Genomic DNA, 72089 nt, shown 5'->3' with positions numbered 1-72089 from the left:
AGATAAATTTTATATTAATGTAACAAGTTTTAGGATAGGAGTTTTGAAGTGTGTGACAAAAATCTATCTTCTGAGAAGAATGGGAGAGTTGACCAGGGATATGTAAGAATCTTGCCAGATAACAATGAAGACCCAGAAGGGATTAGAAGAGAAACATTTTCTGTGATGTGTGTCATACTTTCCCCCCAACTAGTTCTCAGTATGAGAGAAAGAGAGAAGAGTTAAACTTTTGATCTGTTGAAGGTCAGAAATTTTAAGACAAAGCATCAATGCAACTCTGAATTTGGTGGAATTCGTAAGATATTCAGAAGACTAAACATGGGGCCAGGCTATCTAAGGGTAAAATATTGGCATGATGGCACTGACCCACTGAGAAAAAGAATGGTTACAAATAAGAGTGATATACGATAAAAGTACCAGAAATATAATATCAAAGAAAATTTAATGTGAGAGATGGAGTGGAATGGTAAGTGATTGTGGTCAAAGAATGAGGTTTAGGGTTTTAGAGATGGAACAGACAAGAGTGGCTATGGAGAAGGATGTTGCAAAAGATTAGAGGCGAAGGCCATTGGGGTTGCAATTCCTAAGGAACAGGTGGAGGCTAGGCAGTTGTATGTGTTATTGTCGTGGATGAGGACAGCTCTCAGGATAATGTCAGGGGTGGGGTGAAAAGAAAGGATGTCATCCTAGAGCCAAAACCAGTTGTTAAGTGGGAAGGAATGACCGGGATCTTAGGATGCAACCAGTGGGTAGATACTGAAAGTTGGTTGACTGAACTTGAATCCAAAGAAACAAGAACTTTTCCTATAAGAGAGTAGACAAAGAGTCCACTAGATCCTATAGCGGTATTTCAGCTATTATTGCATTGGTTACTCTGTAGGGAGGAAAACTGGAGTAATGTTCAAGCAGTCAGAGGCGAGATGCAGCTGACGGACTTCCTGTTCTGACTTTTGTCTGGCTATGTCTGCACAGAGCAGTGCATATAAATTATATTAAAAGTAGATAAGAGATGATATTTGATGAGGAATTTAAAAAATGTTCAATAAAGAAGTCGTTTGAATAGATAGTCAAAGTTATTTTAAACTCAAAGACAGAGCAATGGCATTGTAAACACTTATAGAACAAATGAACTTGTATTCTTCCCAACCCAAAATCAGTGAGCTATAAATGGCACAACTAACAAAACACACAGTTTAGTCATCATTGCAATTTCAAAAGGCATATTTATCAAGTGTCATTAATTTACATGATTAAGTGTCAAGTGGGTGATTCATAAATTTAGGCTCATTTGAAAAGGCAAACAGAGCTCTCAGTAGGGGTCAAGGAGCTGAGTGGGAAAAACTAAATTAAATTCCATCTAATCTTTCTAAGAAGTTTTAGCTTTGTATCAACAATTTAACCCACAATTATGATCGATGATATATAAATCCTCTAGATACACCTCAAAACTCAAGTAAAAATAGAATGATGACCCTGCATTCTTGGGGAAGTGTTGTATCCTGAGGCATTTAATATATGCCATTTAAAAAATTCTCATTTCATTAAGAAAAAGTGGTTTTGCCTAAAGATGATGCCTTAGGATAGCTTGCTTGAGTGAAAGGAAAGAGGAAACAGAAATAAGAATGCACATAGTGAGAGGAGATCTCCAAATGAAATGGGAGTTTTCAAAATCTCTGTTACATCCATCTTGTATTCTTGCACAGGACACACATTCCTATTAACCTGGGATGTAGTGGATACTCAGCAAATAGTGCATTTTGTAGCACTCCTTTGTTGAAAGGTTTTTTTTTAATTACTACATTGTTTATTTATAAAAGGTATTTTCCAGATTTTTGTTAAAGAAATTGAATGTATGAGAGATATATAGCAGGCACTTTATGGAAAAAAAGAAGAATGAGGCATTTTAGAACATTGAAACCCAGGTATATTCGAATCCAAGGAAATACTACAGGGTTACAACATCCCGGCTGAACCGCCGTTGGGAATCTCAAGGGATACCTACATTAAAAGCACCTCTCTGGTCTTAGTTTTATGTCTTATTAACAGCAACAAATTTTTTTAAAGATATGCTGTGGTAAATGAAGAGTTTCCCTTGCTTCACCTTCATTCTCCATCATCTCCCAGTTCTAAAAGGGCAGATAGTGTATTCTTACTGATTAAAGTTTATAAAAGGAAGTATTTGATTTCAACCAAAGCTGTCCATTCCTTTGTGAGAGGAAACTCTTCTCTCCTTCCTTCACTGTCTCCCACCTTCCCTGTTGCTCTCTCCCTCTCTCTCTTCCTATCCATTTTTCCTTTTTCCTGTGTAGACCCTTCACACAAATGTAGACCAGGGGAAAAGCAGTATAGAAAACACAAAGTAAAATGTGTTGAACTGTAGTTGAGCAGATGGTTTGGATGGAAAAGTTTTCCAAGGAGCTCAGCACAGTTCTTTGTAAGAGCCCATTTGTGTGTCTAGACACACAAATTTCTGAGTCTGTAGAGATGATTTGTATGCTGGCCTAATCCTTGAGTGCTCTGATTATAGAACTTGGTAGTGAGATATTTCTAAATAAAAAGGAATGATGAGGCCCTTGGTGATGAAAAGTTTAGCACAAACAGGATTGAGTCAGAAAACAAGGACATCTGGTTTAACAAATAAGCATCTCAGAAAAGAGACTTTTCTGCCAATGTTGGGCTTTCTGAAAGCATTTTTGAATGTTTCACCTGAAGCATTAGTTTCCCAGGGCTATTGTAACTAGGTGGCTTAAGACAGCAGAAATTTATTCTCTGACAGTTCTCAAAGCTGGAAGCCTGAAATCAAGGTGTCTCCGGACACACTATCTGAACGCTCAAGTGAGAATCCTTCCTGGCCTCTTCATACCTTCTGGTGGAAGCCAGAAATCCTTGGTGTTCTTTGGCTTGTAGAAACATCACTCCAATCTCTGCCTCTTTTGTCCCATGGGTTTCTCTGCGTGTATGTCGGTGTCCAAATTTCCTTCATCTTATAAGGACACTGGTCCCTAGGTAAGGAACTTTTCTTTTAAAAGTGACAAATTAAGAGAAAAGTTATTTGAAACCATGAAGCGTATCTCTTTGCTTTACGTCACATTTAACTTTTTTTTTCTCTATCTCAAGGCTTTCTACCGTCGTAGGTTTTACCATTCCTCATCTTGTTTTTGCTTCTAGACGTTTCCTACATTTTAATAAAGTACATATTTTCTTCTCTCCCCTTATTCTTTCTCCATTACTCAATTCCTACCTCCAAGCAATTTTCCAAGAGTTAGCTTTAATAGAAACACAGTTTAGCATTTCTGCCAAGCATTTAAGTAGAGAATCTTTTACAAATTAACAAGCAAACTACTATGCAAGAGGGAAATATAAACATAGATGTATAGACATATGTAATTCCAATACAATATACAATTCCAAAAATTCTTGACTTTAGCAATTTTCATCCATTGCTTTAGCATCCTGCTGATTTATCCTACAAACATTCTGAAGCTGAGATTCCTATTTCATACATAATGTGAGTAATCTATGTTAATTTAAAATTAGGTAGAATAAAAGATTTTGGCAATGATACTCAGCTTCCCTGAGTAATGCACTTTTTTTATTCTTCACCATAGTTTTTTAGTTGTTTCCAACTTGCTCCATTCTCCCCAGTCTCCTACCTAACCACACTCTCTGTCATTCTCATAGATATCAATGTCCCCACCTCAAGTAGAAAGTGGAAGTTGTTAGGAAGGAGCTTGCTCAATTTCATGCCAAGCAACCTGAAAATCTTTTTACATACGTGTGCATGCTGCCTTCTCTTTATCTTTCCTCCTCTCATATCCATATAGCAGATTGCCTATGTTTTTTCATTTTCTCCAAAATTAAATTTCCTACATTCTTTGCCTGTCCCTACCCTCACCCTCACCAAATATAAAAACGAGCAAAATAACAACAACAAAAAACATGTCTATTCTTTATTGAGTATTCTCTTGATCAATAATGGGAAAAACTATTACCTCGTACCTCAAGTCTCACCCATATCTGATTTAGAAATTTAGATGAGACTTTAGACTTAGACTTTAGAATTGACGCTGGAATGAGTTAAGAGTTTTGGAGGCTGTTGGGATAGAATGAATGTATTTTGCTTGTGAGAACATGAGTTTGGGGAGGCCAGAGGCAGAATGTTATGGATTGGATGTTTATGTCCCCCCCAGATTCATATGTTGAAACCCTTACCCTCAATGTGATGATATTAGGAGGTGGGACCTTTGAGAATTGATTAGATCATGAGGGTGGATCCCTCATGAGTGGGATTAGTGCCCTTATAAAAGGGACACCAGAAAGTTCTCTAGCTGCTTTCTTTCCACCATGTGAGGACACAGCAAGAAGATGCTGTCCCTGAAGGAAGCATGCCTCACCAAACAACAGATCTGCCAGTGCCTTGACCTTGGACTTCCCAACCTCCAGAGTTATGAGAAATAACTGTTGTTGTTTACACCACCTAGTCTATAGTATTCTGTTATTGCAGCCCAAATGGACTAAAACTTTGCCCAGGCTAATGTTTTATTCATCTCCTCTTCTACCTATTGGTAAAAGAGGAATCCCTGCCTTAGGATTATGGGGATGGCTGAAGAAATAATACCTAACACTGCACAAATGAGATCAACAACAGTTTACTAGTCGCATATATTCACAGCTTCGGGGATGAGGACACCATGCCATACAGGGCCACAAGGGAGTTGCACTTGGGAAATGAGTAATCAGCAGGGGTTGTGGAAGATAGGCTTTGCTGTAAAAAGAAGGTACGTTGACCACTAGTTCCTGTGGGAAGATGTGATTGGCTTGTTTGAATAATTCTGTGGGTTGTAGGGAACTGAAGCCTTCTACCAGGAGATAAACAGGCACTGTGCTTGATCTCCACAACAAAGAATGTTGTTTGCCATAGGACTTTATCAACACAAGCACAATGGTGAGATAAACTTGTTGTTAGGACATGCAAGGCCCTCTCGGTTTTCCCCAGATGTCAAGGCATACATAACATGAGGCCTTAATTTTAGATGTTATCCCACAGCTAGGTTATTCTTGGATTCCCCTTTTTTTCCCCTTTAACACTCAATCATTTCACATGCTCTGTCAACTCAACTATTGTAATAGCTCTTAGGTGTTTCCATCATCACTTCTCCCCACCACTTTACCTGGCTTATCCCTGATCATCCATTAGAACTTGACTTAGCAGTTACCTGGGTCTCTTCTTTCAACTCCCTCGATACTCTGAGAAATGTCTCTCTTGTTGCTCTCACAGTGTCCTTTGCTTAACCTATCATCAAAATACAACATCTGGAAACTATTATTTACTCATTATTTTCCCAAAATAAACTTTAAGTTTCAGATGTCAGAAACTGTGTTTTATGCACTGTATTCGTAATGTATGGTACATAGTAGGTGCATAGTACATAGATATTAAGTTAAAAAAATGACATCGAACTGAATGTATACTTATCCTAAAATAGTTAAATCAGCATAGTTGAAATTGTTAATCCCAGTATTCAAGACACTTCTGGTTTCTTATTAGCAGTTTTCTTCCTCACTCCTTCTCATCTTGTTATTCACTAAGTTTTGTTTTCATACAGAACATTAGCTGGCACCATCAGTGATGTATTGGTTTTCCCAGGTTCCTAGGAAGCACTTTGGTCTTCATGGAGAAACATTAATTCTTGTTATTGGTCTGAGAACCCAATAGAGTGGTGTGATTTATTTCTGCTTTCATTTCTTTGGCAGTCTGAGGCAGCACCTGCCAGGGCATGGCTGCTGTATCAGCAAACCAAATGGGAAGCAAATGAATGTGTATCTTGGTCCCCAAAGAGAAACCCATTTCCACTGTAGCTAAACTTGACAGTTTAGGACTCCCATTTGACTCCAAAGAACATGAAATGCTCCACTACTTTTTGAAATCATTTGCTCATATGTGGCTGCAGTTCACACATTCCAGTGTATCCTTTTCCTTCATGCCCCAAAGGGAAGAGAAATATCAACCTCTTTTATTCAGAGATCACTGAATAATATTTGCTACTATCAGATTTCATTGGCTTCAACACTGTTGTTTGCTGAAAATATGTGGTTGAATCTCCAAGCCAACAACATTCCCCCAGGGAACCCATTAGGCAGAAGGGGAGCACAGTTGAAAACAATCTGTTTTGTAAAATAGAGGTCTCTAGAAGGGAAGGCATCAAAATTGTGTTTGTTGAATATTTAATAGCCTAGAATGTACAATTTATAGACAGGGAATTGTACAGGATAATTTTTCAAAAATGCAATTTCCAGGAAGGACATTTTCTCCCTTCTTGCAATAATTTTATGGGGGAAGCTAGAATGTGAATGAGCAGTGAAGAAGAGAAATAAATGACATGAGTGAAAAAATGGAAAAAAAACTGTTTCCAAATTTCTTGGAATGATGTTCCTTTTCACTATTTACCCGTGAAATGGTTTTATAAGTGTGTGCTTTGCCATAGGCTTGAGATAATTTGTTTCATGTTATCTAGTAAACAACACAGATGGACAAAAATCATAATCAAAGAGGAACCATCTGTGTGGGATTGCAAAAGTACATTTTTCTTTTTCTAGAGGTAGGAAGATGGCTTGAACCTGGATGTACTAGATTCACAGGCTTTACTCTGGTGTCCGTGGCATCTCCAGGTTTCAAAAGATAGGCAAAATCTCTAAAATTACATGCCAAAATGTGTGTGTACATATACATACAATTTTTATAGAAAGACAGTGCATAATTTCAATCAGATTCTTATATCTCCTTATCTATCACCACCTTCACCAAATTTGTATAACAGTTACTTAGAGAGATGGATCTAGTCAAATGGATGGAAACTCACATGACTATATAGGCATTGACTGCTTTGTTTCCAGTTTTTGCCAGCCTATGACTCTCTAGCTATTATATTTAAATATTTTAAATGTTTGCTCTGTTTTAAATTGTAGCAAATAGATAATTGCTTATTAATAGTACTATGTTTTCAATTATTATTAACCTGTTTTCACTGTATTTATTTATTTATTTATTGTGAGGAAGATCAGCCCTGAGCTAACATAACATGCTAATCCTCCTCTTTTTGCTGAGGAAGACCGGCTCTGAGCTAACATCTACTGCGAATCCTCCTCCTTTTTTTTTCCCCAAACCCCCAGCAGATAGTTGTATGTCATAGTTGCACACCCTTCCAGTTGCTCTATGTGGGACGCGGCCTCAGCACGGCTGGAGAAGCAGTGTGGTAGTGCGCGCCCAGGATCCGAACCCAGGCTGCCAGTAGCAGAGCACGCACACTTAACTGTTAAGCCACGGGGCTGGCCTATCACTGTATTTATTTTTATTTTATATGTATTGCCTTATTTTAGAAAAATGGTATTGTTTTTGAGGGCCTAACACAATTAAGAGGGTGAAAAAGTAACCCACAATGTGGAAGAAACATTTGCAACACATCTATCTAATGAAAGATTCACCTGCAGAACATTAAAAGAAAAACCACTTACAATTCAACAAGAAAAATTTAGACAGTCTAACAGAAAATAGACAAAATATTGTGTCACTTTGCAAAAGAGTGTAGAAATGACCATTAAACATAAAATAGGTGCTCGATTTCATTAGTCATCAGGAAATAAGAGTTTAAAATCATAATGAGATACTATCACACCTCCACCACAAGGCTAAAATGAAAAATAGATAATACAAAGTGTTGATGAGGGTGTGGAGTGACTGGAACTCTCTACTGCAGCTGGGTGTGTGAATTGGTACAATCTCTTCAGAAAATTGACATATGCCTATGGCTCAGGAATTCTACTTGCAGGCATATGTTAAACAGAAATAAGTATACAGGCTCACTAAAAGACATTGACAAAAATGTTCGCAGCCTAAAAGTGGAAACTACCCAAATGCCTATCAACAGTAAAATGATTAAATTTTGCAGCACACAATGGAATATTACATAACAATGGCAAAAAAAAAAAATAGCAAATGCCCTACTCAATAACATGACTGAGTCATCCATCATAATGTTGCTTAAAAGAAGACACAAATAAGCATATACTGTAAGACTTCATTTATTTAAATTTTAAAAAGAGGCAAAATTAATTTATGCCTTTAGAAATCAGTATAGTGGTTTCCTTTTAGAGGTAGTTACTTGGAAAGGGAACAAAGGTCTTCTGGGTGCTAATAATGTTCTATTTTTTGATCTGACAGCTGATTACATGGATAATGTCACTTTGGAAAATTAATTGAAGTGGTACACATTGATTTTTACACTTTTTATACATGTGTGATATACTCCAATGAAAAGTTTATTTAAAAAGAAAGCCCTTTGGCTTCCCTGTATTCTCTTTCTTTCTGCCCAGAAAGAGGATATGACGGCTGGAGTTATAGGAAGCCTCTGGCTGATCCTGAATATATGAGCCACACTTAAAGGGTGATGAAATGGAAAGACAGAAAGAACCTGTGGCACTGGGGACATTGTGAATCCTCTGAACCAGCCTTAGCTGCCCCATAATTTTACATGAGAAAAAGGAAATTCCTTTCTTGCTCAACTGTTCTCCCACCAAAGGAAGAAAGGAAGGAAGGGAGGGAGGGAGGAAGGAAGGAAAAAAGAAAGAAAGAAAAGAAGAAAGAAAGAAAAGAAAAAAGGAAAAAAGCAAGAAAGCAAGCAAGAAAGAAAGCATTCAGTACTCCCCAAATTGCCTACCTTGTGGAAAGTCAGAGACATTAAACTTGTAGAGAGTGGTTCTGTTAGTTTATACAGAAACAAGGTTTTTGTTAGGAGGGTAATCTCTGATACTGCCACATTCATATTTTAAATTGATCTGAAATCTTTACTCATCCCCACTGGCCCATTTAGGTGGCCTCTACATAAGGGTAAAGCTCTATTACTGTATAAACTCCATTACATTGTAATTTATTTGTGTATATTTTAGTCTTCCGTACTACATGGTAAGGTTGTTCAGGGAAAGGACTCTGTCTCATTTACCATTATATCACAGTCTATGGATTAACAGTACTTTAAAATTTGTGAAAGTGAATCAAATGATTTGAGAATATGCCTCAGCTTCAAATTGATAGAAATCAATCTGAAAAAAAAAATACAGTTTAATAAACATTTGATTTTTGATTTGAGCTGATTTCAAATATTATTTCACAAGAGAGAATAAAAATAGTGTTGTTTATGGGTTCCAGGATTTTTTAGACATTTATTTATTTATTTATAAAAATAACTTTTTAGAGCACTTTTAGTTTCACAGAAAAATGGAGCATAAAGTACAGAGATTTCCCATATATTGCCTGCTTCTACTTACATACAACCTCCCCTACTGGCAGCAGCCCTCACCAGAGTGGTACTTTTATTACAATCAATGAACCTACATTGACACATCATTACTCAAAATTCATAGTTTGCATTAGGGTTCTCCCTTGGTGTTGTCCATTATATGAGTTTTGACAAGTATATAATGATATGTATCCACTGATATAGTATCTGACAGAACAGTTTATTGCCCTGAAAGTCCTCTTTATTCTGCCTATTTATCCCTACCTTTCCCCTAACCCTGGAAACCACAGATCTTTTTACTCTCTCCATTGTTTTGTCTTTTCCATAACGTCATATAGTATTCAGATTCATATATTCATAATGTATTCATAATATTCATAATAAATTCCTATAATTCACAATTATATGAATATATGCATAATATTCATAATGTCATATATTATTCAGTATTCAGGTTGGCTTTTTTCACTTAGTAATATGCAAGTTTCCTCCATGGCTTTTCATGATTCGATAGCTCATTTCTTTTTAGTGCTGAATAATATTCCGTTGTCTGGATGTACCACAGTTTGTTTATCCATTCACCTGTTGAAGAACATGTTGGTTGCTTCCAAGTTTTGGTGATAATGAAAAAGCTGCTATAAACATCCAGATGCAGGTTTTTGTATGAACATAATTGTTCAACTCTTTGGGGGAAATACCAAGGAGTGCAATTTCCGGTTCGTATGGTAAGAGGGTATTTAATTTTATAAGAACCTATGAAACTGTCCTCCAAAGTGGCTGTACCATTTTGCATTCCTGCCAGCAATGAATGAAATATCTGTTGCTCCACATCCTCACCAGCATATGCTGTTGTCAGTGTTTTGGATTTTGACCATTCTAATAGGTATGTAGTAGTGTGTCATTGTTGTTTTAATTTGCAATTTCCTAATGACAAATTGTGTTGAGCATCTTTTTTTATTTGCTTTATTTGCCATCTGTGTATCTTTTTCAATGAGGTGTCTGTTCAGTTTTCCCCTATTTTTTAATCGAGTTGTTTGTTTTCTTATTGTGTTTTAAGAGTTTTTGTAGGTTTCTTGATTTTTTTGTTGTGCCTATATTAACATTGATCTTAGAAATTTTTGATATGATTTCTTCTTTTCTGAGCATAAAAGCTATAATGCTCATTTTAGATATTTTAGATAATTTAGAAAAGTATGAAAAATCATGTTAAAATGTGCTATAATACTAACATTCAAAGATAATTTCCAACATGTTAGAAACATCTTAAAAACATACTACGTTTTTAAAAACATACTGTATATTGCCTGCAGAGGAGGAACTAACTTTCTTGTCTTTATTCTTTCCTTTCTACCTTCCTGTCTTCTTGGTATAAAAGTGTCTAGCTGCTTCTGCTGCTAGAGGCAAAGACATCATGTAGCCCGGAAATGTTTGCCTTGGAAAAAACTTCTTGGGATGCCCCTGATCTAAGGCAGCTGGACATTCACTGTTCTAGGGGAGCAACAGTGTTAAGAGTAAACATTTTGCTTTTACAAAGATGTTCCTCCCAGGGACTTGAATTTGCTTCAAATATTTTATTATATTTTGTTTTGTTTTTAATAACAAATACATATATTTCCTTTAAGAATAGTACATATTAGTATGCCTAGAACCCCACCACCTTGTAAGATATTTCTCCCACCTTTATCATAGAAATTTATGATCCTGATTTTGGTGTAGCTCATTCCCAAGGAGAATTGTATAATTTTAGTACATATGTTCGTATCAATAAATAATATACATTTTGCTTTGGGCATATTAAAATCTAGATGACATCCAAGTTTAAGAATAATTTTCAACTTTTTCTTCATGCAACATTATGATTTTGAAATTTATCTATGTTGACACAAATAGATAAGATGTTACGAGTATTTTCCCATGACAGCCTGCAAAAATTTATGCTATACAAGCATACATAATATATGTATTTTTAAATGTCTGCATCATGCAACAAGTTGTTGTTTCAGAGAAACTTTTCTTCTTACTAACATATTGGAGGCATATCTTTCAATCAAGTGCCACAATTAAGTTAACTGTAGAATGGGTTTCTGTGTCACCTTCTTGAACTTTTCTTATCACTAGGTAGCTTTAGCTCAAGCCTCACTTTCTGATTTCATTTTTCTTTAAGCTTTATAGGGAATTAGATGAATATTTAGGTAAAGAAATAATATTCTTGACATCATGAATAACATCTTATGGATCCTATTTTGTTACTCGTTATGTATTTATATTTCATAAGTCTCACGTTTTCCAGGAGATTTCAACATGCATAAGTAGATTAAAGTGATCAGCACCTATAGGATACAGCAGGTAAATTTCACTGTCCATTTAGGAGAAAAGAACATAAGATATGATACTCTAATATATTTAACTAAGTGGTATCTTTGAAATATATCAAAGAAACTAAGAAAAAAATTCTATTAGTCGATTAAAGTCTATTCAGGTTGAATTAAACACACAGTCATTTGAGCTAATATATCTGGATGTCAACGAAATTCTCTCTCATGCCGTTTCCAAATTACACACTGCTAACAGATTATGCCAAAGGCCATGGAGAATCATAGAGTGTTGTTTCAAAGCTGTAACAATTAAGGTTGAGATTCCCTAGCCTTGCATTTACGAGCCTCCACAACGTAAATGGGATTTGCCTTTTTAAATTCTAATGTATGAATGTTCATATACACTAGACCCTAGCCAAATGGGCTTGTTTGCAATTTCAGCACATATTCCTTTCCTCACATGTGTGCTTTAGCTCTTAATTTTCCATCTGCCTGGAATTTTCTCTCCCCACCATATTTTCTTGTCTATACCCTCCCCTTATGCAAAGCTCTGCATGAATACTGAGTTGTTCTTGATTTTTTACCTACTTCTCACCTTAAAAACCTGACATACATGAAGCTTAAATAAAGATGTGGTGAATGACTATATCAATTTTTTTTTTTTTTTTTTTTGCTGAGGAAGATTCACCCTGAGCTAACATCCACTGCCAATCTTCCTCTTTTTGTATGCAAGCTGCCACCACAGCATGGCCACTGACAGATGAGTGGTGTAGGTCCATACCCAGGAACCAAATCCAGGCTGCTGAAGCAGAGAGTGCCAACTTAACCACTCGGCCACCAGGGCTGGCCTGAATATATTAATTCAAAAAGGGATGACTTGCTAAAGGATCTAAGCATGCAGTCACATGATTTAGGAAAACTTTCTCTGAGGAGCACAGATAGGAGTAGGGAAGTTAGGATATAAGCACAGGTAACAGGCAATTGTCCAATCCAAATGTGAGATTCATCTTCAACAGTAGTTCTCTTGTGGTAGGAATTATTCCTTTGTACTGGAGCTGTGTGTATCCATGTGCTGTATTTCTAACTAGACCTCTGTATCTCATCATCAGGATGGCTAACTGATGCATCTTTTTCCTGAGAAGATGTAGGACAATGCATGGTTCACACACATTGTTCAATGAAAAAGCTTTGAGAGAGTTTTGGTTGAAGTCAGTAACATGGCACCAAGTATTAGTAAGGTCTACCCATGGGAAGTGGTTTATCTACAAGTCTCAACTTTTAGAAATATACCAAGCAGATCCCTGGCTATCTTTCACAATGGTTAAAACTTCAATAGTAATTTATATTGATAAATTGTCACCTTTATGGCCACTAAAATTTATAGAGTGCTAACTATAGAGGCCATACACTTGTATCAGCACTTTATATATTTCATCAATTTTAATCCTCAGGAATTATAGGAACTACTATTATTTGTATTTTATTAGTGATGAAATTGAGGCACAGGGAAGTTGAACAAAATGCCCACTATTTTGCAGCTAGAGCACAGGCGTCTTGGACTCTAAAGCCCAATACTCTTAGTCCTTATACTCTACTTCTAAAACGCATTATACGTACTGAGGAGCATAATTAACTGACAATTAAGGGACAAGTTTAAAACGTTGTGATTGAAAATAGACCACATGGCAGTAAATATATTTCTTTGTTAGTTTGCTAAGACTGCCATAACAAAATACCACAAACTTGGAGGTTTAAACAACAGAATATTATTGCCTCACAGTTCTGGAAGCTGGACATCTGAGATCAAAGTGTGGGCAGTGTTGGTTTCTTCTGAAGGTTATGAGGGAAGGATCTGTCCCAGGCATCTCTCTTTAGCTGTAAAAGGCCATCTTCTCCCTGTGTCTTCAGCTCATCTTTCCTCTATGTGTATCTCTCTCTGTCTTAATTCCCCTTTTTATAAGGACACGAGTCATACGGTGGATCCTAATCCACCGTAAAGATCTCACTCCAAGTTGGATACCTCTATTGAGATCCCGTCTGCAAATAAGGTCTGAGGTACTAGGGGTTAAGATTTTAACATACGAATCTTGGGGGAAACAATTCAGTTCATACCAATTGCCATGAGTTAAAAATAAACAGTATAGTAGTGACAATTATATTTGGATTTTTGTTTCTTTTAAAGAGAATGTTTATTAAGTTTAAGAAGCCAGTCTGAATGAAATATTCCTTTGAAGTTTTCAATGAACATTATTTTAAAACTAAAGATAGTTTATAACATTAAGTCCCTCAAAAATCATATTTTGCTATTAAAAACTACTCAGTAAATTCTATTTATTTTCAAATGAAGATGTAACTCTTTGTATGTTATTGGTGTATATTATCTATATATCTTATATTTATTTGGGCTGAATTTGACTCTTGTTCAAGAACATATTGTGTTTAATTTAGAGCAAAGTCTAATCTAATACTAATTTTATGTGAACATATTTTTAGCCTGTTTTGTAAGGTCAAAAAATAGCAGACAGTTGTTTTCTGTCTAAAAGTCACTTATCATTGAAATAATAGAAATGAATGATATACAGAAATGGGAAAAGAGAGAAAAATAATCAGCAGAGCAACTAATATTTCATTTATGCAAATCAGTCTCACTTCTACTTCAATGCCAAAAAACAAGCATGTCTACAAGGCTGTTCCATAAACAATAGATAACACAGCTGGCCTCAGAAGGCCATTTTAAAATTCACTTTTATTAATTAGAAAGCTAATTCTAGAGAGGGAAAAAAAACTCTTTAACCTCCATTGATTACCTAAGAACACACTTCTGTAATTGGTGATGAACTGCCTTAATCATAGTAGAATAATGGATTTCACACTAAGAATTCTGGTGCCCCTGAGCTCCAACATTCTTCATAGATTCCCTCTACAGCATTTGGGTCTCTCAATTTCCTTCAGAGTTGATTTGTTTAAAAAGGACTTTACTGCTAAAGCAACCGGTTCCATTTCCCAACTGCAAAGAGGACCAAAAATAAAAGGCTTTATGCTTGGTTAGCCTAGCATTCAATATTCTGGAATTTGTTACCCCTCAGGAGAATAACTCTTTTTTTGGAACAATCTAAACTATTGCTACACCTCAAAATAATTAGTATAAGATTTAGGTTTTCTTCCAACTGCATCTCACTCTGAAACTGGAATTGTAGGATTATTCAGAAGTAGTCTTTGTTTTGCAAACACACAATATTGAATATTGTGAACATTGTGAAATAATGTGAAATGGTACAAAGACAGAGATTGAACAATAAAGCTAAATTCAAGGCTATACTTAGTATTTGGAAAATGTGTATATCCAACTGTTAGGCCCTTAGATACTCTGTATTCACAATGTTCTCAAAATGCACTGGAATTGTTATCATAAATGTTTGACAGTTAATGAGATAAAATCAACAGAGATGAGGGGCTGCCTAAAGATAATTAAAGATCTTACCCTTTGAGTTTTTCTCAGAATAACTAACGTTCACGAAAACAAGATAAAATACCTAAATTAATATTCCCATTCAAACATATCTCTAAAAACATTAACCCTACACTATTTTTGTGAAAATATTGTCAGATGAAATTTGTGAATGAGTGAATAAAATGAAGAGAAGAGAGGGAGAAAATTCTCCACTGATTTCAACTAAGACTAACTTTTTAGGATGGGAAAAAAAGAGCAAATAGTTCTAATACTTGGACCAGCCAGTTGTTTTCCAGTATTTTTTTAAACTTTCAAATTTGATTTCATTACTAAATCATGATGGTCCATAAATCAAGCATGAATTCCTCTTCTAAAATAATTGTTTGATGGGCTAAAATGGGGCTAAATGCAAGATGTGCATTATTTTCAGATAGCTTAAATCTATGGATTATTCATACTCTCACATTAGTGAAAGATTTTTCTTGTTAATGCTGTACTTAACATTTTTTTTAAACAGGTGGTTTGAATTACAGAAAACCCTGCAATAATTTAATCTTCCTTTAAGGTAAATAAATTAAATTAGATTTCTTTAGGTAGACATAGGATTTTTAAAGATGTATAGACAATTTCTCATATCTCCTAGGACAATGTGCTTATTTGATCTTTCATATTAAATTTTGGCTCCCAGAAAAAATTTAAAAACCAACAAATGAGATTAAATTCCTGAAAATCTTCAGACCTGGATGGGGAGTAAGAGACCCCTGATCTAGTTTCATCCTGAAATACCAATTAGTCTTGCAACTTTCTTCTTCTCCTTGCAAAATATTTACATATTTAGAACTATTTAGGAACTTCCTGTGGTCTAATAATACAGGAATTTATTGATTCACCAAAACAAACAAAAAACAAAGACATACCACAATTTACACATGACTCTGCCAATTACACTCATGTGTTTTTATTGCACTGGCATTCTGGATGCCTCTTAGTAGTAAGTCTGTCTTCTGATGGATTATTGAGCATGAACCCATGTGCTTCAATATTGTAGCTCAGATTCTTTCCTCAGAGGGAACATCTCTTCTCCTGGGTTTCGCTAGCTCCTGACTTTAGGTTCTGTCCTCTCTCCCCAACTCGCCCCAGCAGATTACGAATCTAGAAATGGCAGCCTGTATGAAAATTTATAGAACATTTTGCTTTGGTATATTAGCTTTGCTCAAGGAAAGTACACGATTTTTATCAAATACTGAACGAGTCTCAAAGCTATTTGTGAGAGCAAAATGCTTTCCATGATTTACAAACCAAATTGAAAAGGAAACCTTAACCACTTTGCTTCAAGGGTATGTGATCTTCTTGTGTAGTAATCTTGAAAGACAAACAATGGTGTTTCAATCATTCAGCAAATTTTTATTGAATGATTGCTATGTGCCAGGCACTGAGATTGGTGTTCTAGGTACAGCAGTGACTAATTCAGGAACTTCATTCCTTTGTGGATTTTTTAAATCTGGTCAGGAAGATGCATGTCAAATAAGTAATGACTAATATAATCAATGTAATGTTAAGAGAAGTACAGGAACTAGAGGTATTGATACCAAGGTACTAACTTAGTAGAGTAGAAGGTAGAGTTAGAGGTAGAAGAGAAGGCTCTCCTGTGGGAGATAATGTATTCTGAAACTTGAATGATGATTAATAAGCTGTTGGAAAGAAGATGAAAGAATGACATAAGAGGGAGAAGTAGAAAGAGTATTCCATGCAGAAAACACTTGCCAGAGGTCCTGAGGAGGGATTGAACAAGACAATGTGCAACTTCATGAGTTTCTTCTTCTACCAAACTGGAGCCTAGATGAGTGTTACAATGAAGCAGGAAACATAAGGACACTCTTCTCCAGTTTGACATCTGTGGGATGTATGGCCTGTCAAAGAATTGAACACTGTGAACAATGCAAAAGATTGGAATAGTTCATGATCTGAAAGGCAATGATGTATGAAAGCCAGAAATAAATGTAAAAATGCAAATGAAATATTTTCACCTTCATCTCATATGTGTAATTTGGAATGGCTCTAAATGTTGCATATACTGGGCTTAGCAGATGAACTAAAGTATAACATTTGCCAATTCACTGATTTCCTTATTAAATCTTATTCTAAAGTGTGTCTTCAATAACATGATAGCATTTAAAAAATGTATGTAAAGCTAGATTTAAAGCTTCAAGCGAGAGCGAGAGAGAGCACACACAATTAGATTAATTTGAGAAAATAAAATGGAAAACGTTACTCCATTCGCAGAGGATATGTTGTCATTGCTTTCCAATATAAAAGAAAAATAATTCTTAATTAGCCAATTTGTCCTTAGCATGAGAATGGTGTCTTTGCTGGCAATCTTTCTTTATTGTTTATTATTTATTGAACACCAAGTACGCAGCACTATATAAATCATCATAGGCAGTTCCCACCCTAAAGGCATACAATCTAAGTCAGACAGAGAAAACAATGCAGACATAAAATATGTCAAATGTGTTGATTAAGCTCTGAAGATTGAGATTCTTAATTATAAATATGTCTTCATAACTTAGGAAGTGAAAACTATAAATAAGGTAAAAGGCAAAATGATGGGAAAATCACATTCAAGGTGTGTTTTATACCTACAGTTTTCTATTATTTAAGAATTAATAATTACAATTTTAGCTTGAGTATAATCTTACTAGAAAAAAATAAAAAGAAACATTAAAGTTTTGGGGAAGGTGATGCCAAGATTATCTTCGATTTTCTATTAATCTTTTTCATTCTCTCTTATTTCCTCAAAAAAACAAAATTCAGGCTCATAACCCTTGATCATTTTCTTAGCAACATAATGTTTTTATTTCATTGATCCATATAGCTTTTCAAAGGAAAATGAGTAGAAGCAAAAGGAGCTCAGATTTCCATTAAAATCTTCTCACTTTGCTTTCAACTTGCCCAGGATGTCTTGGTTCTGGGCCCTATACTATCACAGGCATAAAGACAATATTTACAGACTGTCCTTCACACAATGCTAATTTCCTATTATATAATGGGAAGAGCATCACATTTGTCCAATGTGCAATGCCAAATATACGGACACAAAGGCTCTCTATATATAAATAGTCTACATAGTCTATATTCCACATATAGTTTATATATCTATATCTATATCTATCCATCTGTTTATATCTTCAACACCTGGCACATGGTGTTTCCTCAATATATATTTATTGGAATCCAATCTTATCTTTCTGGTTGCATTTTAAATTTAAGTCCCACTAAGAAAATTTGAATTCAAATATATGAAATTATAGAAATTAAATTAGTGTACACTATTCAAAGGGTACAAAGATTCAGAATTGGAGATCCTTTCTGTAAACACAGTATATGACTAGATTTTAAAAATCTAATTTAAAGACAACGTTTTGGGGTAAGTCAAGTACATTTGAGAACTTAGAAAAAGCCCAGTGTCATTTGAGCTTTTAGTTCTAAAGCAAATGATGCCAGAACCTGAGGGACTGAATTTATGTTTTGTGTAGTTAGTCATTGATATCTTTGGAATATATGTGAATAGACTTCTAAGAATTGTTCACAAAAGTTGTCTTTCTGCTTTCTAATGGATCTTACACTGAATTTCAAATGTATGAAAAGTAACCCTCTGTTGATCCACTGGTTTCAAAGCCGTATCTACATTTCTAACTTGAGACTGTTTTGGATTAAGAGAATCTAGGACTGGAAGTTAAGCTGAGACAATCTAATTACCAAAACTGTTCAATAGTTGATCTGAGTCTCACCATACTGTAATAAAGGGCATTATTAGATGTTCTTCTATCTGTGCAGGAGAAAGGATTTGTGAATGAGCTCAAACATTAGAGTCATACTGATCTGGGTTCAAATTTTATCCCAACTAATTACTTTTTGACATTGGATAATATGAACATTCCCGAACCTCTTCCCCTCCCCCAAGTTTTAGTGATAATATTAATGCTTACCTAAAAGAGTTACTCTGAGTATTAAATCTGATAGTACCTATGAAATACTTAGATCAGAATCTGGAGTATTATTAGGAGGGGGCCCAGACTTGAGCTCATCTAGCTTTTTTGTCAGGCCCAGAGACAATCGATAGTGATTGACTATAAATAAAGTGCCTTAAGAGTTGAGGTAAGCCGAAATGAGCATGCTCTCAATGTAAAGATTTGGAAAAGAAATTACTAGGTCTAGCTGGTATCTATAAAATGTTTTTGAAGTAGTTAGGTATTAAAGAAGGGACTTTGAGGAGACACATATAGTACAATGCGTCCCACCTCTATTCTCTTTTTAAGGATTGGTTCCTTTACTTTGTATCTGTGTTTTCCATAAGACTGGGTTGGAGAGATGAAAGTAGAGAGTCCAAATGACTTTCTAATGAGGCTGGTACCTAATTTCAGAGATAAAAAAACAGTTGCAATTTAAATGTCTTTTATGATTACCTGGAGCATCTTCACGACTTGAATCATTGCCATCTTGGGCAGGATTATCCTCCTATTTCAAACAAAGGTTAATCTGTGTCTCAATATTTTCCAAACTTGCTGTGTGTTCTTTGCTGGGGTTGTAAGCATTCATAGTCAAAGTGTATGGATTACTACCTCCAATTGGAAGGCAGCTTATTTCATCAATAATGTTTTATAATAAATATTTATCTGTCATATTTGCAAAGTGGCTAAGCACTTAAAATGATGGATGCTACTATCTCCATTTTATAGATGAGGAAACACAGGTCACAGAGCTAGGAAGAGACAACACCAGGATGCAAATCTGGGTGGTATACTCCCAGAACCAACGAGTATAACCAGTAAGCTATATGCCTCAGGAGTTCTACTCCATTGGGTAGAGTTGAACTAATTCATCTTTTAGTTATCAAAAAATAGGGGAGGAGGGCCGGCCCCGTGGCTTAGTGGTTGAGTGAGTGCGCTCCACTGCTGGTGACCCGGGTTTGGATCCCGGGCTCGCACCGACGCGCTGCTTCTCTGGCCATGCTGAGGCCGCATCCCACATACAGCAACTAGAAGGATGTGCAGCTATGACACACAACTATCTACTGGGGCTTTGGGGGGAAAAAATAAATAAATAAAATCTTTAAAAAAAAAAAAAAAAAAAAAAAAAAATAGGGGAGGAAAGGCAGCATGATATAGAGGAAACGGATCATGTCATGGCCCCCACCAAATTCATAAGTTGAAAATCCTAACCACTCAGTACTTCAGAATATGATCTGATTTAGAAATAGAATCCTTGCAGATGTAATTAATTAAATTTAAGTGCGGTCATTAGGGTGGGCTGTAATCTGATATTACTGGTGAACTTATAAAAAGAATGCCTTGTGAAAAGAAAAAGACACACATAGACGAAAGAGAATGTGAAAATGGCCATCTACAAGCTAAAGAGAGAGGCCTGGAACAGATCCTTCCATCACAGCTCTCAGAAGGAATCAACCTGGCTGACACCTTGATCTTTTAACAGTTCTAGCCTCAAGAACTGTTAAAAGAATAAATTTCTGTTGTTTAAGCTACCCAGTTTGTGCAAAGCAACTTAGCAAACTAATACATGTGATCATACTAAGATTCCATTTTCATTCCCTAGCCAGAAGTAAAAGGGAGCAATTCAAATCAGAACAAAATGTTCTGCACTCAAGAGCCCAACATAAGCTTTGGGACCAGGACTTTCATAGTAGAGGAAGTTGATGTACTTTCTCTTAATACATGAATTTTAATTGAATGCATTCTGTGGATGCTCTGATATATTGTTGGGCAAAAAGACCTTGGGTGGAACCTAATTTCTTTCAGTGATTCCCATGGTTCACTGCAAGAATCCCCCTAGGAGCTTTGCGTAAGCTTCTCCCCTTACTCCGTTCTCCTCTTGTTCCACTCTGCATCAGTAATATGTACCTTCATCTACTATTGCTGCTTTTCTCTCCTTGCTGTGCTGCATTTCAGTTAAGGCCAGTAGTCTAAGTAAAACATATAGCTAGGCTATAAAGAAAAAGATGAGCATATGGGCTCTGGAAAATTTGTATTAATCCTTTTTCAATTGATAAATGAGATGAAATATTCTCAAATAAATATCCAGAGTTTTTAAAAAATGGAAAAAAGTCATCTCAGTTAAATTTGTGGCCATTTTATTATTTTTAGACATTAGAATTTTTAAACTCATATACATTCCTTGGTAAGCAAGTTGAATCTTTGAGAGTATTGGTTTTATGAGCTAAAGACTAGTACAGCTAAGGATGGTCAGACCAGGGAAGAAGCAAGTTTTTCTGTAACCTCAGCTTAGGGAAATTCAGTCCAACTCTCCACTTAATAGAGGGAGCACTCTCTTCAAGTAGGAGAAGAAGAATTAAAATAGATCAGTTAGTTAGCTATGAAAGGAGAGTATAGGATATACCTCTCCTAATCCCATTGCCTAGATAACTTTATTTGCAGAAGAGTTCAATTTCATGGAGTTAAGCTCCATCTTATCTCCCGGATGGGTAAGGATAGCTAGAGTCCAAAAGAAGACATGTGTTGTTTCCATTCACTCAACTAGTGTATACTCACTACCAGATTATATAGTACTTGAGATTCAGTGAGGAACAAAAACATTAGATCTTACACATAAACAAGCAATTGCAATGCAATGTCAGGAGACATTATGATCATTTCTCAACATATTTCCCAAAAGGTTTCCTTTAGATTGATATTCGGCAGAAAGAGAGCAGATCCTAAGAGGAGTATAGGATGTAGGGGTTTTCAAAAGAAAAAGTTACAAGGTTATTTCATAGGTGCAACTAGATACTTCATAACAGAAATGTATGCATTTCTGTCTGAACTAAAAACATTGTGTAAATTATTGCCTTATTGCGTTTGGTAATAGTCAAGCATAGCGCAAGCTTTAGGAATAAATCATTTAATTGATGAAGACAAGCTGAAATGTTTCTCTGTTTTCTTGTTAATAAAGTCCCTAGGAATCCTGTCAATGAATCAACAACAATCTGCACTGGCTACCAGTTCCTTAATGATCTACCTGCTCAGGGAGAAAATATTTAATCACCATCCAGTGGCCAGATAGAACAAATGCCCTTTAATTGGGGGAAGAAAAGTGTCACATGTTGGGGGAAGGGCACACACACATGTGCACACACACATTCACACATGTACACAAAGCGAACTAAAACAAAACAAATGAATAAAACCAATTTTTATAGATGACCATGGAAAGCCTAGCTTGTGAAACATGGGCTTTGGAAATATGGGAAGTGAAGAGTGAAATTTCCCATGAACAGAATAAGACATGAGATATGTAGCTTACGTACATGTTAGCTAACTACAACTGATCTGGAACAATTTCTAAACAACGCGTCACAGCTAAAATTCAGTAGGCTAGGATCTTAACAAAGGAAGAAAGCAATCCTAACCTAGCTGATTCTCCATGTGACACTACCAGTAGTTCTGCAGTCACTCATAACTGCAGAAGTTTCAGGTCAAATAATCTATATTACATTTATGAAAGTCACCTTAGAAATTAATTAGAATTAAATTTAGAATTAAAAAGAAACTATAGTGTATTTCTTTTGGTCATGATTCCACCTTCTAATGATGGAGGTAGAGGAGAAGCACTCATTCTGGAAAAAAGAAGTCGAATGAACATTGATGTAATGTTACATAAGCCTGGAGCCTGGTGTCTTAAAACTGGCTACTTTCTTCTCCACCAGCAATGGTCTTAATAACCAAAAGAAAAAAATAAAAATAAACAGAAGGTTCACTATTATTGATCTTTACCTGGGAAGAGAATTCTCCACATCACTGAGTTTCAGAGTCTGTCTGTGAATGGTCCTGTATACTACAGATGCCTCTGTAAGAACTTCATCTATAGGCAAGGAAGCTTCCTATCCCCTCAGTCTTTTCTAATGATTGTATTTAAAATGAGTGCTCTTCTCATGACACTCTTAAGAATAACTTTTTGGGGGGTTCTTTCTTGGATGCCTTAGTTTAATTCTCTTAGCGTCAACTTGAATATAGAGTTGGACGGGGCGAGGTCTTATGATGCTAATGTAATAAACAGAAGCAAACAGATTCTGTTCACTCTCCCTTCCCCATATAAGGATGAATGTGACTAGAAAATGTATTATAAATCTATCAATCATTATCTCCAATACTTTATTGGGAATTATATGCCTCCTTTCTAATTCTCAACTATGAAAAACAAAAAGATATACACAAATAAACAAAAACTGTTACATACCAAGTGACTCCAAAAACCAAAACAGTCTTAAGGAAAAAAAGAATTAAAAGTACTTAGATTTTCTATTTGTATCAGTTTGGGTTGCAATCAACTCATGGATTTACATGAAAGAAATTGGATCAAAGCTTTGGAATTTAATAATGATTATTAAAGAAGAAGTGCACTAAATAAGAAAACAAACTACCCAAATGTTGTGTAATGAATCATATTTAATGAGCTACACAACCATTCATTCTTTTAAAAAGAATTTTTTGAGCATCAATAATATACAGGAAGATGTGCATTTGAATGAGGGAAAATCTTCCCTCTTTATGGAGCTCAGGATCTAGTCAGTAGTTATGAAACTAAATGGTAATAATTTGTTTACAGTTACATGTAATAGAGGTATGTACAAAATGCTAAGTGATTGCCAAGGAAAATGTAATTAATTGTGGGGGATTATGGGATGTTATCATTTGAGCTAAATCTTGAAGGATGACTGAGTTTTTTGGAAACTCAAGGAATTCTTAGCCAAAAATACTTAGATTTTTCTTAGGTATTAATTACAGACTATATATATATTATGGCTCAAAAATCAGATTTTTTTTTTCTCACTCAAATACCAGTCCACTGTAATGATTCAGGTCAGTCATCTATTCTCTAAGCAATGATTCAGGACCCAGATTTCTTTTATCATACTTTGGTCTCCGTGTTTTAATTCTCTTAATTGTAAAATGAATTTTCTCACTGCTAAAGCCTATGCTTTAGCCTCTGGTGATTCAGATTATAGGATATGGTATATCACATTATATTTTAGAAAGTTCTTTATAAGGTGAAAAAGCTAGTTTCTTTAAGCTAGAGTCACACACATCCTTATAAATCAAGTACTTCAACCAGGAGAGAAATATAAAAGTGTGCTAGGTTTCTTTTCAGTGCTTTTTCTCTCCTAAACATACCCGCATCATTCCTCTGCCCCCATTTTTCATCTGTCCAACGCGTGTTCAGTGTCTTTGTAAAATTCCTTAGCTAAGCAGGCTAGTTTGGATGATGCCTCACAATTTTCCAGATTCTACACCTTGATATTCTGTCCTCTAATCAAAATATATCTGTCCTAATTTCCATAACATCATTGCCTTTTTGAACTGCTCTGATACAACAAAAATACAAGCTAACAAAATGATTCCAAATACATGTTGCTAGTTAGTATTTTTGTAATAGTCAACATATTATCCTTCTCAAATTGTAGTTGCATTTAATCTATAGCGTCCCAAGCGTTAAACCATAGAATGCTAAAAAGTCTAAAGGAAGTTTTGTTTGGAATGGAGTGATCATGGAGTGATCACTCAGAAAATGACATCATGACGAAAAATTTACTAATCTAAATAGGGTTTATTGCTTATTCTTACAGATGAACTTTTATGATATGGTAGACATTTGAGCGAGTATTAAAGTGTACATTAGAAAAAAAGCATATTGATTTTTTTGGTAATATTACTTATATAATTCAATTCTTTTCAACTGAATGGTCTTTGAAAGCTTTGGTGCATCCCTTGATCTTGTTCCAGAACACTTAGCTTATTCTAGTTTTTATTTTAATTGGAGAATTTGGAGGATTTTCTTACAGCTAGAGCACAACAGATCTGTTACTAATAGAAACCTGGAAAGAGAAGAGTTAGTTGTGTATTTTTGTGTGTGTCTGCATGTGTGTGTATATATATAATATATAAATATATTATATTAATTGTTAGCTAATATTAAATTAATATTAACTATAAATACACATGTATAAAATGAAATAGTTCTGAAAGATTAGATAAAGCTAGTCTACCAGAATTTTCTCTAAATGGAAAATCTGCAGATTTGTCCCAGGACCCATTCAGGAATCACTGGAGTTGTATAGATAGGTTAGAATTTGTTCTAATCCCATGGAATTGCCTCTATGTTTTCATAAAGGGTAATATATATTTATAATTTGAAGTTAAAATGTAAAGGAGATGCTGTTGACCCTTGATTTGAGTTGTCTTCCACTGATATTAAGGATTTGCACTTACCTACATTTTTTTAAAGTGTGGGCTATGTTCTTGGAACCTTCAAGCTCATATTATTACAAAACCAAGTGTAGTGAAAGTGACTTTATTGCCACTGTGTAGCTCAAAGAAAGATCCCCGAATTGAGTCTCACTGACCCTATCTGCTTGACTTAGGTCATGTATCTCTCCTTGAACCAGTCCCTGTGGCCAGGGGGATTCTGACTTAAATCACACTCTCCAGCCCTGGATAAGGAAATAGTGGAGGTCTCATCAAAGCAAGACTGAGTGTCGGGCATGGGGTTGAAGGTAGATGCTAGACAGAAATTACTGCGCTGCTTAAGAAAAAACAATGTATGTTGGAAAGGAAATCAACAAATGTCCAGTATAGCTTGTTAGCTTGATTATGGCATATAGTATAACATGTGATCTTAGTCTTTTTATCATTAGGGCCTAAATAACAAAGCTGCAAAGTAATGAATCATGTTAATAATGGAAAGGATTATAGCTTAAACACCTTCTCCAGTAAATTGCAGCTATAGGTTTAAAAGGAAAAAAATAACAGCCAAAACAATAAAATCCCCATCTATGCTACTTCCAAATAATGAACTTTCCTCCATAATGAACTTTCCTCCATAAAATATTGAGGCATCAGATCTCTGTGTTCTATAACTTTTGCTAATTAAAGACAATAATTCTATTCTGCATCATAGACATAATGACAACCAGGTTTAAAAAAGTGGGGAAAATGTTTCCGTTTTCTAAATATTGTAACTAAACAATTGAACACATTCATTTATCTCTGTTGACACATTCCCATTTCCCTGCTCCAAATGACTTGGGTCAGAAAACAAACATTTTTGCCAGGAAATAAAAACATTCCTCATTCGTATAGTGACAACTGACGAAAAACTGGGGACTCTAATAAATATTGTTTTGCAACTTTTCAATAACGTTTATAACTGCAAGTGCTAAGTTGTTGACTACAAGACAGTTTGGAAATGGGTAAAAAAACATTTCAAATGTTCAGTGATATTTTAACAAGAAGTAACAGGAACTCTAACAGAGAATTTATGACTATAAACATGTCTCTGATGTATTTTTAATGCCCATGTGCATAAAAATCCCTTACATGGACAGAAGGATAATATAACTGGTGCTCATTTAGAGACATAATGGATGAAACGGATTAGCAAGTGGAACCTGGAATACAGGCTATATTTTATATCTTGGGAATTTTCTGGTTAGAGAGGTTTAAAAAAAGGGTAAACAAATGTGGGCAAGGATGAGTTCGATTAACCACTTTGCCAACCGAAACTGACTTTCCAAGCCAGCACGTAAAATCTGTGGCCAAGGAGCACAAGTGTAGATAATCTTTGAGCTCTCTAGTGGACAAAAGTGACTGTTGCCTGGCTGACCTTCAGGGCCTCATAGATGGGTCTCACTTCTGGTACATGAGTGCTCCACTAAACCAATTTCCTCTAGAAAGTCAGACAGATCCGTGAAATGGCTCAGGGCCAAGGCTCCGTGTGTGGTGTGGGCAGGGATGGGGTATCGGGGAGGTTGGCGCCAGGGACTTTTGAACTGCGTAATTCAGCCCACAGGCCTGGAACAGTAATGCCTCTTTGCAAATGAGCGGCATTTCCCAGCTCATGGTTTTCCGCTTGATTTTCCTGTAAATGTAAATCAGAATTAAGAAGGGAGGGCGAAAATGACCTTCGATGTTTACACTCCTCTGTAGCAGGAGACGCATTTTTCAAGAGAGAAGGGCAAACCTCAAATGATCTGAGGTTTACATTAGTGCGCCAAACCAGCGCTATTAATTGGCATCTTCTGCAAACTAAGACCTCTTTCAGATGCAAAGCTTCACTGGAAATCTCTAGAGTGCAGGTTTTCTTGCCTCCTCTCTGGGAGTTCCCATTTTGGGTCCTGGAAATGGCCCAAGAACAGATTTCTTTAGCTGTTCCAATACTTGTATTTCTCCACTTCCTATCTATAAAACCAGAATCCATGGAAACTAATTTATGAAAAGAGAACAATTAAAATTATAGGTATTATTCAATGCAAAAATTTCTCTCCCATTGATATTTTTACTGACTGTTTTATCTTTCTAAGAGTTCACTCTTAGGTATGTTCACAGAGCTGTGTGTGCCTAATCCCGGCTGTGATGTTTAGTCTGGTGTGCTTGCACAGTCATTTCTCTACTCCAGAAACACTTCAAACTCCTGTCCTCTGAAGTCTGGCTGGGGTGGAGGAACTCTCCAGCTGCTCTATAGAGGAAGCAGCACCGCCTGCAAACCCAGCCAGCACAGCCTTGGCGCAGACACTGCTCACCAACGGGCTAGGGCTCCTGTAGACCAGGTTATGAAGCAGAGGGATTAGAATTCTTTCCAGCACCTGTTTGCCTGTGGCTTTGCTGTGGAAATTAAGCTAGGAATTTTTTCTGTAAGTCTGGAAACTGAAGTTTAAATTTACTTAATTTTGAAAATGTACAGAGAATATGAAGGCTTTTTCTTCCCCTTTCACTAAAAGGTTTTATTACTTCTGACTAATGGTGTTGGTGCCCTCAGGGGAAAAGCTATTATGAACCTCTTTGAAACCTGTCAGGAAGTATACTGGAAAAATGTACTGATGGATTACTCAGTGTGTGCTGAGATATACGTGTTCCCGTTCATGTAAAGACGGCAGGGAGGGAGTTTGGAGGGTGGAGATGGTAGGTGGAGTGTAGGGATGGGGGACATGTTAGAAATGCTTTTAGTAATGGACATCAACACATTGAACAATTGTCAATTGTTAATAATTCTCTGCAACAAACATTTTGGAATTAAATGAAAATTATATATGTGTGCATGTGTGTACATATATGTGTGTGTGTGTGCGTGTGAATATATATATATATATATATATATATATATATCACTGTATCCGTCATGGTATCTCTAAGCTTAGGATCTCTCTAGGAAACAAACCCTGAAACAGTGGTGTTTGCAAGAGGGAGTTTATTTTGGGATGCTTTCAAGGTACAGGGTTTAGGGACCTGGAAGAATGAAGTAAGGATGGAGGGAAGCCAATCCAAAGATGCGTACTTTAGAGAACCAGCGTTTAATCCTGCTGGGACACTGCAAGATCTAAGTAAAATATGTACATCAACATTGTTGATGCAAAAGAAAGGAGAAGGAAGTATTTTCACAAGCTCCTGTTCCTTATTGGTCAGAGATTATCTCATGGTTTGTTAACTGCTTCTCAACTCCAACTTTATTCATGCATCAGAAGAGTTGAGCAGATTCCTAAAGACAGTCCATGCAGGAAAGTCCAGAGCCCAGGGGCTGAAGGAGGAAAACATGTTGTGAAATTGATATGAAGTGATGTGAGGTTACCCTAGTGTAGCTTATCGCCTCAGCAATGCCTGGATGGGCTGAGGGGATGTGAGCCTGGGCACCAGAGTAGTATTTTTCAGAATCCCCATAGGAAACAAATAGCATAGATGGAATACAATAATTTGAAAATGTTCCGTTGCCAAGATGTAGGAGGACCACAGGGATGGAGCATTAATGAGGGCTTAGTAACAATTGAACTATTGCTTCCTGAAACGACTAGGAAATGAGTGAGTACTAGAACCCAGGCAGAGGTGCGTGGCTTCGGCTTTCTCTAGAGAAGCTGTGACCTTCCAACAGGGAGTGGCAAGATATAGGCTACTAGATAGTGGGGAGCCCAGGGAATAGATAACTCTCCTGTGACCCTCAGTGTCCTACTGGGATTCCCCTTTACCAAAACTAAGAACCAAGATGGCATGTAGACTGGTTAATGTGGTCTCTACACCTCAGCCTTCTGAGGCAGAGAGCTAGGGGGAGAAGCGAGAAGAGTCGACCTGGAACAGCAAACTAAAGATATCTGGCACAGTGATTCAATGGAGGTATTTGACTGAATGACCATTTTTGCGTCAATCTTGACTAATTTTGACCAGTTCTCCAGATGGCAAGCGAGTCAGGACTACATTTGGTTTCAGATCTCTGACTGAGAATTTTTTTTTTTATTTAACATTAAAGGATAATAAAAGTTTTGGATGATAAAGAAGTTTATACAAAAGAAACAAAAGTCACTCGTACTATTATAGCTCAGAAATAATCACTGTAAAGTTTTGTGTGTTGATATAAGAATGCTTGCTAAATTGAATCAACCACTATCAACATATTACATCATAATTCAGTTAATATTAAATAATTGTTTATTTAGTAAATATTTTTGAAAATGTAATTCGTAATATTTCATTCAATTTAATTATTTTATTGTTGTTTATTTAGATTAATTCTCATCTTTCCCTGTTAACTAATTCAATTATTTACTTAATCGGTATTTATTGAGTACCTAAAAAAGGACAGAAAATTACCTGCCTTCATTGATCTTAGACTCTACTGAGAGAGATAGAAAATAAAGAAGTAAGCTGACACATATATATAATGTAAGATTATGGTGAGTGCCAGGAAAAATATTACAGCCAGTTAAGGAGATAGAGCTGGGCAGATGTGCCTTTCTGAGGAGGGTATTTGTGATCGGAGACATGAAGGTATTGAGAGAGTGAGGTACAAGTATATATAAGGGAAAAGTGCTCCAGATTGAGAAAAGAAAAATAAAAACTGCCCTAAAGTCATGCTTAAAGGTCTGTAGGAAGAGTGCCAGGGCCACTGTGTAATGAGCAGGGGAAAGATACTTTAGATGGAGTGCACGAGAAAATCAGGACTAGATCATGCAGTGCCTTAAAGGTTAGGGTAAGACTTGGGATTTCACCCTAATCATGATATAAAGTCACTGACAGATTCTGAATACAGAAATCATATGAGCTTGAATTTTTAAAGGATTGCTCTGTTGCTGGTTGGAAATTGACAGTAGAGGAGCCCAATGGAAACAGAACCAGTTGGATGGCTATCATGGGTGCCTATGTAATGGTGCTAGAGTGTGTAGCCTGGGCTAGGGATCAGGAAGACAGATGTTGTCATGACCAATATGAGATATGGGATTTGCCTCTGGATTGGATGACATGAATAACTAGAAGATGTATGCTGATATTCATTCATTAAAGGGGTATTTTAAAAGGTACGTTCGTAGTAGGGGACAAGGAGGTCAACTTGAGGTATTTTGTGCTTGAAATTCCTATGAGACATCCAGGAAAGAGTGAGAAGAGGTTAAAGAATTTAACACTCTTGATAGGGATCGGTGAATTGCAATTCAGAAGATAGAAACCATTCTCTCACCCACCCACACGGAAGTGTGAACTTCATAAAATTTTGCCACTTTAGTAGGAAAATGCTTGTATTTTGTCAGTTTAATGCCTTTGTCTTTGATCACTGATGAACCTGAAATTTTCATTATTTTGAGCCATGTTTTTTTTCTCTGTGAATTCTCTGACCATTCCCTTATCTATTATCTACTAGGATTTTAGTACAGGTTATTCATACTGACTCTGTGTGTCTAATTTGCAAGAATACTTTTTATGCAGATGCTATTTATTTTTTAATTTTATGATGCTTTGAGGAATGGTTACTTTTAAATCTGTATAAAGCCAATTTTGTAATTGTGATTTAATTCCATTGCTTTCAAATTTAGGGAGTTCTTTCTCTTCCACCTTTCTACATATTGTTGGGGTTTTCTTGACTACACATGATTATTTTGCCTATTGAATTAAATGTAGTGAACGGTATTAAGTATTAATTATTTAATTAATTTACACATAGTTTCTCAGTGATCGGGATTTTTGGAAGGGCGCTATCACCAGTCTTTATAAAATAGCAAAGTCTTTTTCCCTTCTCAGGCGTAAGCACTAATGCAAAATTTTCAGCTTCAGGATCCTGAGAACAACTCTGTCCAGGTGGGTGAATATATCAGCAGACTTATAGCTACCAGCCAGTAGAGTTGGAAATTATGGCAATGAACTCACTACTATTTGTCCCTGAAATATAGCTATAAGCCCTGTATTGTACGTGCCTGAGCTTATCTCTGGGCGCTCGCGGACCAGGTGAGCCCATTGTATGACTCACCTTCTGATTCTGTGAATTGTGGTCAGCACCACATTCCTCTGCAAGGATAGGTGCAATGCTTTGCAGCTCAGACTATTTAGCCAGGACCCTGATATGATGCCTGACTGCCTAGCGTCCTTTGCTCACTCCGAGGGGCCGCAGCATTCCCGTAATTATTTCCCTAACCACTGACTAAACCCCAGATCCCAAGCTGCTGACACATGGCTTTTGCATTCAGCCTCTTCTGCATTTTTGTTGCCATAATTTCCATTCTATACAGTTATTTTCTCTATTTTATCTTATATTGTCAAGTCAATGGTCTCGTCATCAATAAACATGCAGCAATCCTCCAAAATATGCTAAACAATTGATGGTACCAGTTGATCAAGAAGATCATTCATGATAATCCAAAAGGGCATATAATTCAAGTATCAACAATGGTTGGCAGGGTGGTGGTATACGTGTGCTTGTGTACATATGAAAAGGTGTGTGAAGGCAATAGGAAGTATTCTCCACTAGTATAAATTCACATTTCAAAAATCCTATTAAAAATAACTACTTATAAAAGTTTGATGTGGATGAACTGGAAATATTGCAACTGAGACCAGCTGAGAATGATATGTAGCAGGTCCTCATTTTATGTTGAAGAAAGGCAGCATCACTCTTTTGATTTGTACAAACTCTCACTAAGGAGAGCTGGCTCTCTGTGAGTTCGTGACTGTTTGCTTCACAAGATATCTCAATTGAAAAACAAAAGTATCTTGGGGCTAAAAGTCACTGGGCTCTGAGAAATGAGACAACATGTTGTCAAATATTAATAACAATAATAATGTTGGAGTTTTCCTTCTAAATTAGACCAGTATATCCTGCCCAATTTCTGAACTGAATAAAAATAGACAAGGAGTAAGCATACAGATGTCAAAATATCAACTTTATGTCTGATAGAAAAACATTCCTAAACTTAAACCCCAGAAGTAGGCAGCTTATCTACCCAATACTACATGTCCCTTGACAGCCACAAGCTGTCTCTACAATGTCCAAAACGGTGCCAGGTGCACAGTAGGTGCTCAATAAGTACTGAGTGAATGGTAGTATGCAAAGCAGGATACAAATTCTCTGTGGACCACCAGGACTCAAGAGCAATGAGAATCTGACCAAGCATGTCAGGTTTATTAGTCCCACATTTAAGTATTATTGATAATGAGCAGGAACCATTTCTCCCAACTCAACAAATATCAAACTATTTATAGTGTAAAAAATATACAGCATATTTTATTTGTCTTGTAAAATGAATTCTTCTTAGATAGATATCATCCTATATAAAATGCTAAGAAAATTCCTGATTAAGAACTTGGAACTGAAACCTAAAACCTGAGGAGCCTGCTTATGAGTAAAATTGTATTGCCTGAGACAAGAAAAAGGATTCTTAGTCTGCTATTGCCAACATGTAAAAGAGAGTATGGCTGTAGTCACAGGAGTTGGCAAAATGGTGTAAGACGTAATCTGTATTAAATTCATTGAGACTTTTGTGTGTAGAATTGTCTGTGTAGAAGTAAATGAGCTTGGTACCCATTTGACCAAGAACAAACCTGAGAAAGCATGTAAGAATAAAGCAGTTGAGAAAGCAAGAACCGTGAAGAAGTAAGCTATCAGAAATGCTCCGGAATTGTGCAGCGATTTCTGCATTCTCACAGTTAATGAAATGGTGAGCTTGAACCAAGTTTACTGAAAGCTCAAATGTGAAGAGAGTTTCTAGATGATATCTCTGTTATTGATGTTTGATATTTGTTAACTCATTGGAATCCATTAGTAACCTTGTCATTTCAGTAGCATTTCATTGTACAAACGAGAAGGCTTAAATTAGTGGTGGAGAACCTGACCGGGACATGCAGATGCCGATTATGAGAGAAAATTTCAAAATGTGTAAACACGTGTAACTGATTTCAACACTTGTCCCCTTAACTTCTGTACTTCATAGTTTCAAATAACTAAAGGGAATTTTAAAAAGAAGAAGTTGAAATCAAGTGCATAACACAGCAACAACCCTTTAGGGTAGGATCCAGTGCTGTGCTAGGTGAAAAAAACTCCTGTGTGTTCATGCCACTTTCCTGTAATTCCAAGTGAAATGTACCCTATGGTCCATTAAGTGCTTTATGTGTATCTAATAAGTGATCTGACACCCTGAGTGCATCTTTCTTCTACATCACATCTACAGCAGAGCCAACATGGACATAATGAAGGCTTACAACATAGTTTCTTTACTAACCCAAGTGATAGAATTACATGTGTGTGTGCGTGTGTGTGTGTGTGCTTATCTTCATTCTACTTTTACTAAATGGTCATGTAAAGCAAAGGTGTGTATGTCATTTTATTCGTTGATCTTAAAAACAACTACACAAATTTATAAAGCAAACCAAATTTACAGAACCAACATACCGCCTGAATAAAAAAATAAAAATCAAACAGTAACCCCTATAACTGTGACGTCCTCATCTCCACTTTTTGAAAGCATGAAACTGAAGCTCTGCTTTTTGTTTTCTACATATCTCCTGGTCCAGTCTGGCCCTTCTAGAGCACATTTCTACATCTTGAGAAGAACCATTCATCACATTTTCTAAGAAATCATTTAAAAACAGTTCCTAGAATAGCAAGGCACATTCTATTTCAAAGACGGTAACTGTCTAACCAAAACAAACAGTATTCTTGTTTTTGTAGTCCAAATCTAACACTCTCATAGAATCTTATCATTCAAGAAGGAAACTGTAACAGAATGTCTCTGAAAATATAAACATCCTTCTTGACTTACAAGATGTATAAGATATTTGTCTCGATCTCTTGGAATACTGGAGTGTTTTGTTGTATCCTCTTGAAAAAACAAATCTCTACTGTGGTTAAAAATGTTAACACTCCAGCAAAATCAAAATACTTCTTATTTATCTGCATAATTATGAAATCCCCTTACTCTCCCACCTAACAAGCCCCATTTATACATCATGCATTTCTACCTAATTGACTTGTAATGCTTTGCAACTTCACAAACTAAAATGATACTCTGTCATACTCTTTTCAACTCATGTAACTTTATATTTTTTACTGAAAATAAGGGCAGTTTAAAAAGGAGGACTTTGACATAGAGACTAAAAGAAAATTAAAGGACTCCCTATACCCTAATCCTCGTGTTTTCATGCTCCTTAAAGAAAATAGATAATACTGCCTTTCCCTCTGTGAGGAAGAAATCTAGGAGATTACAAAAGATGGCAATACAGTGATAAGAAAAGATGAGAAGTAAAGGAAAGAGAAGAAAAGGAGAAGAGAGAGAGGTGTGGCATAAATTCCCTCTAGTTCTCAAATTTGATATAGGAACAGACTTTAAAACAAGTGTAGAAACTGATTCTTTGATTCTGAGTGTAGACGTATCAGGGCACCTACTGAAGAATCAGTTCAATTGCTTCAGTTCTTCTACTGATATTTATGAACTAATTGGCATGGGGCAAATGACCTAATTTGCTGAACCTCAATTTATTAGTCTGTAGTATGGGCATAATAAAAGTATTTTTCTCATTTGGGAGTTGTTTACAGGTATATTTCCAGCATGTTGAAAGTACGTGACAAATGGTAGTTCTTCAATGACTATCTGTGGAATTAATAAAATAATGCCATGTATTTCAAATACTGGTACATAGCAAACATTACCTAAATCACAGGTAATTTAACATTGCTTTGATTCTGTGTTTCTACCAATTGATGAGTCCTGGGGCTACCCATACTTCATTGTAGGCTTTATTGCACTACTTTGTACAATAATCACTAGCTGAGGGATCATTTTAAGGGTAGAGGAAAGATCTATATTGCCTTAACCCCCATCTCATTCTCTTCAATTTCTTGAATTCAACTTTACTTGGGATATAGAAAGTTGATGATCAAAACTGATTACGGAAAGACCTCATGATTCATCCACTTAGCCTCAATATCATGCAAGTGCTAGCTGAAGCTATTTGACAAGCCTTGAATAAGTATGTTGGGTGGAAAAACTTTCCTAAGGCAAAAATGTGTTATGGACCCTCTGAGAATTGAAACTGTGATATTGGCTCTTCTAGGATCAAGGCAGTAGGAGAGTTGAAGTCAGGGCTTGGTTGAGTAGTTAAAGAGGAAAAATGGAGAAAAATGGGGGAGTCAACTGTGAGGAGACATATTTTAGAAGTGAGAGCTGCTATATGGAATGGCAGTTGAATTAATATGTTCCATCTATCCAGAGCTATGGATTTAGTAGGAAGAGATGCAGCGATGGGCTAGGTCAGAAAGCATATTTTTCAGCCTCCTTTTATCCAGCACAGGGTTGGAGGGATGTTTACAGGTTACAAGAAAGCAAGTAGGAGACATTGGACAGCATCAGCAGAAACTTGCGTAGCTGACTCTGTCTGGGGAGCAATCGCATCAGCTCAAATCATGGAAACATGCCATGCACACCATGCACACCTAGAAAAAATGTCAACTGTGGCAGAATAACAGAATTCATGGAAAGACTCATAGCTCATATAAGATCCCTTTCTTCCTATTAAAAACATTTATCATCCAGAAATGTAAGTGACATTACAAATTATTCCTCGTAGAGTACTGTGGTGTTCCAAATTATGCTGTAGTGTAACTAGTCTGCCACTAAATATAGCTCTTTCCCTCCTTCCTTTGTTCTTTTCTTCCTTTGTTCCTTCCTTCCTTCCTACCTTCAGTCCTCCCTCTCCCCCACCTTCCTTCTCTCTTTCTCTCTCTCTCCTTTTCTTTCTATTTTTTCTCACTTCCTCCTTCTCCTTCTCTTTCACTAAAATAATTTTCTTCTGACGTTGTAGTTAGCTTGCTTACGTTTTGGGGCTCTGCTGCCAGACTGCATAGATGTTCAGAAGAGAGATTTTTTCCCCTAAATTTCTGAGTGGAACTGATGCATCAAGAAGTATGTAAACCCCTAAAATCACTCAAGTTTTCCTGGCAGATACTAAGTTCATAACCCTCTAAAAACTATGAGAATCATAGCACAATGTTCCTGATAGGGGACATTAGAGATTAAATAAAGTCAGATTCATATACAGCTCTATTGCGTTCTTTCAGGGAGCTTTGCTTTTAAATCTGGAGACAGACAGGATATTGCTGATTTGGATATTATGGGAAGGTCGCGTGTTAAAAGTCTTTCTCCTACACATTAAAAAACCGACAAGAAAATATCTTGTTGAAGTTCAGTTCCAAATACCTCAGAAAGTCCTATCTCCTTACTGCTTCAATTTCTTGGCACATTCTTACTACCCCAATAGCCACCAAAACCCAACAGCTGCTTAGGGTGGAATTGACTAAAATTCTCAGACAGCTGTTGGGGATAGTTTTCAACCACAAAGAAATGTAAGTTGAAAAGTTCACAGCAAAGTTTCTCCCATTCTCAAAGAAGGACACTGCTATACTTATGATAACCATGTAAAGGGGAGATCACTGGATAAGAAAAAAATCATGGTTGAAAGTGGTAAAATCCAATTGTCACTAACAAATTAGTATAATTTTTAAGGATATAATGCTGAGTTGTGAAGAAGCTACTGGTGCTTTTATTAACTGCTAGTTGGAATATAAATAAGAAAATTTCTTAAGTTCAGGAATGTTTCTTTTAGTAGAAAATAGAAAAAAAGTCATAATAATGACTAAAATTCTGTATGTAGAGCAGGTTAAATTGTCTGCGGTTATAAAAGCAATATTACAAAATAATATTTGAAGACTCTAAAGGATGTTCATGACATATCAAGTAAAAACATTATAAAATGCTAGTACATATAATGGTTGTATTTTGTAAATATTTTGTACATATATATCTATGTTCACCAACATGTAAATAACGGTTATTTCTAGTTGGTAAAATTTAGGGGTAGATAGTTATTTTTTTTCTTCTTGCCCTTATTTAAATATATCTTCCAATGAACTTGTATTATTCTTAAAATATTATGGTATTAAAATGCTTTAAAAAGATAGTAGCAATGAAATCATAGGTAAGGATATATTTGGAGCAGAAGCCACAGGTCCAGCTGGGTTTTTCTGATTGCTGTGGGATCTTTGGATTCAGGGTCAGTTGATTGGTGTAGTATGTGAGAAGTTCTCCATCTAACAGTGCAAGTTTAGGTTGATTTGGGTTCAAGCAGTATATTTGCAGGTGAGGGAGAGGAGAATCGAGACAGGGAAAGGGTGCATTAATGAGTGGGCCATTGCGGTCGAGAGCCGAGGTTCAGTTCAATATAGACACTTTGAGAACCTGTGTTGAATGAGCATTGGAACTGTACCACTGAAAGGTGAGGAAATTGCGGTATCTGCCCATCAATTTTTATCCTTTACTGGTTGAGGGTCACTTCCGGAGTGTTAACTTTCACTTCCAATCTATGTACCACAAAACGTCCACAGACAACGGGCAGGGGAAATATGTGGGGAACCAACAGAATCTTCTCCATTAGCCTTGTAGCGTGTCTGAATTTATAGATGAATATGCACTTAAGCAGGGGAAACTATTCCCACATCAAAAGGATGAAATGCGAGGCTAGAAAGCTGGCGGTGAGTTCCAATTCTGCTGCTTGCTAGCTACCTTGGCTTTGACAAACAGTGCACATCTGTGGGTCTAATGTCCTCATTGTGAAATATCAACAGTACTGCCCACCATCTTGCCCTAAAATGACACCAAACACAATTGTGTTTTAAAAAGATAAAAAGGAACTAAGATGTGCCTCACATTTCCACCTCCATTTACTCACTGGAATTGGAAAATGCAAACCACAAAATTAAAAATAAATTTGAAACTTGTACCCAAGACAGAACTAGGGTTAATAGAATATCACAAATGTTTTAAAAATTTGGAATTTCACATTCTCTGACTGCGATAAAGAGTATTATCACCACAGGTCTAGCCATTGGCATTTTGGTCTCAGCAGATTCTCGAACCTTAGGGTCTGTGGTCTATCCAGGGACCAAATAAATGAAATCCTCTTTAATATATTTTTTTTTGGCTAATGTAACTAGATCTCCTCTTTCCTTAAGAAATAAAATTTCTTGGGGCCAGCCAGGTGGAGTAGTGGTTAAGTTCACGCATTCTGCTTTGTAGGCCTGGGGTTTGTAGCTTTGGATCCTGGGTGCAAACCTACGTACTGTTTATCAAGCCATGCTGTGGCGGCATCCCACATATAAAGTAGAGGAAGATGGGCACGGATCTTAGCCCAGGGCCAGTCTTCCTCAGCAAAAAGAGGAGGACTGGCAACAGGTGTTAGCTCAGGGCTAATCTTCCTCACCAAAAAAAATAAATAAATAAAATAAAATAAAATAAAATTTATTTTCCAAGAGTGTGATATTTCTACTGCAGTTGTATTTAGTCAACAACACTGTAAGTTCCATTTACTTCCTGCAGGGGGAGAATGTGACCCTCAGGCCTGTAAGGAGGCATCCAGCTTTCTTTTCTCCAGGGCCCTCAAAGTTGTCAGCTTTTCCTACCTCACCCCCATGCTTCTTTTCACACATGGAGCCACACTCACCACATTGGGACTCAGCTCATCTTTCACTGCTGGCAGGCTGCCAACACTGCTTTGAACTGTGGAAAATCTGAGAAGTGCTTGATAGTTTTTTATATAGCTTGGTTTGATACCAATAACTCTTGAGTGTGGATGTCAAGGCAACAAAGCTACAGCTCACAAAGAAAGAAAAATAATAATAAAATAAATCCCCAAAGATTATAAGTGAATAATCTGTGAAATGCTCAGAAGAGTTTTCCTATTGTTTCTCAGTGTGTTTCACAGAAGGCCTTGTTAATTAAGGTTCAAAACCAAGAAGTGAATCTGTCATCAAGTCGCCCTTCCTCCTGCATGCATAACAAATTGTTCACATAAACTGTCCCCATATCTCATCATCTCTCACTTCCCTCCTCCAGGAACTTGAAAGCGGTGCACTGTTATACTCGCCTTCAGTTCCATTACGTGAGAAGCACAATTTAGCTTTAGCTGTAATTTTCAAATATTTATGAGAGCAAGATTAGGGGCAGAACTAGACAGATCTGTGAACACATCTTTTGACTTAATAGCTTCAGTATTTTATGGGGATGGAGGAGCAGGGAGATAGGTGGAAAAAGGTGGAGACAGCGATCCCTCCCAGGTTTACACAATAAACTGGTATCCATTTTATTAGGATAATTCCTCTCCAGAAGCTGCTAAACAGAGGACCTAAACCTCAGGCTTAGATTACTTCTCTTCTGAAATCACAGAATCCACAACAGGCTCAGCATTTGGTCCCTGTGTGTTTTCTCCCCACAAAGGTCCCCAGAGAGAGAAAGGAAAGCATAGACGAGCTTTAAAATAAATGGAGCCATGCCAAAGAATTCGGCCTAGTCGTTTGTCTTTGGTACTTAAACAGAGCAGAGAAGGAAGTTCTTGGAGTCAACTTTAGGCTGTGGAGAACAATGTCAATTCAAAATAATTGGAATTTATTACCATAAACTAAATAGAGTAGGCAAGTGCTTTCTTACTCCCTCCTAAACTTTTCTTTTGTTGTAGTTAATCCTATCAAAGTATAGAAGAAGATCTATGTATTGTCAAATTTACTGCCATCTCGGGGTAATTTTATGAACTCTATTCAATCTGTGGTACTTGATTTTTTTTTTTAAACTTTCCCCATGATGGCCCACATTGTCCCTAATTTCCCATCATTCAGTTCTCTTTTGATTCATCCCTGTTATGGGGATGAATTGCCCATCTTTCCTTAGCAGTCTAGTGATATGGCGGTTAAGACACTGAGTATAGTCACTCAGTGCTGCATTATGATGCTTCGGTCAATGAAGGACCACATATATGACGGTGGTCCCGTAAGATTAGTACCATATAGCCTAAGTGTGTAGTAGGCTATACCATCTAGGTTCATGTAAGTACACTCCATGATGTTGGCACAACAATGAAATCGCCTAACAGTGTATTTCTCAGAACATGTCTCTGTCATTAAATCATGCATGACTGTAGTAAAATCAAGAGAATTTTTACAATGTTTTCGGTTGAACTGTGTCCCCTTAAATTCATATGTTGAAGTCCTAACCTCCAGTACCTTAGAATGTGACTTTATTTGGAGATAGGCTCTCTATAGAGGTAATCAATTTAAAGTGAGGTCATTAGGGTGGATCCTAATCCAATATAATTGGTGTTCTCATAAAAAGAGAAAATTTGGACACAGGCATGCAAACAGGGAGAACGCCATTTGAACATGAAGACAACCGTCTACAAGCCAAAGAGAAAGACCTGGGACAGATTCTTCCCTTACGGCCCTCAAAAGGAATCAACCCTGCCAACACCTTGATTTCAGACTTGCAGCCTCCAGAACTGTAAGACAATATATTTCTGTTGTCTAAGCCAACCAATTTGTGGTACTTTGCTATAGCAGCCCTAGCAAACTAAGACATGTAAATATTAGTTATTTCATAGGTAACCTGTTACATGTTACTTCTTTCCTCTGGGCCTTTCTTTACTTAAACATAATATAGTGTAATTATGCCTGCTTCATCTATTTTAAAGATATTAGCAAAGCTCAGGTAAGATAATGACTGTAGAAATAGCTGCAAATGTATGCTACTGTGTCTATTACGTGAGGCAAGTGTCATAAGTAAGTGTTTTTATGAGTAAAATTTAATGGCGTTCAAGATTCTCATTTTACTACCTAAGTATCTGAAATTTTGTATTATTTGCTTCTATGGTTTAGAGACCTTATTAAACTACAAATGATCTTTAGAATGGCACTAGGAATAGTTTGGAGGCCAGGGCAATAGTCCAGATAGAAAAATGAGAACTGAAATAGAATAACAGAAACAGTTATTTCAAAATGGTAGTGACAGAACATTCAACAATTAATGGAGAGAAGAAAGTTAATTATTATGATGTAACTTGAGCAACCTTATGCTTAAGAGCCTGGTTCTTGATTCAAATCTATACCTGCATCTAATTCACATATATTTGCATACAGCGTCCAGAGTCCCATATTCCAAGTATAAAATTAATCATGAGAATTATACCAGTTATCTATACACTCACTGAAATGCACAAAGTATTTTTAAAGTTCCTATGGTTTACCTATTCAATGATTGGAGGCAAGCTCCATGGGGAAAAAAAATTGCATCTTTTCACCCCAAGAGAGGAGAATTCATGTTTTATGAGAATGCAGTACGTGCCCATCAAAGGAAAGAACAGAAGGTAAGAGAAGGGAAGGGAAAGCAGCAATTATTTAAACTCAATCTGAAGACAGATTTCTTCAGGTTCACATTTCCACTGAGGGCGTATTGCTTTCTTCCCCAATCCTCAAGAATTATTCCAAGTTCCACTAAAAATCAGTTATGCATTCTACCCAAGAAGTTTCAAATGTGCAAACTAACATTTCCTTGCACAGATTGAGAAATTTGAATATAGGAATATTCTCTGGTGCTTGAGGTATTGTATAATTTTTCAAAAGGATCCAATATTTTATTGCTTTAAGCTTTTTATCAAAAGACATCATCAATATATTTATGATAAAGTGTTTATAAATTAAAACTAAAGTATTGTGATTACATGTATTTTGATTAGCGTAATAATTTTACTAATCAGCCCAATACTGCAAAACAACATCCCTCTGTACCATTTCCTTGAGAAACAGCAAGCTGCCTTAATTACAGACCTGCAGGGCAGAACTCACTGCTTGAGGGTATTCCTGGGGCACACAATTTTCTGAGAGGAAGCTGGATAGAGAAGTAGCCTGACAACATGAAGAAGGTGACCCTTACAGCTTTCCTTCGAAACTCCTAGGAGCAGGATTAGAGAGGAGGATGAAGTTATGGACTCTTTCTGCATGCTGGGTAAAGTGCTGGACCTCATTACTGATTCTCTCTCACTTTGGTTTAATTTGTTTTCTACACTGATAAATGCTGACTTTGGTTCTAAACCCAATTGCCAATACTGAAACAGCTTAGATGCTCTCAACTGTCATGTTAACTCAGCCCAACTGTCATTTGCAGAAACCTTTGCAAATTTACTTTGTATTGAGCTGGTAACATCTGACTAATTTCTACTAATACTGCAGAGCAGCTATAACCCCTTTCGCAGAGCACATTAGCCTTGTTTAACTGGCATCATAAATAATAAATTCAAACTGCTGGGAATTGGCTTATATTCCATATTGCTTTTTGATGTATTTTTGGAGTCAGGTACATTATTTCACACTAATCATTCTGCTAAACCCAGAGGCTTTTGTCTGTTTTTCTTACATCCCATCCAAATGTCTTAAAGAAATAATGCATCAATCGCTCTTTTCTCATTTTCCCAATGTTCCAATCTTGTCTCCAGAAAATCAAAATGTGCAATTATCTAACAATTCTTTGGCAGGTCATTTGAATTGAGCCTTGGGCTGATTTTTCAAATCTCCTTCAACCCATCCCCACCCCTATCTCCTTTTATCTCGGTTAGCATGGCAGGCTTGGCATCAAGGTCTAAGGAATTCTTAAACTTCTATCAAAGAGATAAAATAAAGGCAGCAGTTAAGAGAGACCAGAGAAATAAATTATTTCCAACAAATTGGGAGTCAACTCTGAGCACATCCACTTGCTAAAGTGTAGTGCGGAAGCTTTCTGACTTAATTTTGCTCTTAGCAGTGGTGTGCTCAGAGTAATATTTGCCCAGTATATGTCCTTTAAAGGGATAAGGAGTAAATAAAGGAGGTGCCTTTGAAGAGGGAGCATCATAAAGAGAATCAATGAATATTGTAACGTGGGCTATAGTAACATGAATGATTGACGTCAATACTGTAGGGTCTTTCAAATGGCCGCTGGTGAATACCAGTTACTAGATTAAGGAAAATACTTATTTTTAAAAATGATTAAATGAAAGGACAAAAGAAAAGGATAGGAAAAGCAAATGGTACCAGTCTCTCACCCCAAACTACATGTCCCTCACCCTCTGGGAATGAGATCAGAATGGAGGGTGCTGGCTGTGGATCTCGATTTCCTGGCCCATCAAGCAATTTGAATCGGCCCTTGTTGGGTCTTTGTTTTTGTTGTTCGGGTTCATCTTACAGAGGGCGCTCTTAGAGTGGAAGTGATCACAAAGCATCGCAGCTGCCCCATCTCCTGTCTGCAGACTTGCTAGCCCCTTTAACTTATAACGTGCCACACTCTTCCACTCTTAGCTCCTGGTCCTTGGAATGAGATCTTGTTTCATTTATCTTAAGATTCAATCATAGGAATTGAGAATCAAATTATCACTTGTCTAGATACATAACCTTACTTAGGAAGAAAAGATTTAGTAATACCAATAAAAAATATTTTTGTGTATTTGTGTGTAATTTCAAACTGAGTTTCACACAGATGGTGGGGTCTATATGAAAACTTGATATGGCTCTGCAAATGTTGAGGAACTGAGATGGAGAATTAGGAGTCTGCAAACTATGTTTTCCATTTTCCTTTGCCGGTTGGCTTATTGTCAGATTCTATCAGCAAGAGGCCCTAGGGGCAGATTAGACAGCAGGAAGAGGGAGAAATTTTTTCATCCACTTACTCTTTCTCTTTTCCTTTCTTTCTTATAGTCTCTGGAAGTGGTACATTGTTTCTTCAGTCCCAGCATTGGATGAAGTGGCCCTCCCTCCCAGATCTCATTGTTGGAGATGGCGGACCTTGAAGTGGGGATCGTCTTCTGCTCCCAAGTCTTGGTTCCAACATCTCTTTCCTTTTGTTCTCCAGTCTTCCTGGAATTAATAATCTTTGGTTTACCTCCTTTTCTCCTATTTTCTCTTCAAGTTTCACCCCACCTTTGTAATTAGTCATTGTGCTATATCACTTCTATGTGAGATGTTCATTTTCCTTGTTTCCTGGCTAGACCATGAGTAATATAGGAAGAAGATATAGGAGAAAGAAAAATAGGAGACTTTCTGGTTGACTGATACATGGAGGTGACATGCAAAATAGAAAAGTGTAATGTGTAAAATAAAAAAACTTCCTTAACCTGTCCTGGAATAGCTTTAATACAGTTTTCCCTTTCTTGCCAATGATTTTGTCACAAAATGATTTTTTTGTTAAAATTATGAAATGAATAATACATATAAATAAATTTAATATGTAAATCTATACAATTTGTAGCTATACAATAATAATAAACTAACATATCTTTGCCTATCACCCTGATTAGGACATGGAATAATCTATGTGCCAAATTCATCACATTTCTCTCCCTCTGTCTAATAGAAAAACACTATTCCAAATTTTATTTATCATTCCCTTGGATGTCTTAATAGTTTACTACATTTGTGTTTATGCAAATACCACACATTGCTTAGATACTTATGTTTTATGTCCTTGAACATTATATAACTAATATACTTCTATAAGTATGCTTTTGTGGGTTTTATTCAAAATTTTATTATCAATTTTATTCAAAATTAAGTTTGTTAGGATCAACCACATTAATATGTTTAGCTGTAGCTCTCTATAGTATTGCATTGTGTAAATATATTATAATTCATTTATCATTTTTCTCATTGATGGGCATTTAGTTTGTTTTTTGCTTTCACAATGAGAACTGCTAAAAATCTTCCTGTGCTTCCTGGTGCACAGGTATAAGAATTTCTCCGAAGTATGTACTTAAGAGTGGTATTATTAAATCATAGCATGTATGCATCTTCTATTTCATTAGATAATATCATGTTATTTTCCAGTGTAAGTTGTAGCAATGTATTTTCCTTCTATAACTACATGGGTTCCAATCTTCCTATCAACCTACATTATTTTCATGACTTGATACTGTCAGATTTTTTTTTTTGGCCTATCTGATAAGTAAAAATGATACCTCATTATTTTAATTTGCATTTCACTGCTTGCTAGTGCAGTGAAAGATTTTCATGTTTATTGGCCATTAGTCTTTCTTCCTTTGTCAAATATTGCTTTTGTATTTTGCCCATTTTTCTATTTTTTTTCTTAGAATGGTTTTTTTAGTGGTTTCTTTATATGTGTTGTATAGTAATCTTTTGCCCATTACATATGCTATAAATATTTCTTCAGTTCGTGTTTGGTCTTTTTATTTTATTTGTGGAGTTGAGTGAGAAACAGATGTTGTTAATTTTAAAAGAGATGGATTTATAATTTCTCTTATTATTATTTTTGGTTTAAAACACCTTTTTCTATTGCTATCCTTACAAAGAAGTAAAGATATTTTCCTATTCTTTTTTCTAACAGTTTAGAGTTCTGTCTTACACATTAAGTCAATAATTTATTTGAAAAAAAGTTTATGTGTGTGTGTGTGTTTGTATTAAACTGTGTATATATAATAAAATTTTCTATTTTTTAACAAATTCTGTTCTGTGCCATTGACCTATTAGTTTATGCTCATGACAATCCCACCTGTCCTACTACTATTACTTCTAATAAATACTATTTTCTAGTAGAGGAAATCTACCCTCGTCATTCTGTTCTTCAGTAATATGTTGGCTATACTTGCTCCTGTGCTCTTTCGTATAGATTTCATAATCTACGTGAAGATTCCTGAAAAACTCTTTTGGGATTTTGATTAAAATTTAATTGATTGATGTGGGTAGAACTACAGTAGATATGATGGAAAGGCTTGCTCAAGTCTTGTTCTAATCTTTCAGAACCCTGGCCTGTACTGCAAATAAACTATATTTCACAAAGAAACTATATTTCCCTGAAATCCCTTGCCATTATTATCCTGGGTGTAATTCAGCTTTATCAACAAGACATATGCCTTATCAAATTAAATTCGGAAGTAAGTTAATTGAGAGGAAGGGCAGCACAAACGAAGCATACGTTTTGCTGATGTGGAGTTAGCAGGCATGGCTCTGGAGCCAATAGATCCAGAAGCTTCTTCCTAACCTCTTCATCAGAGTTAAGAAGAAGTGATCCTGGACCAAGATCTAAGACACTGGCTTCTTCATCTCTCAGCTTCCTCAATGTGGCAGAGGAAGCAGTGTCTTGGGAGGGCAATTGTGAATGCTATTGGAGGAGTAGTCCTAGAAGCCCCTCTGGAGATAGCTCCTCAAACTTTTCCGATAATATTTTAAGCATCAAAATCCCTCTTTAAATTCCTTTCTACATTGAGAAAATCCTATTCTGAGTCCCAAGAATGCCTATTTAAGACTGAGGATGGATGAAGACAACAAGGCAAGAGCATGAAGCTGTGGTGCACAGAAACGTCTGAGGACTGACAGTGGAGTGCAAATACTGAGAATACTCTCTGGGATCCCAGCCCCCACCTTAAGGAAGAGGCGTTGTTAGAAGAATATGAATTCTGTGGTGTACTAAGGTATATATAGTAAGAACAAAACCCCAAGTCAGCTCAACTAATGAGATTGACTGGGTCCCCGACACAAACTGCCTGGGAAGAGGCGTGTTCCTTTCCATGTATGAATCCTGTTTACCTCCGCCCCTTCTTTTCTACAAGATATCACACAAAAATATATTAAACACACACACACGCCAAACAAAAAATCAGGAAAAAACAATTCACTGTCAATACTCAAAGCAATAACACAACCAGACTCAGCAATGACAACAGTGTTGGAACTACCAAAGAATTTTATATAATTGAAATTAGCATGTTAAAAGATCTAGTGGAAAAGGTAAAGTGTGTGAAGAGATGGGAAATTTCAGAAAAGAGAAGGGAACTGCCAAAGATAAAGCTGGACACTAGTTAAAGTCGTAAGTACACATTTTAATCGGTAATATACTATTGCAAAAGGGAAAAGGGTACAGCATGAACTGAACTCAACTTTGATTTGTGACTAAGAGTTTTAAAGGGAGAATGAGGGAGTAGAGAAGAGGGCAAGAGGGGTTCAGTAGAGTCAGGGAAGTGGAAAATTACAAAAGGTTGATCAGTGTAAATGCTGATCTGTGTCTGCTAGCTAGCTACTATTGAAGTTAGGATTCTATCCTCCCATAAAGACTGGGAAACAGAGGCTCTATCCTTTCTGATAATTACATTTTAAAGAAATGGCTTTCAGGTGTTTGGGAAAGACACTCCTGTGTTGTTGGAGATACATATACATCTTAAAGGGAAAAAGGAAGGATTCACAAAAAAAAGAGAGGAGAGCTCAGAGGAGCCTGGCTAGAGTTTGGTCAAGGAGAGATATCTTTGTCAAAACTACAAAAAAGAGTCAAATGAAAATAACGAAAGCCTAAAACCATGGAACAGAGGCGGAGGAAATCTTGGAAGGGCTCATCAGTAGATTAGACATTGCCAAGAAACAGTCAGTGAATTTGAATTTCAGCCAGTAAAAATCATCCAAAGTGAAACACACAGAGGAATAAGAATGGATCATCTAAGAGCAGTGAGACAATATCATGTAGTCTATTTAAATGTGTAACTGAAATCCCAGAAGAGGAAGAGAGAAAGAGCAGAGCTGAAAAAATATTTAAAAAAATAATTACCAAAAAACTTTAAAACAATGGAGACCTAAGATCCAAGAAACTCAGAGAACCCTAAGCAGGATATATTTACATATGTAAAAATAAAACATGTGAAGACATTAACACAAATGGAAGGGAGGAATTGACAGTATACCATTGTAAGTTTCTTCTACTACACTTGAAGGGGTATAATATTACTCAAAGATAAATGATGATAAGTTAAAACCTAGGGCAATCATTAAAATAAAATAGCAGAAGAGGGATAACAATTAAGTCAAAAATGAAGGTGAAATGGAGTCATAAAAGATGCTCAACTAAAACTAATCCAAAAGCAGGCAGATAAAGAAGAAAAAAATGAAAGAAAAATAAATAACAGATGAGAAAAATAGAAAAGCATTAGCAAGGTAGTGGATTAAAATCTAACAACAATAATAATTATGTTAAACGTAAATTGTCTAAGTATCCTAAATGAAAGACAAATTGCCAGTATGCATAAAAAGCAAGGGCCAATTGCATGCTATCTAAAAAAAAATCCACCTTATAAATAAAAATATATAAGAGTTAAAATTAAAGAGAATAGGTTCCACATTCCCTAGGCTATAGAAGCTGGAAAGAGCATCACTCCTACCTTAATGACAAGAATAAAAAACAAATAAACTACCAGGACTACCTTCTTTTAAACCCATCAGAGCTGAGATTGTAGGGCAAACAGAGCCAAGAAAAGACAAACCCTCCTAAAGAAGAATGAGATGGGAGCTATGACCAAGCTATGTGGCAGAGCACAGGAGAAAAAGGTACTTTATGATATACAAGAAGGTTTAAAAAGTAGCTAAAATTTTTAATGAATTGTTAACACCTTTGTGTAAGTTAGCCTGATAGTACAGAACCTCCAGGATCCCCAGAAACAAGGGCGTTTGCAAATACTCTCAGTTTCTTCTCCCTGAATTCCACTGGGTACTCACAAGAAAAATTAGAGTAAGGTGAGAGAGCAGAGAAAACTTTCCTTGGTAGAACTGACATCAAAAAGTGGATTGGCTACCACTGCAGGAAAGGCACAAAGTCCTACTGGATCTTAGTTGTCTACAGAAAAAACCTGTAAGCCTCTAATGGAGGGTAGTAAATTCTATTAACTCCTGGACTCAAATAAAAAATACTTTGCAATTGAGGGAAGAATGGACAAAAAACAATAAAAAAAGACCTCTACCCCTAGGGAAAGGGCAGGCACAAGTCCTGGCTTAAGATTCTATGCCAATGCCATTAGAGGTCTCATGCCACTGAGTAGGGTCAGGAAATTGTTTCTGGACAGGACTTGTCAAAGCTGCAAGCCATAAGAGGGGCAGGGCCACTGAGAAAGCTGTCCCTGACATGGAGCCAAACAGGACCTGCCTATGTAACAAGCGATAAGTCTGGGAGAGGCGCCTGGACATGGAGAGAGTGTTTCTTTGTGACTCAGGGGCACTGGTAAACTGAAAGCTAAGGATGGAGCAGGATCCTTGAGAAAAACCCTCAGGCAAGCCAGCCTCCATGGTAAGCATAAGGTAAAAATAGCAGAATTTGATTCTGGTGGCGCAATGAAGAGAACCAAAAGAACAATCTAACCCAAACTCAAGAGTAAGTGGTTTAAACACAGCAAGTAAAGGTACAGATTGCAAATTCTATTTTTACAAATTTGTATGCTGTTTACAAGAAACTGACTTTATATATAAAGGCATATCTAGGATAAAATATAAGGATGGGAAAGTTTATGCCATGCAATCTTACTCAAAAGAAACCTGAAATGGTTGTATTAAGGTCAGAAAAATAGATTTCAGAACAAGGAATTTCACCCAAAATAAAGAGACAGTGCATAATGAAAAATGAGTCAATTTTCCCAAAAGGTATAACAACACTAAATGTGAATGCATCCACAATAAAGTTTTAAAATACATGAAACAAAGACTATTAGAAAATAAAGGAAAAATAGGCAAATCCACAATTATAGTTAGAGACTTCAAAACTTTTCTTTCAGTAATTGATGAAAAAAAAGCAACCAGAAAAATCAGTAAAGGATATCTAAGATCTGAATAACAATATCAACCAACCTGAACCATTTGGCACTAATGGAACATTACACATACAATTAGAATACCACATGTACTTGGAACATTTATCTAAATACATTATGGAAGAAATGTCCATACATTTAAAAGAATTGAAATTATACGTTTCTTTTTCACCCCACAACAGAATTAAACTATAGAATAATAACATAAAGATATCTGGAAAATCCCCAAATATGTACAAATCAAATAAGACAAGAGGGCACTTAAAAAGGTAGTCACAAGCTAAATTAGAAAATATTTTGAATTGAATACAAATCAAAACACAGCATATAATTTGTGGAATAAGCTAATGCAGTGCTTAGAGAGAAATATAGCATTAAATGCATATATTACGTAAAAGAGAAAGATCTCAAATCAATGATCTAAACTTTCAACTAAAGAAATTAAAGAAAAAAGAGGAATGTAAACCCAAATCAAGGAGCAGGAAGAAAATAATCATGGTAAGAGCAGAGATACAAGAATTTGAAAACAGAAAGCAATAGAGAGAATGAATGACCTCTGAACATTATCATCTTAGGACAGTTTTTCCAGAAGCTGATCCTGAGGCATCATGCAAATGATGAATTAAGAAAATGCAAAAGCTTAGGGAAGAGAAACCCATGGAGTGGGGAGAAGGACAAGGAAGAGAAGAAGCAAACCAAAGATGTAATTTCAGGCAAAATTCTAACGTCGACTTGACCCTGCAGGCAGTTCTGGAGCATACATTCCTCTCGGGTTGCTCTGCCTCAAGGCCAGGGAGCTTGGCTTTCATGTCTCACAGTCAGGCATCAACTATACGGGGATGGGCACTGAATTGATAAGATAAATCCAAGGCAATATGGGTCGTGTCCGCTATACTTAGTATGGTTTATGCTCCTTGTTTAAGGTGAAGAAATAGCTTAATATTTGAAGAAGATAATCTCTAATACACCAGTGGACACGTGTTTTATTGTCCCTCATTACGAGCAAAAAGTACAGGCTTCTAAATGTTGGCCAATGAATTCCTTCTTCACCCTGTCTCCTGGGTTTACCAGATGGTTGCCTAGTGATTACTTTGGCAGCACGTTCCTCTTTCATTCCTTGTATTTGCTGCACCTCTCGTAGTCTAAAGACTGCAACCTAGATGCTTATTTCCTAATCTTAATGACATGTCCCCAAGCACAGTCTTAGCTCCTCCTGGTAGTGCTGTGTTTCATTTGATTGTCCCTCATTGTCCAGGGCTCTCCGGTCCTAGGCACTTGCTGTAAGTTCCTTCATGGGCTATGTCAGGTGACACATCGATATCACACTTAGAATTTCTTTCTAAAAGCTGACCAATGTTACAAGCAGAGGTGACTCTTTACTCGGAGCGAATTGCTTCCCCAAGCTGCACATGTCTGGGGAATTCATCTTTGAAACTTGGCCCTGCTTGCCCTAGAGCAGGGGTTCTCAGTCTCGACACTCCTGACATGTTGAATCTGATATTTGGTTGCTGTGAAGGCTTCTCTGTGCATTGTAGGGCATTAAGCAGCATCCTTGGCCTCTACCACTCCAGATGTGACAGACAAAATTGTCTGCAGACATTGCAAACATCCCCTGGAGACCAAAATTGCCCCCAGTTGAGCACTGCAGCTCTAGAGTAGAGCTTATAAAAAAAACTTTGTGTGATAATGGAAGTGTCCTGTATCTGCGTGGTCCAATATGGTAGCTATCAGCCATGTGTCACTATTAAGCACTTGAAATGTGGCTACTTTTGCATAAAAACTAAATTATTAATATTTAATTGTATTAATTTAAGCGTTAGATTCAATGGCCATGTGTGACTCATGACTGTTGTTGGACAGTGCAGTGCTAGAGTCTTGGTTAAAGATAGCTGGAGTTCTAATGTGCCCTATTTCTCTTCCCTTAGGCTCCTATAGCAGGCCTAATATCTTATGGCAGGCAGGCAATAAGAAGTCTTCATCCTGGGACCTTGGCTATAATTATAATTATTCTTAATATCCTTTATTGTATTATAGTTTACAAATGTTTTCAGCACATTATTAAAATTGGGCTTCACTATCCTTTGAAACATGTAAGGTTCTCTTTCTTGGTACACAAATGGGACTGGATGACTTTTCCACATTCACAGCTAACACATGGCAGAACCCACATCCGTAACCATGTTCTGTGACTCAGAATCAATATGCCTTTATATATTTCTTTTTCTTGTGAAATGAGAATCTCAATGCTGCCAATTTTTTCTCTTATAAAAATTTCTCAGGTAGCTGTATCCCTTCCTAACCACTGCACACTTTAAGTTCCCATAGCCCTACCTCTGTATGACATTGTCACATTCTTATTTATATATTGTTGTGCCAAATTTTTGTTACTTTATATGTGTGTATTCCACTTCTAACTAGATTGGATATTTGTTGCCTGAAGATAACTGAATATGCGAAATTAGACAAACTTAAAAATCAGATTTATAAACATATGAGAAATAAATTCTGGTATTGTTTCTTTTTTTGAGAAGTGGCCCAGTACTCTTGGTCTAATAGAAAAATCTTGATGAGGATGTTCCTCAATAAAGAATCATTTGGTCAAATTTGGTTTATATTTTTAACTCAAACTGTTATTAGATACACAAACTTAGGAATATTTCTAATGGAAACCTTGCACATGTTACTACAACTTGAAGGCAAGTAAGGAAGAGAATTTCAAAGAAATAATTCAGAGAGACAATATCAATGAATTATGGAACTTAATTATTCAGAGAACAGTTCAAACTCTTTTCTTAATTTCTTTTTAAAAGATATGCTCTGAATTGTAAACCAGGAAGTTATTGGGATCTAGTTCAACATCGAAAGTGTCAGCAAATGTTACAGAAAGATAGAATTTATGGTGTTAGATGTAGCATGGAATCAGTCTGTAATACAGTTTTCTTTTTTTTCCCTCTCAGTGCAGCAAACAACGATGCTTTATTTTGACCAATGTTATGTTTTCCACCTGAAAACTAGTTGTTACCAAAAACTTAAATTGTCAACAAAAATGGACACTGATAAATTGTAACTGAATCTGAAAGCATTTTCTTCTAAATATCCAGTGGTTTTCACAACCACTTTTGGTCAACTATGGATTCTAACATCCATGTTAATTCTGTAAAAATATTAAGTTAATGTTAAATCTTAGAATGTGTCTATTATCGTGAATTTCCAAAGTGACTCTCTCTTCATACCTCTTAAAGCTAGTTGAGGCATCCTCTGATATGCTCACATGCGTTTGTAAGGATATGTTAACTTATATTACTATATACTATTTCTTGAATGAATATTTTGCTCACCATCAACATGTATAATATCCAGATGGCTAGAGTTGTCAACTAAATTTCTTTTATAATCTAGTAAGTGTTATGTACTTTATAGTCACTCAGTAAACTATTATTTAATGAATGATTTATAGGATAAATGAATAAGAAAAGCATTATTATGCTTAAAAATTTTATCACTAAAACTTTTCTATGAATGGTAAGTGGAGTATTAACTTAGAAATATTTCCTTCAATTGTATATGATCAAATCGATATAATGTTTGGCATGTGGTAATTATAGGCGTACCGATAGAAACACAGAGAATATGACAATATTTTGGAGTTTTAAAATTACTCACTTTTTTCCCATTTTTCATGTTTCTGAATTGGACGATATCTGGAAAACATAGGCATTCAACTCGATTAAAAAAGTACAATCTTCAACTGGTATATTTTGCCTTCATTTATACTTAATTCATCAAAATATGCTTTATAGTATCACTTTGATATTCATAATGGATTTTTGGTAAGTCGTGGAAAGTTCTTCCTTTGAGTGGGAATGTGACACTGTGCCAACAGTTTACAGAACCTGGTTAACTTTCTCAGAATCCATAAGAAGGCTACAAATGAAAGAATCTTCCGCCATCACCCCAATGTGATCATAGACTTTTCACCAGTCATCAATGCCAGAGTCAGGCTCCACTCAGAGTGACTATGATTCAGAGTGCAGTGTGTAGGCGTTTTTAATTAAATTGATGGAAATGGTTGACAGGGTAATGGTTGTAATTGTTCACCATTTCACGTAGAAAAGAATTTGCTCAGTAAATAGACGGCTTTGTTTCCAGCGTAATTTAGTAGAAACACAGAAGGTACAAGAAAGTAATGTGCCAACTGACACTGGGTGTAAAATAAGGCATTTCAGAGACTTTTGTGCAAATGTCCATCAGCTGACATCTGTCAAAGCAAACTCTTGGGATGGTTTCAGAGAATATCCATTTGCCAGCAGCAAACATTTAGTGAGTTTCATCCTCTGAGGAACAGGGTTGGTTTGTTTTGCAATGTGAGCATTTGAAGTAACCCACTTTTTCCAAATCTCCAAACTATATAAATACTACATAGCCTTGTTATACAGTAAAAGGAACAGACTTTTATGCATATGGATACCAATTCTTAGGCTAATTGAGGGGCTACGGAAGCACATGAGAGAAGGCTCATGAGACACAGCTTGTTTTATTGTAGCTTGGATAAAGAAGTTAAAGCCTAAAGAATATTACTTCCATCAAATACATAAACTGAAATAGGCTCCACGCTGCCTACTCATGCACTCCATTAAAGCATCTTGTGTGTTTATACTTCTGTTGGCTGGCCTGATTTCCATTTCAATTTCTGTGAGCGTCATAAAGTCTCGGGTAACGTAAAATTTAACTGTATTCTATAATTTTGAGTTCACTCTTTAGAATAGTCAGGAGAAAGAAATTTCAGTCGTTTATCCTTAGCATGACATATCTATATTTTTTCTGTATCTTTCTTTACTATAATTGGCCTATGGAATATTTATCTTGTGGATAATCTGTGGCAAATTCAAGTTGCCAATGTTCAGCAGAGTAGGCATCTCCAATTCTCTTTTCCCTCCCGGTCTAATATCACGCCCTGACTTCACGGCAGAGATTCAGAAGCAAATCTACAGAATGTCACGGTAGTGGCTACCTAATCTAGAACTTCACAGTGTGAGTTGTCTACTAAATGTCTCAACATATAAAGTGTTCTAAAATTTAACTTTGAGAAAGATATCTAAATCTATGCAATTCTTTGAAAAAAAATATTGGTTTATGACTCAGGAAAATCATTTTTTTAATTCATTTGTTAGTCCACAAAATTATTGAATTTTCTATAACCATGCAATTTTAGATTTGGCATGTACCAAGTATCTTATCCAATCTTTTCATTTAGTATGTGAAAAAATTAAGTCCAAGATCAGCTAATGAATGTTTTTGAGCAAGGTCACATATTGAAATATTCAAATTAATGAAGTATATTATTAGAGGGCTATAGCAATATTGAGGTGTTGGTGGCATTACTATTATTTAGACCCAGATATTAGAGATAAAAACCCAATTCCTTTACATTTCTTTATTCTCTGCCATACTCTTTGATTTCTGGTTCATACGTGCAGACTAATATCAAAATCAGCACTGCACAGCTTTTTCAAATATGCATAAGTTCTCTTTTATCTGCTGTTTTAGATTATTTACACTTCTACTCCTACAAAAACGTGGTGCCTAAGAGGTGACTTGATGAACATGTAAATGAATGGTTTCAATCTAGAGAATCAATTAGACTTCATTTATTGAAAAACATTAGCAATCATACTGATATTCATTGTTGATCCAGGATCTCTTTTTTACTAGATATTGTGCTAAACATCTTGCAAACATAAATTTTAATTATTACAATTCTTCTTGTTTGATATTTTATGTAAATAAATAAATAAATAAATGGGGCTGGCCCCATGGCCTAGTGGTTAAGTTTGGTGTGCTCCGCTTTGGTGGCCCAGGTTTGGGTTCCAGGCAAGGACCTAACACCGCTTGTTGGTGGCCATGCTGTGATGGTGACCCACATATAAAATAGAGGAAGATTGGCACAGATGTTAGTTCAGGACAAATCTTTCTCAGCAAAAAAATTAAAAAATAATAAATAATAAATAAATAAATAAATTTAGGTAGGTAGATAGACATTCCTGCTTTACAGATGATGAAATTGAAGGTATCACACACCAAGGACTCAAACTTTCTCTTAATCCTAAACCCATATTCTTTCTACTCTGACATACTTCACATAAGCAGCATTTTTCTGGTGTCGGTAACATTACTGTAGCAGTCTAATTCTTCTTAATGGCTCTTTCATTTCATTCATTTCTTTTTTTCTCTCCTTTTTTCTTTCTTTCTTTTTGTGCGCAAATGACCCAGGTGTGTCTATTGGTTAGTGTAGTGTGTAAGGGGTCATGATTTCAATGTTATGGTCAATTAGCAATACTTGAATTCTCAATTTCAGCAGCTGTTAACTACATGAGGGGTAGAGCAAGTGAATTGAGCCTGGTGCCAGTCTTTTACCTCCTCTGGGCTCCCGGGAGAACGTCCCAGTGCATACTCTTCTGATGCTGGCCTACACATGTGCTTTTCTGTAAAAATCCATGTGCAATAATGATTTTATACAACAAAATATTTATGAGATGAACAAAATTCTCATCTTTCCTTTTCAGGGATTGAAATGAGTCAAGGGACAAATCTTTTTCTGATCTCTGTGTGAACTCTCTGGGTCACATTCTCTATGATGGCCTGGCTTAAATCTGATAACTCAGGCATTTACCCACTGGATATTCTTTTTAGCTAAGATTTTTTTTTAAGTTTGTGAAAAAGCTCTGGACAATGTCACCAATCAGCAAATAACAAAGCCGTGGTGAGCTAGGATGTGATAAAAGTGAATCCTGGTAGTAACAACTACCTTCTTTTTCATCCTGACCTGAAATTACTTTGGACATCTAGACTGTCCCATAATACCTCTGAAAAAAGAACCACACTATATATGTCTCAAAGCTGGCATTCATATTCTGTGAACAAGTTTGCAGGTTGTTTTTGTAATAAAACCCTGTTCTCAATATGATACTCCAAGAGTCCCAATGTCAAAAAGCAAGATTACTATGCAGCACTTGGCACTGCCATGCTATGAATCTTGAACCCCAAAGGATGACAGTCATCAATTAAGAAATATGGCTCAGATAACAGAACTAACAAATACGAACAGTATTAAGAGTCTTAATACTGACTTAGTACATGACTGTTCCAAGATTGGTTCAGAGAACTAAACCCTATCACATACAATATGCATGACAAAGCCAAGCTCTTCTCTTTCATAACTATGGAGACAGGAGATCAGTCTTCTGTTAGATTCTGATAGTATTCCACTTCCACTGTGCAAAGAATCATCTATGTGACCTACCCCCAAACTAAATATTTTAGCACAGGGATTTCACACAAAAACTGCTGTAGCTGCAGATCTTATCTGATAATAAGAGAAAAGACAGACTGTAGACTGGGAATCAGGAAGAGAAGAAGCAACATTGAGCGTTCTCTTTCAGACCTATGGTAAAGCTAAGTGAACTTGACAAAGTAGGTCAGAGCTATACAGTATATCTGATCAGAATTAATTTCACTGGTATATCAAAATCACAAGCTTGAGAAATGATACACATTTCTCATGAACTTAATAGTTTACAGCACACTTAAATATGTATTATCCCATGTATTTTAAACCTGATGACCACCTAATGTGGTAGGACTTATTATACAAATATAAGTCAGATGAAGGATGCTCCCCTCATAGAGCTAGTTTTAACTTGCTAAGAAGCTGCTGATTGCATATCTTGTGTAAATGTAAAGCCTGTCTTCTAATTTTATGAAATTTCCAACCAACTTATTCGCCTATGGCAGCATTTGAATCCTGGACCCTTGGTGTGTATATACTATTTTGTGAGTTTCACCTTATGAGCTCCTATCTTGGTTTAGATTTTCCCAGAAGCAGATGATGAGACAAGAATTTAAGTGCCAATAATTTATATGGGAGTTCATCCAGAGCATACGGGTAAAGGAGTGAAAAAATAAGGCAGGGAAGGAAAAAACCAATAAAGGTTATGTAATCAAGCCACTGCGGACACCTGGAGCTCAATTCTGCTGAGGAACCCTTGGAGACATTGTAGAATATGCCTAAAGAGTTGACATTCTAGCCAATGATAAGAAGGCTAAGATCCTTGGTGACTTCCAAGGGCATTAACTCTCCAGAACTTTCAGTCTGCCATACACACTGGTTGACAGTGTTTCTGAAGCCAGTAAAAGTCCCTCTGACAGAGGTTGTAAGTGTTTGCAATGTTAGCTTGTAGAAGTAAATGTAGAGAGCATAAGGATGATGATATGGATACTATCTCATTGCCTTCTGGGTTCTGATGAGGTATGTTTAGTGTGAAAGATTTGTTTTTTAACTTATTAAAAGAATGATATTGTTATCTAAACATAACATATCCCTCATATGAGTTAAAAAAGCAGTCTTTCACACTGAAAACTTTGTAATCTTAAAACATTTCCATGAAAATTTGGGAGTCATTAGCAGGGTCATATTGTGGAAGGTATAGAATCATCTGACCTCTTTATTTCCTCTCCTCTCCCTCCTTCCCAGTTCTTCTGTTTATTGATTTGATCCCCCTATCTCTTTGAAGCAGAATAAATTCTTCTTTTTACTCATGCTAACAGATTTAACGGCCATCTCTCTTTTTTAAATTACTATTTTGTGTATTCCTTCAGAGTTTGTTTCCTCACCAAAAAAATTATTTCAAACAAATGTTGTCCTCTCCCCAAAAGGAATGCTGATCAATAATGTTTTCTTGAAATTCATCACAGTAGTTTGGCAGATAAGGAAACCCAGGCAGAGGTATTCTCATTAATTTGTCTGCTATTAAAAAGCTAAGAAATATCAGAGGTCTTCTGCTTCTGGAGCCTGAGATTCTTCTTCACATGAGGCTGCTTCTCATCATGGGGTAAGCCATGTAAATAACTGTTGGACAGGACTCAGTCAGATGTGAATTAAAGTTACTTTACTTTTTCCTGTCCTACCTTGCCAATAAGGTAGCTGGATGAGCAGAATGATGGCAAGTAGCTCCAGGTTGGATAGATAAAAGCCTAAGACTTATCTCTAATTAATTCCCAATGACTCTCATAGGACTTATTTGTCCTTGTGTTTCGATGTTGTAGGTCAACCTCATTTTAGAGTTTTGGTAGTTTTATTCTCTTCTAGCTTCTTCCAGTTAGATTTCAACATGAATTGTAATGAGGGTCAGGAAGCATGGTTTTATAAGGAAATAATAAGATTTTTCAGTGACAAAATGAAAACTATTTTAATGTATTTTTAAAACGCTACAGAAAGTTTATTTTAATTATCTAAGCAATTTTGAGCTTTCATTCCTAGCCCATGATTGTCATATTATGGATTAGAAACTTTTTGTGAAAATTCTATGGTTTTAGCCTTTATCATGATATTATTTATCTTTTGTAGTTTGGATAGAGAATGCAAAATAATGTATTTCTCTTACTGTGAAAGATTAACATAAGTATGATAATAGGAGAATATCTCCGCCATTGTGCCCTGGAGACCTTGCACACATTCACATAGATCACCCAGGCAAAGACTTGAAGGGCAGCTTATCTGAGTCTTGGAGGAACTCCTTGTGATCCTCCCAGAACTCAAAAGCATGGGAGGCTTGTGAGGATCCATCTGCCACTCGTCTCCCTATCTCCCCTGGGAGGCTACCATGAGATACTTTCTCATTGCCTCCTGGGTTCTGATGAGTATGGGGTTTCCTGCCTCACCTCCCTCAGGATAGGACTACAGGATATATAACCACTTAGCTGCAGTCTAGATTTGGCTCCTCAGCAATGGGATATATCCCACATCTCACATTGTAGTCATCCAGTGTCACCCTTTTTGATAGGCGGGACAGAGACTGGGAAGCTGGCACCTTTGTGTATTCTTCCTTTCACCGTAAATAACAAACTATCAGAATGTAAAAGTGGCTTGTTGTATCTTTACCAGCCAAGTCAGGCAGACCTTGGCTTTGACCTTGTCTTCCCTTGTACTTGACAGTGATAACCCCTTGTCGCATAGGGAAAGCCTCTCATCTACCTCCAAGACCCTTGTTGAAAAGCAGTGCTTCATTTTCAGAGTTACCGTCGTTTCACGATATTCCAGAAAAAAGAGAATTTTCACCATATTCCTCTATTGGCAAGGAAGACCTTTAACTTTATTGAAATTCTTGAACTTAGCAAAGATTTGCATGGTTCTTTTCCCTTCACCAGGAATTCTCCTTAAAATAGAATGATAGTATTTACTCTGGGGAGCTCTCATTTTAAGAGGTTGCTAAATGGAGCCAAAATCCTGCATGGGAATGTGCAGTGAACCTTTGTTGATGAGAACATTTTGAATCAATACGTCTGCATACACGTTAACTCATAGGTACCAACTCAAAGTCTGTCGTCTCAAAATAACTACCTTGATTTAAAATTCCTTTTTATATAGAAGTCCGGCTATTTTTATCTGACATTAATATTCCATATATAGACTTGGATAATAATGCACATGGAATTAGGCTTTAACTCATCTTTTAAGACACTTTAACATTCCCTAAATATCCCATCCCTCAAAATAACCCTGCATTATAATCTGAGATTCACTCTTAGTATCCCCCCTGTGAATACACATTGATTTGAGAACCTACTATGTACCAAGACCTTTACTATGTAGTCATTTACTTGGTGTCACATAATCATTGCAAAGATCCCAGGAGGTATAAATTATTGTGTATATTTTTATACTAGGAAACTGAAGCCAAAAGATGTTAGGTGTCCTGGACAAGGTGCTAAGCTAATCAAGGGCACAGGTGGGATCACAATTCCTGACACCAAGCCTGTTTGCTTTCCACTCGGCTTCACTTCCATTCGTGCAAAATCCACGCTCAATGGTGATGTATTTGAATGTTCTTATAGTTATCCTTATAACAGTGAAGGCGAAGTTGACTTTATTTTGAACTTTTTAGAAACAGTGCTGAAGGGAATCTCAGAATTAAAAACTTTTAAGTAATGAGACATATTTGGTTTTCCTAAAATGTAAAAAAAATCTGAAAATCTGGATTAAAAATGGAATCAACTAAACAATCAATGAAGTTTGGCATTCTATCACAGATGTGACAATAGCGAATGTTTACTAAAATTTCTGGAAGTATTCTTGCTGCATTTAAGCCTCAGATGGTTGAGGTTAGACTCTGAACATCTCTTGGTTATAATGGGTTCCTATCAGAGACTTTGGAAACAGACTTTAGACAGTAAGCTTTGTGCAATATGCCATGCTTCACAAGAACCCTAGGAGATCAATGGTTTCAAAGCAATGACATTAAATTTAAAAAAAAAAAAACCACATATCCAAATTATTTCACTTAAATATTTATTGACTCACTACAAGGTCCCTGCAATGGACCAAGTAGGTACTAGGAGTTTGGAATTCAGAAATGAGTGAATCAGATAAAAATTCTTCCTTAAAATAATTTGTGAGGCTGAGCATTTGCCTGGGAATGGCTGTTGTCACTGCCTAAACTATTTCTAGGATTCTGTTTTTGATATTTCCCTCAGATTCTTAGGGAGTACACTTATGTGGATCCCTGTCATCAGATCTGATCTCTGTCCTTTAAAGTTAAATTTCATTTTCTCCTATAAATAGTCCTTCATAAGTGTTTGGAGACTCTGACAGAGGTCAGCTACTTACTGCAAACTCTTGATGGGACTATGTCACCTCTTCTTTATGAACAGATCATAAAGATCATCATTTTTGATCCTGCATCTTTAGGAGGGATACCCGTTGAGTTGTGATGGAGGAAGGTAATATCTACTTAGTGGATGGATCATTTGAGTCAAGCCTGGCAATAAATGGGGTGGCAGACTTGACAACCTGCCTTCCTGTGATTTGTGTCTGAGATTTGAATTCTGGAAGTGGTAAAAAATCATTAGGAGTAAAGCCTGTGGAATAAAGTGAGTGATCTATTCTAAGAACATTCACCTGTATAGAAGAAGGACACAGGAAAGATGTGCTGAAATTTTTAACTGACTTGTTGAGTAAACTAATGATAAATTTCTTTTTTCAAACATGTAATCTGACTACAGATTAAGAAGAAGATTATTATTCAGCAAATAAGTTCTGTAAGTCATTCACTGATTCATTATACTGAGGCCCTTTCTCTGAGAAAGACCTAAATTAGAAAAATTGCAAAACAAGGTTAAAACATGGCAATTCATTCGAATAAGCAGGTATACTAAGAGTTGTTTAGTGTGTACCTGTTATGTACCATTGACTTTTGGTCCACATACTTTCTTATTGAATCCTCTCAGTAACGTTGTAAGTATGTATTATTATACCTTTTATAAATAATACACTTTTCAGTGTATTATAAAAGTGATTTGGCTTGTTGAAGATTATACAGTTAGCCCATGACAGCCCTAGTATTGGAACTCAGGACTATCTGATTCCAAATCATGAATTCTTTTGTTATCATAATTGCTGTTTAAGATGTAACAAGAGCTAATTTACATATATATATGTAAATATACATATTTACATATATAGATATTCTGGCAAGTTCATTTTGTGAAAGCTCCTTTCTTTGTGCACACACCACACATAAAGACTACTTGAGAATCTAGGTCTGGGAGATTTACCTTCCCACTTCTTGCTCGCATGTCATTGTGAGTTTTCTTTGTTATTTCTAAATGAGATATCTACTAAATGTTAAAAATTAGAACATATATTTACTATACAAACATCTTCAATCTTGGAAGTAGAGGCTACTTTCCCTTCTGAAGTGATGTGAGAAATGTTAAACACTTTAAAGACTGAATGTTCTGCCTTTAAAAAGCAACATTCCCTCAAGGTCTCAGGTTGTCATCTATTCTCTGACACAAACAGCCTGATTCCCATATGACATATTCAGAGCGTGCCCTGTACAGACTCATTTACAATGACTCCATTTAAGTCACACTTTTTAAATTTTTCCCAAGAGATACGTCTCAAATAGAGCGAAGCCGTCCGCATTAGCCACCACACACAGCCGGGCTGAGTGACAGGCATGTTAAATCCGTTCATTTTAAATCTCTGTGGTGCTTTGTCTCTTAATGATGGCACTGTCTATAAAACCAAGACTGTAAGTCCCTTGGCTCAGTCCAGGGCTGGGACAATATCTAATGCAAGGCAAAGCAATGCAGTGCTGCTATGCTCAGATACTGAGCTCACGTCTCTTGGAAGATACTCGTTTTGGCCAAGGCAATGGCCCCAGGTGATGAAATCAGGGTTCAAACTACTTTGTCTGGAATTTAAAGTCCTTCACCATGTGTCCAACTTCACAATGGAATACTCACACCCAGAATCCTCCACTCCATGTGACTTTCTCATTATTCCTTTCCCCTCCCACTTTCTCATTCTTGCCTCTCCATCTCATGCTGCTCCTTTTTAATATTCTTGCAGTCAGTGTGAGTTTGGTTAGATGGCCCCAAAAATTATTTCTAACATGACACTGATGATGTTGCCTGGCCTTCCTTCCACTGATCTATATCCACTATGCCCCCCTTTGGAATGTTAACCTGGTGGTGCTACTGGGAGGGTTAAGTAAGAAGGCAGAGTTATCTGCTTCCTCTAAATTCTAGAATTTTGTTTTCACTTTTCATGGTTTTTTTTTTTTTTTGGTGAGGAAGATTGGCTCTGAGCTAACATCCATTGTCAATCTTCCACTTTTTGCTTGAGGAAGATTTTCCCTGAGCTAACATCTATACTAGTCTTCCCTAAATTTTGTACGTGGGATGCTGCCACAGCAGGGCTTGATGACCAGTGTGTAGGTCTGTGCCTGGGATCTGAACCTGTGAACCCTGGGCCGCTGAAGAAGAGTGTGCAACCTTAACCACTAGGCCACCGGGCTGGCCCCTCCCTCTTTGTGCTTTTAATCCCATAGTGCTCTCTACTTACGATAGGACTATTAGTTTTATACCCGTGCTTGGTCTGCACAACAAGACTGAATCTCATTGAAGAGCGTTGACTTTCATATTCCCACATTACTCTTTATACTCCTGGGAACTGAGCAAAGCTTAGACCAATTTTATCAACTGTTGAATTTTTTTTCTGTCTCCCAATATCCCCATAGGTCTATGTCTCACTTCTCCAGATCATGCAATGACTTCAAATTCCATATCATTAAAAGCAGATTTTAACTAGGGGAAAATTTAAGGACAAAATAACAATAATAAAACGTTGAAATGTATTGAATTTACTTACCATCTTCACATCCCAGTAGGATTTATATCCTAAGGAAATGATATCTACACATTTGAGGACCAACTCTAAAATCTACTAGATAAGAGAATCTTGTCTAAGAGAGACAAGGAATCATAACTCTACCCTGAGGCCTCATGGATCTCCACTTGGACTTTTCCTGCCCAGCAGAAAAATAATCGCCACCACAAAATTAATCAACTACAGCAATTTCAACAGTCATCCTACATAGTTTTGTAGATTTTTAAAAAATAAAGACAACTTTAATATACTAGTATGCTCAAATTTAACAGAAGATTACCTTGGTTCAATTGCTGATACCTCTGCTTCTAGATGCCTGCTCTTGGGTATATTATCTAACTTCTCTCCCTTCCTCAATTTTATCATTTGAGAGACAGGCATGGTGGTAGCATCTACCTCCTAGGATTGTGTGATAAAGATTAAAATTATTATGGCAGTAATGTGTGTAGAGCAGTGCCTGGACAAAGTTAAAAATTAAATTGATATTAGGTCTAACTTATATTTGTTTCTTGTGAATATTATGCCTTTACATAATTTTGGTCTCTCCATTTTACAGATGAAAATACAGGGGGACCTTCATTAATTATGTAACAGCACATTGTTATGTGCTGTGATAACATATATCTGAAGAACTCAGGCTTTTTCCCTTTAAATTCTGTGTTCTTCCCTCACTGGAAAATTTTGTTGAAGTTCCATTTTTATTTTAACAGCAATAATCACTCTCCCAAATTACTTTTTATATAATAATGTCTGTTGCCCCCACATCCCCACTAAGATATAATCTTGATGATGGCATGATATGTGCCTATCTTGCTCATTGAAATATCTCTAGGACCTCAAACAGTGTCAGCTACACAAATATCTGTAGAACGAATAAATGATTAAAATATAGAGTGTATCTGTGTTGGGGGGTATTTTCAGTCTTCTCTCCCCTTATATCAGAGCTTATACGACCTCTGCCAGATACCTCTTCACATGCCAGGGGCACACACATGAGAGGAATTTTTGCTATTGTGATTGGGCGGAACTTGACATGTTGAATATGATGATTATTATTAGGGGGGTTGGCTCCACTCTTGCTCGCTTCCTCTTGCATGCGTACACGAATAGATCAGATAAATCAGAGGCTCTTTGGATCCTCTCTTTTCTCTGTTGATTCTACGTGATTATGAAGGTGAGTGTACTGAAGCACTAACCTTCAGGCACTACACTTATTCTTAGACTTAACTGGTATTTTGATTGGGGTTGAGGAAAAAGCTAGCATTGGGACTGGGGTAAGATCGAAGTTTGAGACCCACTGAGCCTGGAATGTCAGCCATAGTGATAAGAAGCCTTGGGTTGGAGCTCTACAGCTAGTAACTAAGCAGCTCTTGCTTTCCTGTTTTGTCATTGTTCTTTGCATTTAGATTCCTTAGAACATCAGGAAAGGTGAAAGGATGATTGGCTGGACAGGAAAGATGAACTATCATGGGTCTTTGACCATAATCTTTCTAAATATTTAGCTTTACCCGCTAGCAGGCCATATATCTTGCATTGCTATGACCCAGCTGAGAATTGCACCAAACATTTGAGAAAACAGAGAACATTGTTCCTTTTGGTTAATTTAATGCTGGTTTGGTTGAAGCTATTTATCTAAGCCCATGTGATCCTGAATCATACAGGGTTTCAGATTTGGGAAATACCTGTGTGTAGATACACACAGGTATTCTAGATATATGGGGAAGTGTGTAACTTCATGATGAAAAGCTCTGGGCTTTGATATCAGAAAAATATTGTGACCTACCACTTTATAGGTTGTTATATTGGGAAAGAAACAAAGATTTGATTTCTCCATCAGTAAAATGTCAATAATGCCTGAGAAAAATAAATTGGATAATGTTTGTAAAATGCTTAGCATAGTGCCTGGTACCTTCTAGAGGGAATCAGACTGGGGAGTAACAATGAAGCCTGTACTTGTGAGTATGTGTACAGGTGGGGGTGGAGGTGATAGGCTTATAATTTGTCAGCATGTGGCAGCACGGTCATACCAGAATCACAAGGAAAATGGGAAAATTCTAAAGGCAATAGCAGAGAATTGATCTGGCATAAATCCCTTTATATAAATAAAAGAAAAGCAGATTACTTTCTTTTTAGATAATCTCTCACTTTGCTTTCCTAAGTAGAATAGGTGAAATCAGCACAGAGGCACAGGCAGCCCCAGCATATTGTTCAGAGGATGAAGAATGAAAGGATCGAGGAAGTAACCACCATCTGAGCCCAAGATGCTCAATGGGGATTTAAGCAAGTATGCTTCCTGAATTTTGACTACTAGTCTGTGAAAAAGAAGCATCTGACAACTCTAGGGCCATCAAAATATTTTTGTAGGAAACACAGTCACATCTTGGTTCCAAACCATTGAATATCTAGTGGGGGTGGGCACCACAATCACAGGTGCACGTTTTCCCAGCTCTGTTCTATAATTGTAACATTTAGGTTCTGTTCCCAAATGTTTTTGGTATGTGACCAAAGAATTTTGTAATTTGGGTGTGGGTAGGTTTGAAAATGATTAAATAAATCTACCAGGTTTCTTAAATTTCAAGGGCCCTAGCTTTATTTGTTTACACTTTTGCACTTGTCGTTTCAGTGAGGCAACGTGTCAGCACCTCTGAGGGAAGTTCCTTGAGGGACTTCTCTGAGAGTCAAACTGTGAACTTGAAGGCAGCTCTCCTGGAGAATTGTTGATGATTACAACCTGAGCCCTCTAATCTACTTTATGTAGGTTCGACGAATATTTATGGAAATAGTCAATGTGCCAGTCATAGTGAATGATGTTTCAGGAGAATTTCATCACTGATTTCTTAGAATAACCTTGTGTGAGAGGTGGCATTGCTGTTTTCTGAAGTAACAATGCAGAAACAGTCTTGGACAGCTTGAACACCTTGTCCAAGGTCACACAGCAAACTTGTGGTTGGGCTAGGTCTACTATCAAAATGTTATTTTCCCAAGCTTATTGTTCTGATCATTTCCTAATCAACCTGAGAATTTGGCTTTAAGTTACTGAGTCATGGTATTTCTTAAAATTGTAATCTTTATTTTTACTGTTTATTTCTCTTAAAAACCTTGTATTAATTGTGTTTCAAAATGTGGGAAAGAAGCCCTAGATTACAACATCTTAATTTCAGGTTCTGGGGTCTTCCATGGATGGACTTCAGGATGCCTGAAATTATTTGCATTTTGTTTCATCTGTGTGCATTTGTGCCTTGTGTGAAGGGAGCGTCAAAGTATTCTTCAAATTTCCTGACAGTTTCTAACTCCATGAAACAGATAGCAATTGTTAACTTTTGTCAAAATTGAAAATAATTCTCTAAATGTTTCTTTCCTAATTAAACATCTCTGGTTATTTGACCCAAAGAGAAATAAGATATAGCAAAATAAAAGATATCATTCTCATTATTTTTGTTCCACCCTAGAAGAAATGCAACTCCCAAGGTATCTAGAAAGTTGACTTCCTTATTAACCATTACTTATAGAAGATCATTTAAATATGAATCACCCTCATTCCTTAGTCAGCCCAAACATTGATTTAAGCCCATGGAGGTCAATCTAAATTCTAGAAATAAAAATAATGATTATGACTTCGACTGGAAAATAAGAGCCCCATTATGTATCAAAATCATGTCTAGTTAAAATTAATAGCATTTCCTCTCTCTCTGGGATCCTGAAAATTGAGAAATTCCGACTGATTTTTATCATGTCATTTTAGTGTAGAAGGTTGGAATGTTGAGTAAGCAATGAAATAAAAGCAAAACATTCAAAAAAGTGCCATCAGGAGAAATGTTTGAGTCAGTCAAGATTAATTCTATGCTAATCTATGATGATTTGAAAGGCTGCTAACGAGTTATTGAGATTCACAATTAATCATATACAGAGCAAGACCTTGATGACCCTCATCAAAGGAAGACAGATCACTTTTCAATATTATTTCAAAAGAACAGAAGTTTATTGTAGTCTAATATTCTTTTAAATGTTTGTGCATTCAGTTTTATTGGTCTGTACTTATATATCTTTGTCAGGTTTTGGTGTCACAATTATACTAGCTAAAGAAACAAATCATGTTGTGTTCGCTTCTCTATTTTTTTTTTCATGGGTATTGTCTTACCCTTAAATGTTTGACAGAATTTACAAGTAAAACCATTTAGACCTGGAGTGATTTTTATCAGAAGATTATTGATTGCAAATCATTTACTTAATATATAGGAACTATTCAGATTATTTATTTTGTCTTGAATTACTTTTGGTAACTTAAAATTTAAAAAAAAATGTCCATTCCATCAGAATTGTTAAAATAATTCGAACAAAGTTGCTAATAACGTTTACTTATTCTTTTTAATTTCTGAAGATTCTATAATGATAATTCCTCTTTCACTCCTAATATTGGTAACTTTTTTTTTTATTTCTTTCTTCCTTCTTTTTTAATCAGTCTGTAAGGGTTTACTAATTTTTAAAAGTTTTGAAATTGAGTGAAAAATGAATTGTAAGTTTTGTTAATTTTCTTTATTATTTACTATCAATTTCATTGATTTCTGCTTTTATTTGATTTCTTCTACTTACTTTGGCTTTAATTATTCTTTTTCTGGCTTTTTAGCATAGAAGTTTAAATAATTGATCTTAATGATTTTTTTTCTAACAGACATTTTGAAGTTATAATTTTCCCTAAATTATCTGTACCTAAAAAATTGTGTGTGTCATATCTACATTATGCTACAGTTCAAAACTTCTCTTATGATATCATTGTGTCATCGGTTACTTAGTAGTGTGTTGTTAAAATTTCAAGTATCCTTATTTCCTTTTAATATCTTATTGTCATTGATACCTAAATTAACTTAGAAACTTATTTTGTGGCCCAGTATGTGGTCTGTCTATCTTAGGGAATGTTCCATGTGCACTTGGAAAGAATGCGTATTCTTTAGTTGAGTGTAATGTTCGAAGATGTTAAATAGGTCAAGGTATTTGTTGTTTACATATTTTATATCCTTACTGACTTTTTTTGGTCTACTTTTTGTATTAGTTACTGAGAGATGGTTTGTTAAAATTTTTTACTATGATTGGGATTTTTCTGTTTATTTAGCTAGTTAATATTTGAAAATCATTTTTAAAAGATTTTGAAATATGTCTTTTTGTACATAAATTTCTAAAGATTACTGATTACTTTGTATATTTCGTGATATTAATAAATCATGCTCCCCCTCCCCAAAATCTTATCTAACGTGCTGCATATTACCTACAAACCAGCAAAAAATAACCAAAATATATTTTAAAAGAATCATGTACAATCTACTTTTAGGCTCTAGTTGTTTTATTTATCAAGGAATGCCAGATCAGTTGTTGTTATTGTAGTTTTATCTTTACATATTGATGAAATCAATAACTAACTCTGTTCTATGGAAATACATTTTATGAAATTTGAAAAATAATAATTAATTTATAAAATAACAGTTAATAAGTACAAGCTAGAAATTCCATCAGTTAAGGAACAGTAAGCTAAAACTCCTATCACTTTTAAGATTTATTTATCATGGAGAAGCTTCCAAGAAAATTAGAAAAAAATTGGTTTATGGGCTCTTTCTGCATTAGTATCTATTATTTTCAAGATTTACTCAAATGTTCCAAAAGGACACATTAGTCAAAGTGACTAGTCAGGTATAAATCAAAATTGTCTCATTTAGGTTATTTAATATCCTATTGCAATATTAACATGGTTCATAAAAACATTTTATACTGAAAATGAATGAATATTGCTGGAAATGGAAAGTGCAAGAGCTTTTTTCTTTTCTTTGCCCATCATCCAAGCCTTAAGAAAATCAGATTCATTATCTGACATATTTGAATCCCTAGATAGCATTAGTTTCTTGATATTCAAATAATTTCTGGAATTCAATATTTTCTGTACTCCCTGTAGATTATGCAAACCACTAATTGTCTATGATAATTGGGAACTCAAGAGTGTGTAATTGAAATCCATAAATAACATAAAAATGTCATCAATAGAAAAATTGATTGATTATAATTTTACCTCTCAATCAATTCCTTATTCATAAGAAGAGACTGACAGCAAGGTCACAGTCAATTTCAGATATGATCTACCTTAATCAAAAGGTAGAATGTGGTTGAAAAGAGCAAGGCAGTATTTTGGGTAATTTGCAAATTGAATCACTAGTTCTTAAATAATTCACTGTTAACTCTATGAAAATTATCTTCTGTATTTTTTTCCCATTTTTATATTATTTATAGTCACTGAACTCATTGCCATTCAGAATTTTAGAGCTGAAAGAGATTTTACTAATCATTTAATTCAAACTTCTCCTTAAAAAACAACCAAACCATAAAACAAAATTAATAACAGCCACAGATCCTGTGCGTGAAGGTTTAGTTTTTCTGCTGTCAAATATTTCCCTCTATTCTTTTGTCTTATGTTCTTTCTAACTATAATTTTCTGTCTCTGTAAGTGTGATGGCTAATTTTATGTGTCCAATTGAAGGGTGTTTTGGGATGAGATAAGCATTTAAATCAGTGAACTTTGGATAAAATAGATTACTCTCCGTAATGTGAGTGGACCACATCCAATCAGTTGAAAACCTCAATAGAACAAAAACATAGACCACCTAGAGCAAGAGGGAATTCTCCATCCTTCCAGCCTTTGGACCAGAACTGGAACATTGGCTCTACTCAGTCTTTAGTATATATACATATACATATTTATAGTATATATATATTTATAGTGTATATGAAATTTATGAGATTTATTATAAAGTATCGTGATTATGTGATTATGAAGGCTGAGAAGTCCTACGATCTGCCCTCTGCAAGGTGGAGACCCAAGAAAGCCACTGGTGTGGTTTGAAGGTTGGAAAGCTAGAGAGCCAATGGTATAGATTCCAGTCTGAGTCTGACGGCCTGAGCGCCAGGAGCCCTGGGGCAAGAGAAGATTGATGTTTCAGCTCAAGTAGTTAGGCAGAGAGAAAAAGAATCCTCTCATCCTCCAACTTTTTGTTCTATTCAGGCCCTCAACAGATTTGATGATGTCCATCCACACTGGGGAAGGCAATCCTCTTTAATCAGTTTAGTGATGTCAGATACACCCAGAAATAATGTTAACCAGATATCTGGGCATCCTTGATCCAAGCAAGTTGACACACAAAATTAACTATCACAACATCCTATTGGTTCTGTTTTTCTGGATAACCCTTATTAATATAATGAGTTTATGAAACAGAATTTTGTAACACTATTGATACGTGTAGACAAAGTCATCTTCCAATTTTCAAAGGTAATTGGCTTCCTGATGGAGATCATGTTCTCATGCCCAGCAGAAATCCTCATTTTCAGGACCTGCCCTTGAACGTGTCTCTATCTCCTCACATCCAAGTTTGGGTAAGAAGATGGTTTGACCAAGATGATTTGTAGGGCTGTGACACAGAGAACCTGAAATCGAGCTTTGGCCAATAACACTATTTTAATATACTTAGGCAACTTTTCAATTTTTGGAAGTTGTTTGACCTTTGGAATGTGAAATGACTGCACTAGTTTTGCTTTCAATGACTCTACTGATATTCACGCAATAGAGCAGACATTAAGATTAGTTTTCACAAACTTAATTTCAACAAATAGACACACGTGCAGTTTGGAGCAGTATATTATATATCTATTTCTATAACTTTAGGTAATTTCTCCAAATTAATATTATACCGTACATTTTACCATTAGACCAGAGCTATACAGGCTTGGGTAAAGTCAAAATATGAAGAGTACAATGAGAATGTGGTTACCCTGAGCACGAGTTTTGACCACAATATCTGAGGATAGAGATCCTTTCAAGAAGCCAACTTTTCCTATGAAGAACAAAGAGAAAGAGAAAATGGTCACTAAATCTGAAAACCCTCTGGTAGCAACATGTACTCCTTTCTTCCTTGCTCAGTGGAAACAGGACTACAGACTGTGACTATCTCTTATTCTTGTTCAATAATGCACCACAACGTTTTGTGGATCTTTTTGGAGAAGAGAATTTATATATTTGTAGTAACAGAGGGGGACATGTCC

The sequence above is a fragment of the Diceros bicornis genome, chromosome 24 (genome assembly GCF_020826845.1).
Source record: "Diceros bicornis minor isolate mBicDic1 chromosome 24, mDicBic1.mat.cur, whole genome shotgun sequence".
NCBI classification, from domain to species: domain Eukaryota; kingdom Metazoa; phylum Chordata; class Mammalia; order Perissodactyla; family Rhinocerotidae; genus Diceros; species Diceros bicornis.
Note: the sequence above shows the minus strand (reverse complement) of the source record.